Here is a 57,104-nt window from a genome sequence, read left to right on the forward strand (position 1 = left end):
GATTGTTGTTGGCTCTGAAAAACCTGTGCCAGCTCCTCGTCCTGCAGCTAAAAGACCTGTGACAGCTCCAAGACCGAGGTCTAGCAACTTGATTTCATTCGAGCCTTCTACTCTCTTGCAAAATCAGACGACAAGAGATGAACCCTCTATTCTTGATACATCAGTCGAGGATTCAACAAACGTTATTACACCTAGACCGGTTCCTGCACCAAGACCTTTATTTTCAACTCTGACAAAAGTTGCAAAAAGTGTGGCGTCGTATGTTAAAACCAAGTTTAATGATGTTAAAGAATGGATAGAACCCTACGTTCCTGAAGTAGTCAAGGAGAAGGTAAGCAAATCAGCAAAACAAATCGATGAAAAAATAAAGTCCATCAAATCGCTTGTATCAAAAACAGTATACAAACAGCCCTTGCCAAAGCCAATTAAAGTAAAGTTTAAAATGACTGAACATTCAGCGGAGGGTTCTGTGAGACAATTTTCTTATAGACCTTCTTCTCGATATCAAGACCTTGCATCCTTTTTTAATTTGGTGAGAGAGTCTGCCATTCAAACCATGGAAGGGGAAAGAAATACAAAGGTAAGAATTATTTTAACGTGTGAAATGAAATCTGTAAGCATGATGACTGGTGAAGAAGTGACTCGGGAAGCAAGCTTTTCATCAAGATCAGAGATTGTTCTAGCAACTACAAATGTAAGAGAGCTCATGGGTGAAATGGAAGGAAAAGTCTTGGAAAGTAGTGTCAAATACAATGCTTTAGGATCTAATTGCACTATATCTAAGATTTTAAGAATGGACATTAACTTTACTGATTACGAGCCTATCAGCGGTTCTTCCTATATTGAGTTGTCTAAAGAGCTGAAAGACAAAAAGGCTATCATCAACATGGAAAACAAGGACAATCAATGCTTTAAATGGTCAGTCACTCGAGCGTTGAACTTAAAAAATACGCATAACGAAAGAATTGACAATGATCTTATTTTAAAATCAGAAGAGCTGAATTGGGATGGAATGGAATTTCCTGTAAAGACTACTCAAATTAAAAAGTTTGAAGCGAATAATCCTGACATTAACATTAACGTCTTTGGGTATGAAAATGAAAAACTTTATCCTTTGCAAATATCTAAATTTACAGATCGAAAGCACTGTGTTGATTTGTTGTTTATTTCAAACGAAGACACTGACCATTACTGTCTTATTAAAAGTTTAAGCAGGTTATTGTCTACACAAACATCAAAAGGTAAAAGAAAACAACATTATTGTAGAAATTGCTTGCAAGGCTATGACCAGGAAGAAAAGCTTCAATATCATCAACCTTATTGTTATGATAACTCCTCAGTAAGAATCGAACTTCCTAAAGAAGGAACGATCGTTCAGTTTAAAAACTATAACAAGTCTATGAGGGTTCCATACGTTGTTTATGCAGACTTTGAAAGTTTCATCAAACCTCTTAACACTTGCACACCGAATTCGAAAGAGTCGTACACCAAACAATATCAAAAGCACGTTCCAAGCTCCTTCTGCTATTACATCAAATGCTTTGACGATAACCTTTACAAAGGAGAACCTGTCATGTATACAGCAGAAAGCGAAGAGGATGATGTAGCTCAAAAGTTTATAACCATGCTTGAAGCTGACCTTATAAAGATTCTTGACAAGATTGATATAGTAAAAAAGAAAGTGGTAACGGATGAGGATGAAAAGAATTTTGAGACTGCAACTCTATGTCATATTTGTGAATCAGATCTTAACAGTGACAAAGTGTGGGATCACTGTCATTTAACTGGAAAGTATCGAGGAGCTGCTCATAACAAATGCAACTTGAATTATAAACTTCCAAAATTCATACCCATCATTTTACATAATTTGTCCGGCTATGACAGTCATTTGTTCATCAAGAAATTAGGAGGGAAATTAAAATGTATACCCAACAATGAAGAAAAATATATCAGCTTCTCTAAACAAATCAAAGTGAGAGAATTTACTGATAAGAAAGGTAAACTAAAGGAAGTATGGAAAGAGCTAAGGTTTATTGACAGCTTCAGATTCATGGCTGGTAGTTTGGACGCTTTAGCTAAAAATCTAAACAACGATCAATGCAAAAACGTTGCTCAATATTACTCTGGAGAAAAGTTTGATTTATTAAGAAAAAAAGGTATTTACCCTTATGACTGGGTGGACTCGATTGAAAAGTTCTCCGAAACGCAATTGCCTCCTATTGAATCATTCTATTCCAAACTGAATGATGAGGGAATAAGCTGTGAAGACTATGCACATGCTCAAAACGTTTGGAAGGTATTTGATTGTAAAACATTTAAAGATTACCAAGAACTGTACAACAAGTCAGACGTGCTGATACTTGCTGATATCTTTGAAAATTTCAGAGACGTGTGCCGTACCTATTACAAGCTTGATCCTGCTTGGTATTACACCTCACCTGGTTTGGGTTGGGATGCCATGTTAAAACTCACTGGAATTCAGTTAGAGCTTCTGTCTGATATTGATATGCTTAATATGATAGAAAAAGGGATACGCGGTGGAATTTGCATGATCAGCAAACGACATGGAACTGCTAACAACCAGTACATGAGTGATTATGATCCTTCACAACCTTCGAAATTCATTCAGTATTTAGACGCAAATAATTTATATGGATGGGCTATGTGCAAACCTCTTCCTGTTAGAGGATTCAGATGGATGACTGAAGATGAACTTTTAAATTGGAAATCCATGCCTTGCATTCTCGAAGTTGATTTAACCTATCCCAAAAGCCTACACGATTTACACAACGACTATCCTTTGGCTCCTGAAAGACTAACCATTGGAAAAGTAGAAAAGCTCGTTCCTAATTTAAACAACAAGGAAAAATACATCAGTTATCATGAAAACCTAAAACTCTATGAACGACTTGGATTGATCGTTACCAAAATTCATCGAGGTGTCACCTTTGAAGAAGAACCCTTCATGAAACAATACATTGACCTCAACACTGCATTAAGAGCAGAAGCTAAAAACGAGTTTGAAAAGGACTTTTTTAAACTCATGAATAACTCTGTCTTTGGAAAAACCATGGAGAATATTCGAAAGCATGTTGATATTAAACTAATCACCACAAGAAAAGAAGTCTTGAAATTGTCAAGAAAGTCTAATTATGATAGAAATACCATTTTTGATGAAAACCTTACTGCAGTTCATATGAAAAGAACAAAACTCTTTTACAACAAGCCTGTTTACTTAGGACTGAGCGTTCTAGACATAAGCAAAATTCTCATGTTTGAGCATCATTACGACTATATCAAACCTAAATACGGAGATCGAGCAAAACTTCTCATGACCGATACTGACTCGCTCATTTATGAAATCGAAACGGAGGATTTTTATCAAGACATTGCTAACGATATTGAAGCTAAATTTGACACGAGCGAATTTCCAAAAGACCATCCTGCCGTTCAAAACTTTGCATTTGACTTTGGGTTTAAAAATAAAAAGGTTATAGGCAAGTTCAAAGATGAAACTGCAGGTAAGCAAATTAAAGAGTTTGTTGGACTTCGACCCAAACTCTACTCTTACAAGATCGCTAAAGATGAACACAAAAAATGTAAAGGGGTTAAAAAGAAAGTCGTTAATAAACACATCACTCATCAAGATTATTACGACTGCTTAATGAATAAGACAGAAAAGCATGCAACCATGAACGTTATCCGATCACATGAACATGACATATACACCGAAGAAATCAACAAAGTCGCACTCAGCGCTAACGATGACAAAAGACACATCTTGCAAGACGGAATTCACACGCTAGCCCTTGGACACTACAAACTAAAACCGTGCTTTACATTTATGGACTATGATCAACTCTTCGGACATGATGATTAAATATAAACTCGGAACACAATGCCATCCTGAAAACATTAACTATAGCAAATCACTATATTATAAAAATACTGATGCGGTATTTCTATAAATCACAATGTGACAGAATGCACAATTCATGATTGCAGAAAATTAAAACACGACGCCATCTTGAATTCCTTAAGTATGGAAATATATCAATGTCCTAGAATCGATATTGCATACAAAAAAATATCAATGCATACAAAAATATATCAATGTCCCAGAATCCGCTAATCCTAGTAGTCACGTTATTTTCACTAGAATATTAAGAAGATCGATCAAATCGTATATATCTTTTGGTAAAAACCAAAATTCGCTTTTGGCTTCATCCACTGACATGTCGTCTAAATTAAATCTTGGAAAGCTGTGATAAGACATATTTAAGTTATTTGATTTGTTAAGATCGTAAAGTAATAACAGCTCTTCATCGTTTATTATGTTATCAGAATGAGAAATAAGTAATTGATTACGAACCTGAGATAACTTTGCCATATTAATTTTAAAAATTGTTTTTAAACTGCGTTTTTTTATTGCAAAGTTGCACCGAATGATTTTTTTACATCAAATTTATATGCATAATTATACAAAAAAAAATCATACAGAAACTTTTCATACCGTGACGTTTTCATTGTTATTTTCGTAACGATATTTTACTGAAAACGGCTACGACGACGACGCCTTATAAAATCATAACTTTTACGTTCTCATCGCAGTTGGCGTTTCGATTTCGTGAAGTCGGTATTACAAAAAAAGACCTTGTCCTAATAAGCCTTGTTTTAACCTGATCGATTATGATAGGTTTTTCGGTCCTGATATATTAGCTTATGGTATTTGCAATCTATTAATAAAATGAATATCACTTCGTTAAATGAAAAAATTTTAAAGCAGTTCGACATTGATGCTGCAAAAGACACAAAAAACTTTAGAAAAGTACGAATTGAAAAATCCTTCTTTTTTCTAAAAACCATTCATCTTGTTCAAAGGTATGAAGACATTTTGCAAACAAAAATCCCCTTTAGCGACATTAGGGTGTCCCAAAAACACACTTTTTTTAAAATTTCAATGTGCTCTCAACTGATCCCCATTCTATAAGTCCTAAATAGCTACCAAAATCTTTTTTTTAATTTTTTAATAACTAGAAGTGATAGATGTAAATTCTGAGTTTTACGGTTTTGTACACTTATGTGTATTTACTAAAAAACAGCGCTATCTAGTATTTCAATATGTTTTAATATGATGTAATAATTAGTACACAAATAATTCCCATAGGATATTATTACAGAATAGGATCATTCCCTATGAACATTGTTAGAGATTGATATTTTTCCCTCTGGACAATATTATTAGTTCGTATAATTCCCCATGGATTGGTTCACAAATAACTCCATTTAGAAATTTTTTTTGAAGGAAAAAATTTCTAAATGGAATTATTTGTGCACGAAGGAATTCTAATTTGTGCACGAAGAAATTCTCGTTTAAACGGTTATAAAAGCCGTAACGGTAAACTTAGATAAAATATTATACGAGAGGGAATAACGACTTCATAGATTTTTGATACCAAACTGTTGGAACAAATTCATTTTGATACCAAACTGTTGGAACAAATTACCACTGGGCTTAACATTATCCAAAAAATTGAGCGACTAGCAGTCTCAGTGAGTTCCCCGGATGACGATACCATGGAAGACCATCTTTTAGGTGTTGTTCAATGTCCCTCTTCAAAGGGAGTTGACCAAGCAGAACAAGTGCACAATCTTTTAGAATATTACGGATGTACAGAGCAGATCATTGGTATATGGTGTGATACAACTGCAAGCAATACAGGCGGAGTAAATGGAGCAGTCCAAATTCTTACAGATATTTTGAAATTACCAATTTTGTGGATAATGTGTAGGAGACACATATATGAAGTACATGTATCTCACTATATGGCTGCCCTTACTGGTGAGAAAACTAAAGGTCCAAGAAGAGCTCTTTATGTCAAGCTAAAGAACAAGTGGTCTGAAATCTGTGAGAAAGTGAATGAAGTGAAAAATTTATGTAAATTGGACTGGCAAAGAGATGATCTGAAGATTGGCTCTGTTCTTCGCACTGTTGCAGAGGAAGCTAAGACATTTTTGACTAATGCAACTACTGATATAGTGTTTTCAAGGAATGATTATGGTATAGTTTGTAAGCTTGCCTCCTTCTTCCTTGGAGTGGAAGTACAAGATTTTAAGTTCCATCAACCTGGCGCCTGCCATGAGGCAAGGTTTTTAGCAGATGCGATCTACATCCTGACTCTTTATATGACTAAAGATATCAGTAATATCTTGACAGAAAAAGAAGTGCTGCAGTTGAAGGATGCAAGTTTGTTCATTGCAATTTGCTATGTTCTATGGTTTTTAAAAAGTTTTTTAGGATTTCTGGCTCCCTACAATGATTTGAAAGCTATCCAGACAGCCTATACGTTGAGAAAAGTTAGTAAGAATATTGGAAATGCTTTGCTTCTCAGCATGTGACGCCATACGTGGTACTTAACTCCGCAACTCTGTGTTTTGTCCTTTGGGGATAAAGAAGTTCCTTCTGAAACAAAGCTAAGAATGCTGTTAGCTCTGATTGAGTTTGAAGAGCCAAATGAATTTCAGCGTTGTAAACCATCAAATGTACAAATTGGAGAGACCACAGAGCTACCTGAGTTGATTTCCGAGCAAAGCTACCTTCTCTTCAAACATTTTAAAATACCAAGAGCAAGTATAAAAGAATGGCTTAATAATAGTCTTAATACTATAGATGTTTTTAACCATCCTCAGTTGCTAGATTTTATTGCATGGATCAAAAACATATCTGTTGTAAATGATGGTGCAGAAAGAAACATTAAGCTTATTAAAGATTTTCTTTCAGCTACTAGAGATGAAGATCACCTTCAAAATGTACTTTTTGTAGTTAAAAAGTCTAGAAAAAACTTGACTAAGACTATGACTAAAAAGGAGCTTGGGAACTGTTCAAAAAGTTGTATTTTTTGAGAAATGTTTCACCGCAATAAAATCTTAAATTTGCTAATAAATATTAGTTTTCATGTATTTTTTTTTTTTGTATTTTCATATTTATAAATATAATCTATGAAGTTAAATAGTAGAAAACAATTGGAAATGATTTATACGCATCTAATTGTTTTGTTTTAATTTTCTAAAATGTGTTTTCTATTAATGTTAAGCTAGCTTAACATTAAAACAGTAAAACTCAAATTTTACATCTAGCACTTCCTGTAAAAATAAAACCGTCAAATTTTTTTTAGTACTTATTTAGGTCACATAGAATGGGAATCAGTAGAGAGGTTTTTTTTTTTTTTTTGGGACACCCTAAGCGACATTGATAAATTTAAAGATGAAAAAGAAGACATTCAAAGGCTATACATTCAAATGGCAATAAAGCTTGTCCATTCTAAAAAGTGGACTCATATTAAAATTAAGCAAAAACCGATCTACTTGTATAAATGTAAATACTGGTCGAATGAAGATCTTAACATGTTTGAATTAGATGAGTGTTGTATAAAGTTTTGTTTAATATGTTCTTGCCAACAAGATACTCTAGTCACTAAAACAGAGTACTATCACTCCAATATAAATAAGCTGAGTTCGTCAAGAATTGCTCATTTCCAAGAATGCATCAAACAGTACAATGGAAAGCAAAAATGTAAAGTTCAAAAGGAGGTCTTTGATAAACTTGATAGTAAATTTCAAGCTTTAAACCTTCTGGGCTCTAATATAAAAAACATCAAATATTCTAAAATTAGTAAAGAGCATATACTCATCTTCTTAAAGCAGCTTGGGTTTAGTAATCACTATGAAAATGCCAACTATATTTATTTCGTGCTGACTGGAAAAAGAATTGATGACATTGAATACTTGGAGGAGCAAATCGTTAAAGACTATATAAAATTCTCTTCTCTCTATGACGCTTATTACAGAAAAAACATGTCGAAAGAAATTAATAGAAAAAGCTTCATTTTAATTATTATTTTTAATTATTATTTTTTTTAATAATTTACTTTTGGGTCGTTTTAAGTAAAATAAGATGTCGGTTTTGGGACATTGACGTGATTTTTTTTATGTCGTGTCCTAGAATCGGCATTTTCCTTCTACTTACCTAGTTGGGGGGTCAGCTTATTCAAAACAACTTCATTAAAATATTTCAACCAAAAACTTTTTCCACAATTTCTTTGAGACTTTATTTAAAACTCAAATTAAAAACAAATTCACCTTTTAAGTTTTCCAATGAAAGTTTACCAGAAAAAGTAAAATAAAACATTAACTCGCGATCTCCTGTACAATAATAGCAAATGAAACGCCCGAAGTGAGCGCTTTCTAACCTAGCATGATCATTGTTTAATGTGTGCATCACTCAAAGGCCAGGATGGCTTATGTTTAGGTAGAATGCGTATTTAGTTTAGGGAGAATGTGTACTAAACATAGGAAAATGCTGGATAGCAATAAAATAACAAAAAGTATTTCACAATAAAAAACCATCTTCAACAACAGTTTTCTATGTATTCCCATAGAAAAGTTCCATGGCATTCCTTATTAGGGGTGAATTAAAATGAGATGCATTGAAACGAACCGTTAAAGAGCAACACTCAGGTCACTCATTAACTTGACCTCCTAAATTTCTGTACAACAATATCAGTATTTTCACCCCCTGAGTATTTTTAAAATTCAGTATTTTAAACTTTAAGTTTTCTTAGTAAATACTTTTTGATTTTAAACATTTTACAAACTGAGATCATTTAAACAATAATCATCAAAGATCAAACCAAAAAGGAGAAAACTATCATAATTTTCCCACTTTTTTTTAAAGTTAACTCAATCTTCTAAAGTCCTGGGCACTAAAAATATCACTCAAATATTGTACATAGCTTCTGTACAGTTATTGTAACACATATTTAAAGGAAAATATTTATTATAAACTTCTGCTTTTTTTTAAATTTTTTAAACAATCAGTTTAAAGAGCTTTAAATTTTAGCGCTTTTAGTGTTAAAAAAAAATTTACCGTATAGTAATTATCAAAAAAAAGCTAAATGAGAATTGGTCCCCTAGAGGTTGCATGGTTTCTTCAGTTTAAGAGATGGCATGGTTTCTTTAACATTAGAGTACAAATCATATGTAAAATTGTTTATTTAATTTTTAAATTGTTCTTTGAAGCTATTTTCTTTTCCTTTTTTTTCAAAAAAAGAATTAAAAAGTTTTTCCCTCATCATCTGCGCATCATCATTAGTTTACATGAATGCAAATTTTTAATGTAACATTTAAAAACTGAAATGTTTTTCCTTGAACCACAACAGCTGAGTGGTTATGAGTGGTCTTATATTTCAAATTTGAGCCTTGCATATTTTTTTATTACATATAGTTTTGTATTTTAGATTTTATCAGGATTTTAAGATTCTAGAGAAGAATCCTTTTTTTCTCTTTTAATTGATAATATCAAAAAAAATTAAAGTTTTCAAAACTTTTTGATTAAAATAAATTTCGCACTTTTTGAAAAATTAAATTTAGTTAAAAAAATTTAAATCAATTAAAGACTTTTTTATATTTCTATTTTCCCTTTTAGTATTAAATCAGAAAAAAAAAGTTTTAGAGAATGATAATTTGGCAAGTAAGAAAGCTGAAGCATTTTAAAACCAAAGAGGTCAAGAACAAGAACAAATAATTCATGCATAATGCTCTTTAAAATTACTTTAAAACATTCAGCATGTATAGTTTCTCCACCCTGGAAAAATAAACAAGTCACCTACTTGAATCCATGTTCTGCCTCTTTTAATTGTTAAATTTATTCCAAAATGTAACTTAAAAGTAAAATATGAAGGTGATTTTTATATTTAGGCGGCGAGATCAGAAAAACATGTCATGCTTATTTAAACGCCTTCCTTGTTAGAATTAAATCTCTTACAACTTTAGTTTTTACGTTTGGTTCGGGAAATGGATTCTTATTTTTGTTTTTCTTGTTTAATTGCTTGCCTTTTTTTTTATGTACCTCTGAAATGACTATTGACAAATATGGCTGCTGCAAATGCAATTGATTTTTTAACACCACCTTAGACATAAGCTATACAGTACACCATTATTCAGGTTTTGAATCCAAAAGCAATTTCAAGTTTGTTGATAGATTCATTGAGCGTCTTGATAATATGTCCAAAGTATGTTGTTTGGGGAAGTAAGACATTTTCACCAAGAAGAGCTCCAATAGAAACTTTGAATCTATATAGTTGAGGGTAAGGCTCATGAAAGATATATTGGTGTGATCAGTGGTCCACACGTCGGATGTGAAGGTCAGTTCATCAACATTTGACTTATGTGTATTGAAAATGTTTTTTACTAGTTCCTTGATGAATTGAAAAAGGAGAGGAATGTATTTTGCAGAATATATATTTTGTTGTAATGGCTCTGAATTCAGAGTCAATTCATGAATTGAGCGTTTGTTGCAGTTTTCATCACCCGGGTGAATGCGTCAGTTTTTACAATAGATAATGGTTGACTGCCCTCAATCACCCAATTAGTAATGTCAACAGCAGTTCTCATTTGATTTATATCAGTGACTTCCCATTCTGGTTAGATAGCTTATTTTCTACCTTACCGGGTCTGAGTGATGGAAGTCCCGCAAGTTTGGTCCGATGGTGGTGATGCTGGTGTGTCTGTCTGTGTCTGTGGACATTTCCTCTTCTTTCCTCTTTCTTGTGTTTGTTCAAAATCTGAGTCTTTAGAGGCAAGCTTGTCGAAAATGTCCGGAGTTGTTAGTTTTTTCTTGTCTTTCCTCTCCACATATTTTATTTAAATTTAAATGGACTCTTTTTAAATGCACCTTAAAAGGCTTGTGGTGCTTTCATCGATGAAGTAAGTTTTGGCACAGGAATTAAATTTTGCTTTTTTTTTACTCCACCTTGTTGAAGAATTCCCAAATATTAGATAGCTTAGGCATCTGAAAAGAAAAAAAATGAAATAACATAAAAATGAAAAAAATCTGATTTTTTTCGGGTTAAGTTGGCAAGATCGGATTGAACTAATGTTTTGGATTATTTATCGAACTTAAAATTCGCAAAAGCGGATCGCATTATTAATAGTGTTGTGACCAAAACTTAAAATTGTAACTAACTTAACTAAAAAAACCGTAACTAAAATTACCCGACTAACTTTTTAGTCTAACTAAATTTAGTCGACTAACTTTTTAGTCTAACTAAATTTAGTCGACTAACTTTTTAGTCTAACTAAATTTAGTCGACTAACTTTTTAGTCTAACTAAATTTAGTCGACTAACTTTTTAGTCTAACTTAATTTAGTCGACTAACTTTTTAGCGTAACTAAAATTAGTCGACTAACTTTTTAGCGTAATAAAATTAGTCGACTAACTTTTTAGTCTAACTAAAACTAGTCGACTAACTTTTTAGTCTAACTTAATTTAGTCGACTAAGTTTTTAGTCTAACTTAATTTAGTCGACTAACTTTTTAGCGTAACTAAATTTAGTCGACTAACTTTTTAGCGTAACTAAATTTAGTCGACTAACTTTTTAGTCTAACTAAGTTTAGTCGACTAACTTTTTAATTTGCGAAAAATATATTGTTACTTTTACCCAAAAAATATTTTTTTAAAATCTTGTAATGTGTAAGTAGTGAAGTGGTATCTCGAGGGTAACTTTTTCAAGGTCGATTTTCAGAGTTTTTCAAGTTTTTGGTGAAAAGTTTGCGACATATACACCTATAATTTTGTAATAAAACTTATCTAATTAGTCCCCCGTTATTATTAAGTTATTATTATTAAATTTCAATGAAAAACGGTTCAGATCTGGATTTTTCAATTTCTAATTAAAGTGAATTATAAATTTTAAGACACATGTGAAATCAATTTATTAAAAAAAAATGGTGTCATGTTTTTGAAAGGTGTGTTATGTGCAGAAGCATTTTCGGATTTCCTTTATATAATACCTGCAATGATTTTTTGAAGTAATAATATCTTATTTATTTCGCTCTACACTCATAAAAACGCAGATATTTACAATCAAAACAATAAGATTGAAACAGTTAGGCAATTAATGTTATTTTATTGTTTCTATGTTGTGTTATTGGACATATATCTTGTTCAACTCACAATTTTGTTTTTCTTTTAAAAATTATTATTAAAATGCTGAAAACTAATTACATTTTCGGTATAAAATATCATTATTTAAAATGATTTGTATTTAACAATCGGATTGTTACAATCAGCAAATAAGTCGGGATAGGCTTTTTGCGGATTTTACGAACCAAATCGTCGGTGCCTAGTGAACATCGAACTGTTTTTTTTAGAGTATCACATGACCGCAGGAATTTTATGAGTGATTACAACTCAAATCATCAACTAATAATTTGTTTAGCACAGTGCAAGATCTCTTCAGACTCCTTTCGTCTTTTCATTTAGCAAAATTGACTACTGAAAGGTAGCACTGATCTCTATAATAACTGGATAGCGCAACTCTAATATCAAAATTGACGCCAAAATCGCCATATTGGAAAGCCCCAGAACAATGAAATCTGATATGTACGATAAAGCGATAAGCCGAAAAACAGAACTTAAAGCTTACGGGATTAAAATTTTTGGGGCTTTCCAATATGGCGATTTTGGCGTCAAAAAATATAAAGTTTTGCTCGGAGTTGCGCTATCCAGCTATTATAGAGATCAGTGAAAGGTAGGCATCTAGTTTTAACAAATATATCTTAAATAAATATATTGTGCATTTCTTAAAATCAAGTTAAGTTTTTGGAACGAGATTTTTATTGATTGAAGAAAGACTCGTTATAAGTACCAAAAGATATAGTCTGCTTGGAGATTTATTGTAATTGAAAAAAAAAAGAAAGAAAAAAAAGAAAGTGTAATAATATGTTTATTGAGGCAATAAGTTTCATAAGATTTACATAAATTAACATGAATATGATAATAAGCTAACAAGCTAGTTAACAAATGTTTCATTAAAGCATCAGTCTTTTCAGGTTTTTTCATTTACTAAAAATTTTTTTTTTCATCTTAAAAAGTTAATCTGAAAAGAATCAACAGGTTTTAAAAAAGTGCTTATTTTGTGCTGTTTCTAATATAATAAGTACTATAATAAGTGCATAGTATAAGTGCATTTCAATAATGTTATGTTCACACCAAAAGTTAAAAGTTTTTGCAAATAGATTCTGTAATATCACTACAAATGCTCAATCCCTGCATCAGCAGTAGTTTGAATATATATCAATCATTTTTACATTACTTTTCAACTTTGACACAGATTTCAATCTTCCCAATTTTTGTTGGTGACTTTTAAAAAGACAATGCAACATTTTAAATTCTAGTTATAATGACAATAACATTTCTATCCTGGTCCAAAGACAAGACTTGAACTTTCTAAATTTTCAGAATATTTTATTGAATATTATTACTGATTATTTTGCATTAAACATTTTAAAATTTAGAACATTCTTTTGACGCACTTGGTTTAATGGCTAACACTTCAGTTAAAACAACTGTTAAACAAAGTGTTGTTGATTTCCAAGAAACTGTTAATCAACAAAATGTTACTGACCCTAACAATTTACCAGCAATTTGTTTGGATCAAGGTATATTATTGAAAACATTTGTTTTAGATTTTCTAGTTTCACCATATTTTATTTTTCAAATTATGAAATGCATTTATTAAAAACATAGTAATATTTGTTTATAAGTTTTAAACTATTACAAATAATTTTTAATTTTTAAATAGTTTCCAATATGTATGTATTTTGTGATTGGTAAATAAGAGATTACACCAAAATTGTTGTTCTTTCAATGACCAAATTATATTTGCTTGTAAAGGGACACATAAAATATATTTTTTAAAGAGTTTGTGATTTTTGAAGTAATAGATATCCTAAGTATGATATGAAAAACGTTTTTTCAATAAAATAATGGTTAGAAAAAAAAGCAAATATAAAAATGTTTGAAGAATGAAAAAAAAAAAGGATACTACTTAAGCTTTAATCAATAAATTTCATTAGAAAAAGTTAAATAGAAGCATTTGAAATGAGAAAAAGAAAAGCTATGCAAGGAAAAACAAAAAAACACACATGTGGTATGAAGTTAAAATAGTTTTTGTTTATTCCGATACTCCCAATTGTGCTTTTAGCCATAAAGATTTTTATTTGTTGGGGCAAAAATGTAAACGGTGGAAAATATTTTAAACCCAAGCATAACTTAATGTACAACTTCACAAAGACCCTCAAAATATTATTTATATTGATGAAACTGTGATTACCATTTCTGCTATTGCAATTCAAAAAATTTTTGTATTGTGTTTTATCAAAAATTATTTTGTTTTTAACATGTTTGTTACAAATTTGAATTTTTTTTTCAAAATTAAAATCAAACAATTAGAAGTGCAAAATAGTTGAAATACAAGGTGTGCAACCATATACAATTGCATGAAAAACAAAACAGTCATAGAATTAAATTTTAAAATTGTTTTGCAATAATGGCTAGAAAAAAGCGACCCAGATCTTTTGATCTTGTTCTTTCAAATCAGATATATATGAAACTGAGAAAAAGTTTTAAGTAAGATATTTTATAACTTATAAGTAATGCAGGTAAACAAAGGAAAACGTATTTTAGAATCTTAAAGGCAAATAGAAAATAATTGTACAAGCCCATTTTTAAAAAAATATAGTCTAGCAAATAGTTATATATATAGACAGCATACTTATTCTTTTTTTTATTAAGTGGAACAGAAAAGTTATATAAAATATGTAATAAAATGATATAGTTAAGTGAATTTTTGAAGATTTAAACCAGTTATAAAGTCTAATAGAAAGAAAGGTGTGCAGTTAGTTAGGATACATCTGTTATTGGACAATTTTTTAATCTGAAAAGATGTATTGATTATTAATGTATTTCTCTCAGATGAAATGCAAAATTTTTAAAAGTTTTTTATTAGAGGGCTTATTTTTCATGTGTACATTAGAACATTTTGTTAAATGTCATTTTAACTTTTAGGCAATTAGCAATGCAAATGTTTTACTTTATACTGAAGATTTATGATTTTAAAAATTTTTTTCTGTAAAGAATTTGAACTTATTAAACTTGGTTTTTTTAAAATTTATTTTTTTTTTATTTTATTGAATATTATTAAACTGATGAAGGTGATCCTAAGATACCATCTAAATAGCACAGCTTTATGTTTTCTTTTATGAGATTGTAAGTCAAAAGCCTTGCTATAACCAGTGCTGCTGATGCTAACTTTGCATCAGCAGCACTGGTTATATAGCATTTTAAAAGAAATATATAGGATTGTAAGTTCCACCGTAACTTAAAATGACAAACTTGTTTTCATTAGAAACATTTTGTTTCAAACAAAACAATTGCAGAAAGTAACAAAAAAAAAACCTTCTGCAGTATAAACACAGGAATTACCTTGTTTTGTTAGATTTGTTCCATCATTTTCTATAAACTAAATCAGCTTAATACTTGTCAACAACATGTTACAATGAATCTCTTTGATTTGTGCAAACTGAACTGCCAATTTAATATTCCTTTTTTAAAATCTGTTTAAAATAAAGTATTTTAATATTTATATTTTGTGTTTTTATTGTTTTTATTATCATGATTGGTTTTTCAGTTAACATAATATTAGTTGTAGTATAATGGTTAATATTGTAATTCTTGTGTATACACACTGTTGAACTAAAATTAGCATACATGCTATTTATAGTTGAACAATTGGTAGTTGACTCGAAAAGTGGTAAAACAGCTGTTTCTGTGCCAGCTAATCATAAGTTGTCAGAACCTAAACCATCATCTTCTTATGCAGGACCACCAAGATATGCTGCTGATCATAATGAAGTATTTTTTACATTTTATAATTTTTATTTTACATAATTTTCTCTATATTATTATACTTTATACTTACTATTACTACTTTACACATAAGGGGTAAAAAGGGATGTTTGACCAATAACCACAATGGTCAGACTCCCCTAAAATAGTTTTAAAATATCTAGCAAGCTTAAAATTTTTAGTTACAGTGATTTTACTAAAAACTATGGGCTCGATGCAAGTCATTCATGCCCCCCTCTCTCCTCTTTTTTTAAACTAAAACTAGTCTATACACTTAAAAAATTTTAATTTGTTTTTTTTTTCAAGTATATTTTGCTTCATGTTCTGGTATCTGGTAAAATATAAAATATAATGCAAGGATTTTATTTGTTTCAGAAATTTGGCTTTTCACACTATTTTAACTATAATTTTATGTTAAATTTAAAAATTCCAAAAAACTAGATTTGGAAAGAGATAACATTTATAAAGTTACTCCTTGTTTAGGAAAAATATAATGTGTTAAAAGATCAAGCAAAAGTGAGTGATATTCTTGATAATTCAGAATTGCTGTTACAACTAGCAATGATGGTTGGGAAAGACTGGTGGATTTTAGGACGTTTTTTATCAGTCAAAGATCATGAACTCAATGCTATAGGCATTGACTGTAATGATTTGATAGAGAAGGCGTACAGAATGTTAAGCACGTGGAAAAACCAACAAAAATTTCCTACATTAAATGCTTTAGCAAAAGCAATATATAAGATAAAAAGAGTTGATTTGATAAAAGTGTTGGAACAGTTTTCAAGTACTTAATTTTTCAATTTGTTTTAAGTAGAATAAATTTTTTAGCAATTTTTTTCTTTTTCTTTTTTTTTTTTTTTTTTTTTTTTCTTCTAAACCTGAAAATTGAAACTTTTTCTAAACCTGAAATGTAAAACTTTTTCTAAATCTGAAAATTCTCTGAAGTTTGTTAACTAAATTATTTTTTATACATAACAAAAATATTGTTAAAATGTTGCTCTCTTGTATTTTGCTTTTTTTTATAATAGAAGTATAACTTATTATGATTTGTACAAACAAAATTTTGATTGTTTTAGTGTTTTGCTCATTTTTAATAATATACTTATTAGATAAATCATTTGAGACAGAAAATCCCATGAAGCCATCTATTGAAGATAAAGCAGGTAAGCTGTGTAAAAGATATTTTGCAATATACAACTTCTTATTGTTTTATTATTAAGTATTTTTAAAAAAATGATCACATCAGAAAACAATCATTTGAAAATGTTCATGAGATTTAACTCATTCAAGGATTATTTCTATTTAGTCATTTTAATTGAATAATTTTTTTGATTAATAATTAGTTGCCATGATCTCCATTAACAATAACTAAATGAATTTTAAGGGGACCCAGGGTAACTTTGACATATTTAAACAATTTTAATTAGAGTAAATTATTCTCAAATGGTTTCCCACTTCTATTGACCACTCTGCATTCTAAAATTCTTCTCCTACTTTACTTGTGAATAGCATTACCCAAGTTCAGGGAAATTTATTGGAATTTGTATTCATTTGTTCAATCTCCTCAATTGTTAATATTATCTTATTGAAGGGGGAAAAATTGAATTGTAACATTATTGTAATTATAACATTCCAGTTGTAACTAGTCAAAATTAAGTGATGATGTGAAATCTGGATGCATGACAATTATGTCAAATAATCTTGCAGAAATAAGCATGTCCTATATAAAATATCACTTGCAAAGAATAAATTTATAGATATGCAAACCAAAATTCTAAGCATAAAAATTTTGTTTAAATATCAAAATAAATCAGTTTTATTTTTGGTACGTGTTTTTTTAAATATAAGAAAAGGTTTTATCTTAATTGCCAAATTGAAACAATTAACAGAAAAATTATACACTGAATGTTTCAATGATATGTATTTTCAATGATATTTTATACAAGAAACATTGACAATTTTTCCAATGAAAATATTTATAAGTTGTTACATATTTATTGTATTTATATGAAGCAATTGCTTGTTAAATATAAATAGAATATTCAGATATTTTTTGTTTTCAGGAATGCTGCTACTAGGACTGGTTTAAAATATTTCATGAACAAAACAAAATTCAGCACTTATAAAGTAATAGAATCTTATCTATTGACAAAAACAGTATAAAAACCAAGCTTTTAATTTAAAGAAACTTTCATATAGCTTTATATTGAAAATGGTTTTTGTAAAATTTAAATTTCTAATTGGCTGTCATCAGTTTACTTGTATACCTTTTACTTAAAAGAAAAAGAATAGTGTAAGATTAAGATAGATGAAATAATATTGTAAGTAAAAAAAGGATAGTGTAAGAAATAATAGATGAGTAAATAAATAAAAATAAGGGTTGTGTAAGAGCAAGATACTAAGTGTGAAGTAATAGCTTATAAAAATTACTCCAGGTAAATATTCACAGTTATTTTCTAAAATAAACATGTATTAGGAATCCATCTTAAGCTTCTAGGATTTTCAACATAATAGTGATGTAATGAATGATTTTTTTTTCTTTTTAATAAAGAAAAAAAAAATCATTCATTACATTACTATTATGATTTTTGCATTAACAATAAAAAAAAATTTTTTTTTAAAAAGTCAAATAAATCTTTTTTTTATTATTCTTTTAGAAATGCAGGAAGCACTCAAACAGTTTTATCTTAAAACTTACGGAAAAATGGATGAAATTGTGCACTTAGTAAAAACTCCAGCTAAAGTTGAGTTTTTAAGTAAGTTCATTGAATTAACTGTAGTTGATGCAGGTGAAGTGGAAAAAGATATTGTAAGTATTGCTGAACGAGAGTTATTTCTTAAAAGACAAATGGCCTATAAGCCAATTAAGTTTAATGATGTGTTTTCAAAAGAACAATCTTTACTCCTGATATCTGGTATTGCTGGAATTGGAAAAACTTGTTTGCTCAGAAAGTGTTTACTTGACTGGGCCAGGGGTATCTTATGGAAAAATGTGGATATAGTTCTTTATCTTGAATGCAGAAAGTTAAATCAATATCAAAATATTGGAAGCATAAACGAGTTGCTAAATGTTTTTTACAAAAATGTTTTTAAAGAAGAGGTTAATGAACACTTTTCAATATTGCTTGTCATAGATGGGTTAGATGAGTTTGCTTATTTGGATGAATTAATAAATCACAATCCCCAAATTTCAAGCAAAAAACCCATAGTTAATGTGTTAGCTGATGCTTTGGACTTTCAAAAATACAAATGTGTTGTTGCTGGAAGAGTTGGAGCTATATCACGATACAAAGAGGTAGTGGCAGAATGTACAGACAAGTTAACCATTCAAATAATGGGTTTTAATGACAAAGGAGTTAGCGAGTATATTGAAAACATTGGCAACAAAAAAGAAAGCATTAAAAATGTTCTTAAAGAGTCTCACAATGCTAAAGCAATGGCATCTGTTCCATTTTATTTATCTGCAATGTGTGCAATTATTTCTTTCAGTGATTCTTATTCTTTCAACACTATGACTGAGCTGTATTGCTGTATTTTTTTATACTTTTTTCAAAAACACATTTGCAAAACCAATGAAGCAGTTCATTGTATGATGCAAAGTGAGAGTAACAAGCAACATGTTTTAAGAGTTTGTAAAGTTGCATGGGAGTTGTTCAATCAAGGTAAAATAATTTTCTCCCAAGATGAAATGAAAGGTATTATCAATGACTTTGACAAAGTTGAAAAGGAACTTTTGGGTTTCATTGAAAGAGTTGAATCACAACTGGGTTATCAATATCAGTTTGCTCACCTCACTTTAATGGAGTTTTGTGCTTCAGTTCATGCACACAATCATTTGAGTTCTGATGAGATTATAAGTAACAAAAAGTTGCATAGCTGTTTGCCTATGATCTGTGGACTAGAAAATGAAAATAAAAGATGTTTTGTTAGATTTCTTGCTAACTTAAAGAATTCAAATGAAGAAAGAAATTCATTGCTTAATGCTGTACTGGGTAAGTTAATAAAGAATGTTTATTTGAATTATATTTTACTGTTTGTCTTGAGTTTTCATTATTAGTTTCTTATGGTTATAATGATTTATGGGTTTTCTTTTATTTTAAGGTTTGGTGTAAGTTTAAATATAAAATAGGTTTTTTTCTTACTTTTAAGTTGAAGAATTTGTATTATAACTTTTAAAACTTGTAACATCTAACATATGTATAATAGGCTAAACTTATCCAAAATAGTATTCTAAATTACTCAATGTTTAAATAATAATGCTCATAAAATATAAAATAAGTGTAAAATAAAAAATGCTTAAAAAAACTTTAAGGGTTTTGTCCATGTCACATGCCACATTAGAAGTTAAAGTGAGTAAAAAGAAAAGTAGAATTTTAAAAAGGGTCGAGCCATTTACAGCATTAATTTCTATGATCTAATGGTCTACAACATAAAGGAATAGAAAATATTTCTATGACAGAATATTCACTTTTGTTCCAGGATCAAATATATTGCAACAAAAAGATAGGATCGAATAATTTATGGTCGAAACAAAACGCATCATGTAACGTAACCAAATAAAAATAGAGACAATCAAATTTTTTTAAAAACAGATAGATGGTTAAAGTTTTTATTTGTCTTCAATAAATCTGTCAAAAGATTATACTTGGTTGTGCCATCACACATCTGTGGTGTTAGTACTTCAGATACACAAAACCATTGTGGGTTTTATTTTTAAAAAAAGCAAACTCAACAGCAATATAAAAAAGTTTTTCTTCTTTCACTTTCAGCTTTTTTGCATTTCATTTTAAATGCTGATTTTTGTAAATTAGGACAGACAATACAAGGAGAACCTTCAGAATAAAAACTAAGCTTTACTTTTAATGTGTCATCAAATACTTTTTTACATCTGTAGCTCAATATTTCTGGAAGAACATCCAAATCATGAAGTGACTATAAGACTGACTTTATAGTTTTGCAGATTTGATTGAGCTAGTGTATTTAGCTCAATGCAACCTTCAGTTATGGGTGTTAACCGAACAATCGACTAAACAAAGTTAAGCGATTTCTTGATTAAAATAAATTAATTCTTAATTGATTAATTTCTTTACGATTATTTGTAACTTTTCTGATTTAAAAATTTAAAAGTTTGCTGTTTTTTTGAAAACAAACAGGAATTACTTGTACTTTTGTCTGGTAAAAATGGCTGGAAAACTCAAGGACTGAAAATCTCTGATGATCGATATCCCATAAAGACAATTGTTATGAACTATGCAAACTCAATCAAGTTAAAAAAAGCTCAAGAGCTTCGGAGAAAGATTAAGATTTTTGTACAATTAAGACACAAGTATCTTCAATTTCACATGTTGAGCTAGAAGATACTTGTGTCTTAATTGTACATTGTTTAGACAAATGAAAAAAGTTCAGTAATGGAAACAACTTTAAAAGAACTAATCAATGATGAGGATAATTAAATTGAAGAAGCTGATTCTGATCCTGATGATGATAATGACAATGAAGAATACTGGAATGAATAAAGTAATAGCTCTGTTGATGAGGGAATCCAATTTAATGAAGACTATGGTATTCTTATATCAAAGGTTCATAAAACGCTCAAGATGTTTAGAAAATCATCTCTTTAAAAATAATATTCTTCAAAACATTTATTGAACTGATTCAAATAAAGAGCTTAAGTTTATTTTGGATGTTAAAACAAGATTCTCTAATCACTATGTTAAAATGATTCTTGGAATTAAAAGATGTGTTTGTAAAAAGTTTTGTGGATACATCCAGAGAAGATTTGATTTTAAAAGCAGAAGAAATAAAACACATCTCTGATATTGTTCAGGCTCTTGATATTGTAGAGCTAAGTATGATATTGGGGAATAGATACTGTGATTTAATAAAATCTGATAAAATTAATTTGTTTTTAGTGCACTATCTTAGAGAGCAAAATGCTATTATAGATTAAAGTTTATTTACTTTTGTCCCTTAGAGAATTAATTAAAGAAGAAATTCAAACAATGTTGGTTTACTTTGCTGTATAGAATGTCCGGGTTACTATAAATTAGATTCAGACTCATCAGATATTCTTTTAAAGTATCCAAATAAAAATGAAGTTGCTAAAACAGCAAGAAAAATATGTTTTTTTCAACATAAGGATAACCGAAGAAAAGTGAACTAGAAGGGAAAAATAAAGCCATGCTCTTTAGAAAAGGTTTACAATGCCATTCTAAGGCTTCCCACATCTTCTATAGAAGCAGAAAGAAGTTTTAGTGCCGCTGATTTGTTTATTACTAAGTTACAAACTAGTTTAAATGATGATACTATTAATAACCTATGTTTTTTAAGATCATATCTGACGAAAAAAGAGAAATAAAACCTTTATGAGTAGCAATATACTTTTTGTAAATCAAAAAACTTCAATTTTATAAATTATTATAAAATTAATCGATTAAATTTACAAAAATAGTTGATGATCATGATTAAGATGATTTTCCTTATCTCTAGGGAATGAGAATTGATTGTTAAACCCAAAAAGTATCGGTTTACAATTTTCAATTTTTTGTTATTTTGCAAAGCAAAGGATAAAATTATTTAAATTCATTTGTTTTCCCACACTTTTTTTTTGATTTCTCATTAAAAAATAATTTTTTTTTTAAAAAGAAAATTTCATAAATTGTGCTTTTTTTTTTTGTTAGCCTTGTTGCCCAAAAAAGTAATGTATGCTAATGGTAAGAATTATTTATTATTTCTATTTGTCTATATAAACTTTTACATGATTAATGCATTGAAAATGCGATTGCTTTTCAAGAAAATTTCTTTGGTTTGTTTACTCGCCTTAAGTTTAAAGTAACGCTGGTCAACGCAATTCTTGTTTCCTTAATTTTTTTACTGTTAGGGGGCGTCCTTAAAGTACATACACATTAAATTACTGATTTTGGACCACCACCACCTCCACCCCCCTCTTCTTTCTCCATTTGTACACACTTTTATGCTTTTAACGACACCCTCTCCTTCTGCTACAAACATGTTATTAATAAAAAAAATTAAAAAAAAAGTTGGGGGGGTCAGAAATTCAGAAAAATTTTGCTTTAACATCCAATCAAATGATATTGCAGAAGAAAAAAGAAGATTTGAACAACAATCACTCGCTTTCTCTTTTCTTTCAGTGACCAAAGTCAAAAAAAATTTATAAGATTTTTTACATTCAAGAAATTCATTTTTGTTAACATACAGATCAAATTTTAGGAATACTTCTTGAGGAAAATAGTCATACCGCATACGTAATCGCTGTTTTGAATACCGCCTCCCCTTGTACGTACTTGTACATTTTTTAGTCACTTCCTCTCCCTTCATACCTTTATACGTACTTTATGGATGCCTCTTTTTTGGGTATTTCTATGGCCCTGTCTATGAAAAAAATACTGGGAGATTACTAACAGCTTTACTTTTTAAAATATAGAGTTTTGCTATTTTACAAGAAAATTGATAGATATCTTAACAAAATTTACGAGTGCAGGAAGTGGATTTTTATGTTTATATTGCACTCTAGCTCTCGTAAGTTTGATAGCATGCACTCAATAAGCTTGGTCATTTTTTATACCAACTCTCAGCTTTTTCCGCACTAGTTTTTGTCACCAATGGTGTTTGACCATGGGCGCATAAGAGATGGATGTGCAACGATATTGTTTTATTTGCGAGCGTTGCTCGTTGCGCATTGTTACAAATCTTTTATTTTAAACAATAGAAATTAAACTATATTAAAGTCTGTCGGATTCGTCAAAAATTTTTGATTTAGTCTAACCAGTCACATAAACTTCCTATTAGTTATTCGAGATAACAGCAATAGAACCAATTTTGTATAGCTAGACATTTTTAATATTTTAAGAAATAACGCTAATGATGATATAGAAATTGAGATCATTTACTTAACTACTTTAGTACATGTGTAACTAGAGACATAATAAATAATACAAAATATCAACTAGTTTTGTAACTACCTAGAGCATATTGGTTTCATGTCCAGGGAACAACTCCATCTATTATATTGCTGTAGACTTCCAGTGTATGAATATTATAGAATTTCCTATTTTTATGTTTAACAACAGAGATATAGTAAAACAGGGTAAAATGAAATAGTTATGACTATGCTTATTTTTTTGTTCTTAAATAATTATTGAATAAACATTTTTCAAATATTTTTTGATCATGTTGCAGAGAATTTTTTTCTGAATAAGATGATGTCAAATTTTAATTAAAAAAAAAAGTTTTTTTTTGATAGTTTGTTAAAGTTTTCGAATGGGTGATGATATTTTTTTTCTTTTTTTGAAAAATGGACATAAAACTCTCGGAAATTAAATTTGATATTAATGAACTTAATAAGTATACTGGTAGAACTTTTTACGCTGGTCAAGAATCTTTTTTCGTTTGCTATTCAGGGAAAAAAGTAATGAGTTAAAAACAAAAACGGAGACATGTGGGGTTGAATGAAATACGCTAATTTCTCACTTGTTAAATGTGGCTTTTATTAGTTAAATCTCAAGTGACCAATCAATCTCTATAAATTTTTTGTATAAATTTTAAATCAGTTCTTGATAAATCTATTCTAATATAAAATATGCCTCGAAACAACTTGCTTAAAGAAAAACCATACAATGAAGAGCAGGTTGCGCTTGTAGTAGCCAAAGTACAAAGTGGTGAATTTTCACTTAACAAAACTGCTCAATCATTCAGCATACCAGTAGTAACTCTTCACAGGCAATCCAGACGATGCCGGATGGATGGAAGATAAGCAATTTGTGAATTGGCTCACTGGCACACAAATAAATTCCAGGTAATTAGTTTAATCTTTACTTTAATCAATTAATTACTTAAATAAATCTAATTATAGTTATCCAGTTATAGGCATTCAGATTTTAGTTGTAGATGGACATGTTACACATGTCACTTATCGGGTTGTACTTATTTGTATCAAAAACAATATCTTGTTAATTTGCTTACCAGCTCATTCGTCACACATTCTACAGCCACTAGATGTTGGTGTTTATTGTCATGTCAAAAGAGTTTGGTGCAAGTTACTTCAACAGTTTTATACAGAGATAAAGTTCAGCAACTTATCAAAAGAATGTTTTAGCCAACTGCAAGCGAAACTTTTTAGCTCTGGTGAAGTTTTTATACGCACCCAAATAGTTAGTGGATTTCAGAATACTGGCTTGTTTCCACTTGACATCAGTAAAATCGATCAGTCAAAATTGCAAGTTGCTAATACGTTTGAAACACGGACACCTCAACTTGAGCCTTCATCATCTCAACCACCAGAATCTATGAAAGTACCACCACCACTACTAGCACCAGGAACTACACCATCTCAGCCACTGCTATTTGAATCTATATCAACATCTAGCATCAGCATATGTTGCATAACATCACCTTCAAAGTCACCTCCAAAGCCAATTCGCCTGCAAACAACCTTCAATAGTCTAATAAGTCCAGCTATTCATAAGGAAATTCAAAAAGAAGTTGAAAAACAATTGCAATCGGCCCAATCGCTTGCAGCAGCTTTGCAACAGATGTTTCGCATCCAACACGTTGACACAAAAAAAAGGAAAAATGTAGGCTTACCAAGGTTTGAAAGGGAGTGTCTCAATAAACCTGAAATACTCGAGAGATTGAAAGGTGTTGAGAGCAAAAAAAGCAGCAAAGCAAGCTAAAAAACAACGTAAGCTTAGCTTTAATGACGAGCAGCAAATAAACCAAGCAACAACAGCAACTCCAACAACAATAACAGCTGCAAACCAAGTCAAGTGTAAAAAGTGCCGTAAAGTTTTAGGCGAAGCTTTAACAAGTCAATATATGGAATGGTATCAGTGTGAAAATTCAAAATGCAAGGTTTGGTTTTGTCAAACATGCATACCAAAGCAATTTGTAAAAGCCGCTGAGTTTTACCGCACCAAAAAGTGTCGCACAAGTGACAATTCAGCTCAACTTCTAGTACCTCTCTACGACTCAACATCATCACAAGAATAAAGTTTTTTTTATTTGGTTGTTTTTTCGATTGTTATTATTGGTTGCGTTTTGTTTTTTTAGTTGAGTGTTGTTTTAATTACACACAGATTTGCGTATTTCATTCTCTCCGAATGAAAATTTTTTTCAACTAAATAAAGTTTCTTAAAAAACTAAAAACTTTTTTTACTTGATTTGTATATATTTAAATACAGCTCAAATTTCTCTAACTCTTTAAAAAAAAAAAAAATTAGAATCCTTTTTTCGTTAAAAAAATTAATTAAAATTCTTAACTATTTCATTTGACCCCATTTTACTTTACATACACATAAGGATAAATAACTCATACATAAAATGAATGTAAATACAATAAGGAATAAAATAATTTGTCACAGTTTTAAAGAATTTAGCAAAGCCAATTTATGGTAAACCGCAAGAATAACTAATTATTTAATACTAGCCATTCCAGACGATTTTTTTATAATTCAAATAAACATATGTAATTTATATCATTGTATAGAGCTTGACTTGACTTAAAAAATGAGGGGTCATTCGGCCTTTGAAGTTAAGCGGATCTAAAGTTATTTAATTTTTTGTAGTGCAAAATTTGATGATTTTTTGACGAAAGGTATAGGGCCTAAGTATGGAAAATTTGCATTGTTATGGCACCGAAAATTTGCATTATTATGGCACGCAAAATCAAAACAAACGTCGTAAAATATGCGAAGGAATATAGAATATATATATATATATATATATATATATATATATATATATATATATATATATATATATATATATATATATATATATATACACACACATAATTTCTATATACAAATCCTTAGAACCTATTCTTCAAGAAAACATAAATAAATAATTGTTACAAAAAGAGGAAAGACTAAACTTGCAATTTCCACCTAAACACTTTTTAAAAACACTTTTTTTTTTTCTATAAAAATAAACCTTGAAGTTTTGAAACGCTAAGAACTAAAAATTTATGTATAAAAGTTAAAAAGTGTCCACATTCCATTAGATTCCTCATCCCTTTTTTAATATATACGGAAAGTTTTATAAAAATTGGATGTGTTTTGGTACTAAGGAATCCTAACCTCCAAAAGCTTGTTTTAAAAAAACGTTCCCGCTTCAAGCTTTTTTTTTAAAAGTGGTCTTAAGATATGGATAAAATTTAAATGAAGCCATATAAACCACAGTACTTTCTATATATGGCTGGAAAGAGATTGAGTAACACTAATTGATGCAAAAAACCTCAAGGTGTTTGCTTAAGCGTACAAAAAGATAATAGAAAGTAAAGTTCATGAAAATTACGTGTTTTTTTGTCAAACGTCAAATGTTTTTCGTTGAGCCGTGGAATCGCTATTAATGTTAACATTATATAATTTACCAGCTATATATAAACTAATTTTTATTTGACAAAAACATGGGTTATGTGGTACTTATGACAACTGAAATAATATATGAAATATAAAAAAAGAAAACATAAAATATCTGGCCGCATTTTTTATATTTCGCTATACTTTTTTTAGTCATTTTAAAATTATCCTTACAGGTCTATTTTATCATTGACGGACTTTGTTTACACAACTCGCATGGCTCGCTGATTTCTGCGGCCTCTTTGATGTAAAACAATGAGTTGCACGTCCATCTCTTATACGTCCGTGGTTTAATAAATATTTAGAAGTGAAAAAATGATTTTTTAAGCTTATTTAAAATCTTTTCGATTGCTTTAATCTCTTCAATATGCAAAATAATATCTATTTGATATTTATTAAACACGATATTGTGTTTTAAAAAGTTGTTTGTTTTGAGTAAATGTTGTTGCGAATAAATAAGTGTTGATAATAATATTAATGTGTTATTATTCAACTTCTTTAGATGAAGTGCGAAAGATGTTTTTGGAATGCTTCTTTGAGGCGCAACCGTTAACAGAGGAGTTGAAAAGATTAATCGATAAACGATGGTGGGAGATTTTTATAGGCGATGAACAAACTGCTCGAGAAGTTTCACATGAGAAATATTTTATGGAAAAATTTATTGAAGCAGGATGCAAGTTGAAAGTTTTATTTGTTCGTAACATGACTACTTTTAAATGGAAAGATCTTTTATCTGAGGATGAGAAAAAACTTCTCATTTTATGTTCGACGAACGTTTGTTGGGTCTACTTACAACATCCTGTTAAGATAGATGGATGGTCACCAAAACATAAGATTGAAGTATTGGATATAAGAAGAAATGAAATATCAAAGAACGAGTTCGAAGATTTATTACTCCCGTGGATTCGACTTACTGAAAAGTTGCATCTTGAACTTTTTGACGACACAAGCTACATCGGCGACATTTGTGAATGGCTTCGTGATTCAAACTTCAAGAAGTTGAGGATCTGGTACAATCGAAAATTTTTTTATAACATCATGGAGTTGAAAATGTTTAAGTTGAAAAATACGAAAATTCCTTAAATTTTAAAATATTTTTTAATAAGTTAAATAATTATGTAAAATGTATAAATAATGCAACTATCTATGTAATGAATGTCGACTAAGTAATTAAAAAATAAAAAACAATTTTCTTTGAAAACATGAAACGTGGAAAAAAGATGGAAAGATTTTCATTTTTATATCGAGTTTCATTTCGATAGTTTTTTTGTTTGTTAAAACTCAAAGAATTTTTTAAATAATTGAAAAAAATTTTAATTAAGCAATAAAAAAAGTTAAACAAATAAATTAAACAAAAGATTATTTGGGTTGATTTTTTAAAAGCTTCTGTTTTTTTAAAGAATGATGGATTTTTTTTTCTCGAAGGAGGAGAATTGACAGTTTTTAAATCTATTTTTGTAAAAAAATTTTTGACTTTTATTGAAGATAATTAGTTTGTATTTTTTGTAATATCGTACATTAATTGAAATGAACTTTCAAATATTCAGAGTTTTGGTATTAGATATTCTTACTATTTAAGTCAGAAGGATTGAAGTATTGGGTCCCAATGAAGCAAGCTTAAAGAAAGTAATTTTTGAAACAGTTTATGTTTTTGAAAGATATGGCTGCTTAATCACAAAAGTGGTCTGAGATGTTTTATTGGCGGCGTAATCTTTCTTGTCAGTAATTTCTTTAGAATTTTTGTCATGAGCTTAGAACATGGACGTATAAAAGATGGTAGAGATAAAACAATCGAGGTCGATATGTTTCGAAGTCGAAGCTTCGACGTCGCTAAAACTCGTGTGTTAGGGCTGTCCAGAAATTATTACACAACCCAGAACATAGCCTAGTGAAGTTTTTCCCATTATACTATCAATGCTTTATTGAAAAACATTTTTTACAGATTTATTTAAAGTCTTCTAGGGGTTGCTCAAAGCTCTTGAACATTTTAAGTAAATTTTAACAGAAAATGTACAAAAACGCTATGTTATTTTTAGTATAACTGTCAAAAAATGTTGAAATTGATCAATTTAAGTTATTGATTAATTAAGTTATGGATGCCAATTGATAAGTTGATGATTATTTAAGTTATTGTGAGTATTTTTTTTTTAAATTTTACACAATTTTGACCCAATTTTGACCCAAATTTGACCCAAATCAAACAAATTGTATGTCATAAAACACATAGGAAATAATGTTTTTGTTATAATAGTTATTTATTTTACCTGCATGCTATGATTGGGTACATACAATTTTTCATTTTTGTTTAGAAAAAATGTTGACTAGGAGTGGAAAAGAACTAAAAGTGACAAACCCAATTATACCGTCTTCACCATTACCTTCGAGTGTTCCCGCAACTCCGTCATCTTCAAAACCTACCACTAGAACTAGTACAAATTTTTGGTTGATTGGTCAACCATGTTCATCAATTACAGGAGCAAAGTTACCTACACGCAGACAGGTGATGAAGTATGTTTTATATCTGAGACATGATCCTGATAGCGTTGGTAACAGTGTTAAGAATGAAGAAATTTCTTACATCGTTGCAGACAGTGTTGCAGATTTTTGGCACATGGCTCGCATCAAAACCAAAGTAAGACAAAACTGTATGTTTGATGTTCTTGGATTATGGAATGAATGGACCAGTTTAAAAAAAAATAGAAGTCGTGCCACCGACCCTGGTAACAAACGAGAAAACTTCATCTCAGAGCTTGATATGCTTTTCGACATTGGTGCTCCAGATCCAATTGATGACATAAGAAAATCTAGACTTCTATCTCAGAAACACAAAGATGATGACATTGCGTTTTATCTTGATCAGAAACATGAAAGAAATTCTAGTATGAATGGCCAGGATAAAATTTTTGAAGCAAAGGCTTTACAGTTTCTGACCAGAATTGAACAGCAGCAACAACGACAAGAAAAAGAAACAGAAAGACTAGAATAAAGAGCAGCTGCAGAGCTAGAAGGAAATGAATTTTTTGAAGAGTCCGAGGATGATGCACAAGTTGGTTGTACGGAAATTGATCCGGATTTTGAGCCAGATCACATTATTGAAAAAATAGAGTTTCAAGAATTTGTTACACTTCAAGTTCCCAGAAAAATTATGGAATGTGACGAGTTAACGACAGCAGCCGATCGGTTAAAGTTGTCCGACAATCAAACTACAATGATAGTTTCAGCTATAATAAAAGCAGCGGGTGGCAATCTAGACGACTTCGATGTATCCCGTTCAACTACGCGTCGAAAGCGAATGTCAAACAGACAGCACATTGCAGAAAACATAATGGAGAAAATAAAGGAAAAACCATTTCAATATGGTGCCATGCACTGGGATGGAAAGTTACTGCAGGACTCTCTTGGTGATAAGTTTGAACGTCTAGCAATTCTTCTGTCAGGTTCACCAGAATTTTCATCGGGAAAATTGCTGGGTGTGCCACAACTAGGAGATTCTAAAGGACAAACTCAAGCTGATGCCTCATATGATCTCTTAGAAGCATGGGGATTAAAAGAATCAGTTGTCGCTTTGGTATTTGATACTACAGCAAGCAACAGTGGGGTCCATAAGGGTGCAGCTAAACTTATCGAAGAACTTGTTGATAAAAAGCTATTTTATCTTGCTTGTCGTCACCATATCCTTGAACTTGTAGCTAGCGCTGTTTGGAAATCACTGTTTGGTGAAATCAGAGGACTAGAAAACAAAATGTTTGCTACCTTCAAAGAGGCATGGTCAGGTCTCGATAAGCAATCACCTATCCAGTTGCTGAAAATTGAAAATCCATGGTTGTTGGAAGTTAAAGAACGAGTCATTGAAAATTTAAAAATGCTGCTCAATAGCAAGGAATCATCTGTGTTTCCTCGGGATGACTACCGAGAGTGCGCAGAAAATAATCTTATTGTTCTGGGTGAAACACCACCTCGTGGTACCCATTTCCTCAAACCTGGAGCCATACATCAGGCTCGTTGGATGGCTTGCAACTAATCTCAGATTTTGCAACAATAATAACAACAGATGAACAACAGAGAGCATGGCTATTGGAAGGTGTGGAACAACATCGGAAGCTGTTTCCAAGTTTTGACAAAAAAACACTACACATTTGAAACTAATAACTTGAACTTACTAACTTGAAGTGACAATTTCGACATTTTTCCTCATTTTGGACCTTAAAAACTATGAAAATATTGAATTATTTTCCAGAAATATATATAGAACGTAAACAAACATGCACAAGTTGTGCATCAAATTACTACTATACAAAAAATAACAATTTCCATAATTACTTTAATAAATTTAATTTAGTAAGACCAAGTAAGAACAAAAGTAAGATAGCGTTTTAAAACATTTTTTGTTATATTTTAGTTAAAATGTTCAAGAGCTTTGAGCAACCCCTAGAAGACTTTAAATAAATCTGTAAAAAATGTTTTTCAATAAAGAATTGATAGTATAATGGGAAAAACTTCACTAGGCTATGTTCTGGGTTGTGTAATAATTTCTGGACAGCCCTACTCGTGTGTGAACGTGCTTCGAAATCGTTAAAAGTTGTATAAAATTTAACTAAACGGTTTTCAAAATCGCATTAGTTCAGAGTATATTTTCGCGGTTTGATATGCTAAGACCCTTGCATTTATTTAATAATCATTCCAGATTTCAAAAATCCAATTTCTTAAACATGTGAAAAAATTTTTTTCTATATAATCGATTATCTAATCTAAAATAATACTAACATGCTACCCTATTAAAGAATTTTTAGTTGTCCGCTTCCAGTCTTTTATTCTCATTTTTTTGCGCTAGTTCCTGGCCTTGGGAGCCTAAATGATGTCTGTCTCGCCTTTTCAGTTCAACAATCTTGGATATAGGTCTCCGTTTCATTTTTAATGTGACGGTATCACCACCACCACCAACACCACCATCATCATCATCATCATCATCATCATCATCATCATCATCATCATCATCATCATCATCATCATCATCATCATCATCATCATCATCATCATCATCATCATCATCATCATCATCATCATCATCATCATCATCATCATCATCATCATCATTTTGATCTCAGTCTGGAGCAGGTCTAGCAGCCATTTGCTCTTCCATGAAGCGGTATTTTCAAACTGTTACAAAGGAGTTTAACAGATCGAAGTTCTTATCGATGAAGACCAACTTCTCAGTGGATTTTGGAGACAACCTGCTATTCTTTTCGTGGACCACCTGTCCAGCTTTGCAAAAGACTCGCTCACTTGAGACATTTGAGTTTTTATGAATGCAAATTTTTAATGAAACATTTAAAAAATGAAACGCTTTTCGTTGAACCACAACAGCTGAGTGGTTAGTCTCTTATTTCAAATTTGAGCCTTGCATATTTTTTTATTACTTATAGTTTTGTATTTTAGATTTGATCAGGATTTTAAGATTCTAGAGAAGAATCCTTTTTTTCTCTTTTAATTGATAATATCAAAAAAAAAATTAAAGTTTTCAAAAATTTTTAATTAAAATACATTACTACTAAGACTTGCCGATTCCAGCTCATTGATACTTTTTCTATACTTAAGAATTCAAGATGACGTCGTTAAAAAAATGTGTAATCATGTTCTGAGTTATATTTAATGAAAAAAGATAGTAGTGTGTGATTATGTTTTTTTATCATCATCATCACGGCCGAAGAGTTTATCATAGTCCATAAAATTAAAGCAGGGTTTTAGTTTGTAGTGTCCTAGGGCTAGGGTATGTATTCCGTCATTTAAGATGAATCTTTTGTCGTCGTTAGCGCTGAGAGCGACTTTGTTGATTTCTTCGGTGTAGACATTGTGAAGATGGGAACGGATAACATTCATGGTGGCGAGCTTTTCTGTCTTGTTCATTAAGCAGTCTTTATAGTCTTGATGAGTGATGTGTTTTTGAACGACTTTAGTTTTAACCCCTTTACATTTTTTGTTTTCTTTTTTTTCATTAAAGACCTCATAGGAGTAGAGTTTCGGTCGAAGTCCAACAAACTCTTTAATTTGCTTGCCGCCGGTTTCATCCTTGAACATGCCAATAATCTTTTTATTTTCACCTACCTTAAATCCAACGTTTTTAATGGCGGGATGATCTTTAGGAAAGTCGCTCGTGTCAAACTTGCTTTCAACGTCATCAGCAATGTCTTGATAAAAATCATCCGTTTCGATTTCGTAAAACAGAGAGTCAGTGTCAGTTATGAGTAATTTTGCGCGATCTCCGTATTTAGGCTTGATGTAGTTGTAATGATGCTCAAACATGAAAGTTTTGCTTATGTCCAGGATACACATTCCCAAGTAAACAGGCTTGTCGTAAAAGACATGTGTTTTCTTCATGTGAATCGCGATTAGGTTTTCATCAAAAATGGTATTTCGATCATAATTAGGTTTTCCTGAGAATTTTAGAACATCTTTTCTAGTGGTGATAAGCCTAATATTAACATGCTTTAGAATATTCTCCATGGTTTTGCCAAAGACAGAGTTGTTCATGAGCTTAAAAAAGTCCTTTTCAAATTCGTTTCGACCTGGTTCTGCTCTTAATTGGGTGTTGAGATCAATGTATGATTTCATGAAAGGTTCTTCTTCAAAGGTGATACCACGATGAATTTTGCTGATGATCAATCCCATTCGTTCATAAAGTTTTAGGTTTTCATGGTGAATGACGTATTTTTCTTTGTTGTTTAAATTGGGAACAAGCTTGTCAACTTTTCCAATGGTTAGTCTTTCAGGAGCCAAAGGATAGTCGTTGTGTAAATCGTGAAGACTTTCAGGATAGGTTAAATCAACTTCGAGAATACAAGGCATGGATTTCCAATTGGCGAGTTCATCCTCAGCCATCCATCTGAATCCTCTAACGGGAAGAGGTTTGCTCATGGCCCAACCATAAAGGTTATTAGCGTCTAAGTACTGAATGAATTTGGATGGTTGTGAAGGATCGTACGAGTCTTCCATGTATTTGTTGTTAGCAGTTCCATATCGGTTTGAGATCATGCTAATTCCACCGCGTATCCCTCTTTGAACCATGAGAAGCATATCAATATCGGTCAGAAGCTCTAACTGAATTCTAGTTAGTTTTAACATTGCATCCCAAGCCAAACCAGGAGAGGTGTAATACCAAGCAGGGTCAAGTCTGTAATAGGTGCAACACACGTCTCTGAAATTTTCAAAGACATCGGCAAGTATCAAGACGTCGGACACGTTGTACAGTTCTTGGTAATCTTTAAACGTTTCACAGCCAAATACCTTCCAAACGTTTTGAGCATGTGCATAGTCTTCACAGTTTATTCCCTCATCATTCAGTTTTGAATAAAAGTCTTCTTTTGGAGGCAATTGCGTTTCAGAAAACTTTTCAATCGAGTCCACCCAGTCATAAGGGTAAACGCCTTTTTTCCTTATCAATTTAAACTTTTCTCCAGAGTAATATTGAGCAACGTTTTTGCATTGGTCGTCGGTTAAATTTTTAGCCAAACTGTCTAAACTACCAGCCATGAATCTGAAGCTGTCAGTAAACCTCATTTCTCTTAATACTTCTTTTGGTTCGCCTTTCTTATCAGTGAAATCTCTCACTTTGATTTGTTTAGAGAAGCTGATGTATTTTTCTTCATTGCTGGGTATACAAGTGATCTTTCCTTTTTTTCCACCTAATTTTTTAATAAACAAATGAGCGTCATAACCAGACAAGTTATGAAAGACAACGGGAATAAATTTTGGAATTTGATATTTTTTATTGCAAGCATCATGTGCAGCACCACGGTACTTTCCGGTTAAATGACAGTGATCCCATACTTTATCACCGTTAAGATCTTTTTTGCAAATGTGACATTTGGTTTCAGCTTCATACTTCTTCTTGTACTCATCAGTCTTTATTGGCTTATTCTTCCATTTTTTTTGTAGTGAATCAATCTTATCGAAAATCTTTATAAGATCAGCTTCAAGCATGGTTACAAACTTTTGAGCTACATCATCCTCTTCGCTTTCAGCTGTGTACATGACTGGTTTTTCTTTGTAAAGGCTGTCGTCAAAGCATTTGATGTAATAGCAGAAGGAGCTTGGAACGTGCTTTTGGTATTGTTTGGTGTATGACTCTTTCGAATTCGGTGTGCAAGTGTTGATAGGTTTGATAAAACTTTCAAAGTCTGCGTATACGATATACGGAACCCTCATAGACTTGTTATATTTTTTAAATTCAGCAGTTGTTCCTTCTTTAGGAAGTTCGATTCTTACTGAAGCGTTGCCATAACAATAAGGTTGATGATGTTGAAGCTTTTCTTCCTGGTCATAACCTTGCAAGCAATTTCTGCAAAAATATCTTTTGTGTTGATGTTTCGATGCTGAGGAACCAGCAAACCGACTCAAACTTTTAATGAGACAGTAATGGTCATTGTCTTCGTTTGAAATATACATCAAGTCAACACAGTGCTTTCGGTTAACAAATTTAGATATTTTCAAAGGGTAAGGTTTTTCATTTTCATACCCAAAGACGTTGATGCTGATAGTTGGGTTATTCTTTTCAAACATGTCTATTTTATGATAATCCACAGGAAACTCCATTCCATCCCAATTCAGCTCTTCTGATTTTAGAACCAAGTCTTCATCAATTCTTTCGTTGTTTTTATTTTTTAGATTCAACGCTCGAGTGACTGACCATTTAAAGCATTGATTGTCGTCGTTTTTCATGTTGATGATGGCATTTTTGTTTTTCAGATCATCAGACAGCTCAATATAGGAAGAACCACTGAGAGGTACATAATCAGTAAAGTTAATATCCATTCTTAAAATCTTAGATATAGTGCAATTAGATCCTAAAGCATTGTATTTGACACTACTTTCCAAGACTTTTTCTTCCATTTCCCCTATGAGTTCTCTTTCATCTGTAGCTGTTAGAATCATCTCTGTTCTTGATGAAAAGCTTGCTTCCCGAGTCACTTCTTCACCAGTCATGATGCTTACAGATTTCATTTCACACGTTAAAATAATTCTTACCTTTGTATTCTTTTCTCCTTCCATGACATTGATAGCAGACTCTCTCACCAAATTAAAAAAGGATGCAAGGTCTTGATATCGAGAAGAAGGCTTGTAAGAAAATTGCCTCACAGCATGCTCTGCCGAATGTTCAGTCATTTTAAACTTTACTATAATTGGTTTTGACACGGGCTGTTTATACACTGTTTTTAATACAAGTGATTTGATAGACTGTATCTTTTTATCGATTTGTTCCGCTGATTCGTTTACCTTATTCTTGACTACTTCAGGAACGTAGGGTTCTATCCAATCTTTAACATCATTAAACTTAGTTTTAACATAGGACGCCACACTTTTTGCAGCTGCTGTCAGACTTGAAAAAAATGAAGGTCTCTGTGGAATGACTGGTTTTGGTGTTATGACAGGTGTTAAATCTGAAACAGGTTCATCAAGGATGTGAATTAACCTTTGCAAATGAATTGGTTTCGGAGCAATAGGAGGTTTTACTACAGTAGGTCTTGGTGGAATGATCTCTGGTTTTGGAGCGATGACTGGTTTTATCACTGCGGAAGGAACAAACCTTACTTTTGTTGGCTTTACAGAAACTTTTACAGCTGGTCGAACAAACCTAACCACGGTAGGTCTTTCATTAACAGACAACGGTCTTGCCTCAGTTGTTCGTCTACGAAGAGCAGCAGGAGCACAGACAACTCTAGGGGGAACAGAAGGCTGCAAAGCCATTATAAGTTCCCCCTTTCTCATTTTAGAGTACCCTTTTATTTTTTGCCCTTTAGGAATTTCTTTTAATTCTTTCACCGTTTTGTTTTCCATTTTAATAACGCAAGATTTTTTATTTATATCATTTTCAAATTTTTAAATTCAATGTAAGAATTTAAAAACTTCTCACGCTAAAAAATCTCATATTTGTATCCATCTACTACTTTTCCATTTCGTCTCGTAAAGTACTGCCAGCCATGTCCTGTCTTTTTCTTCGATTCATAAACAGACTTGTATTTCACCTCCTCACCAGTATCAACATGAGTTATTCTTAAACCTAAAGGATTATTTCTAATTAAACCAAGTCTCGCATATTTAGGATCAAGAGGCTTCTTTTCTTTTTTCTCATTTTTTCTAGGTCTTCCAACAGGTCTCACCTCTTTCGAGTTTTCCAAAATTGCATCTTTATTAATCAAGTTGTTCTCAACCGCAAGCATCATGAGCGATATTTTATTGTCAGACGTTTTGGAAACACCATTTTCTTTTAACAAATTTTTCAAAAACTTTCTTGTGTAAGTCATCTTTTATTATATCAAGATTTTATTTAAATCAAATTCGATTTTTTTCATTTCTAACATCTGAAGAATTTTTGTAGATACAAAGTATTCTAAAGTTTTCATACACAATGTCTTTGGATGCGAGTGAATGATTTAAAATTGCGCTTTTTAGATTTCCAGAAATCTTTGTTTTCTCCTCGAAATCGCAATCCAAACCAAGAGCATACTTGTCAATCATTCTTAGCTTTCTTCTTTAGACAAGCCTTTCCAAGTACTGAGATGCTCTTTGATTTTCTTTTCCATTCGTGAATATTCTGTCTCACCACTCCATACAAGTCGGTAAAGCTTGTCTCTCTCTTCCTCACTGTACTCTTTTGGAATATTAAAATTTCCGTTTTCAGTGACGTAAACAGATTCGCAAAACACACCTGTTTTTCCAAAAGCAAGAAGCTCAAGATGTCTTTTTTTATTTGCGTCAGTCTCTTTTATACTACATTCTAGAAAAAACGGGAAAAACTGTATCATTTTATTCTTCTTTTAACAAATTTAATCCTTTCTCGGTCTACCCACAGGTCGCTCTTCCTTCACGTATTTAATCCATTCGTTTTTATCAATCAAGTTGTTTTCAACCGCAAGCATCATGAGCGACATTTTATTGTTTGACGTTTTGGAAATTCCGTTTTCTTTCAGTAATTTTTTCAAATCCTTTTTCGTATATCTCATTTTTTTATTAAAAAATATTATTTTGAAAACATTTCAATAAACAATATTCATTCTGCTTCCATCTGATTTAAGCCTAAGCAATTTATCGGAAATGAGGACAGCAAAGGCTTGAGTGTTTGCAGGAACGTTTGCATTGAATGTAGCTTTTATTTGCACATCTACCACTGAAGTTTTTAACCTCTCAGCCTGCTTGCTTACATCAAAAACAAAAAGAGGGCAAATGTATCTATAATTTAAGGCAGATAAATTAGGTTGAGCCATAATTTCGCTAATTCCATAAAGCCTATTGTCAAACTTGCATACGTCTCTATAAGCTCTCGAGTATTTGTTGTTATTAAAGTCTAAATTGTAATCAACAGCAGGATACCTTTCACTGTTTAAGGTGACATATATGTTTTTCAAATCGCAGTGATCAAAGACTGAAGGATTTAATTCTTTACTTCCAGATTTATTGGTTTGGAATCCAACAATGACATACCTAGGTCTTTCACTAGCAGATCTTGCGCTTAACCTCCAACTAAAGTTGTTTGATACAGGAACAGCGATGGTATCGCATTGTCTAGATCTGAACGAAAATGGAACATCTACTTTTGATTCAATGGTTTTGTAAAGATTGTTACTAGTTACAACAGAGGGTGTGACATGAGGCATAAACAAAGACAATTTAGTCAAATCCACTTTTCCGGCAGCTGTTGCAGCTGCTCTAAAAATAGCATCACTATCGCTCTTTCTCACAAGAGCAAGTGTATGCTTAAATCCATAGAGCACTTTATCGTAATCATCGCAAAATCCAAAAATTTGCTTTAAAGGAATGCAGAACAAAAACGTTCCTTTTTCTTCAGGCTGTGCAATGATGTAATTTTGTCTTTGTTTATATCCAGTGTTGTTGACAAGATCTGCTAAAGCTGTTACATCTATTTGCCACAGCTGGTTCATACCCTCTGAAATTTGGAACTCTACTGGATATTTTAGGTATCCAATCATGGTGGTAGCGTGTCCAGGATCGTAAATGGTCTCCACCTCTTGATTCGACAACTGATAAGAAATCTGACTGAACATGTGCATGATACCGTTGTTAACCAAAGTAACGACGTCTGCATCCGCATAGGAAGTTCCATCTGCTTTTAAAAGTCTTCCTTCAACCAAAAGGTACGCCTCAGATGGAAGCGTGAACAAATCTTGCTGCTCAATATTGATTCTTATTTCTCCATCCACGTTTAGATTCTTATTCACTGGTTCGTATTCATGAAACTCAAATCTCTCAATTTCTTCATCAACAATAATCTCTTCTGTAAAATTTAAAACATCGGAATTTGCCATTTTTATACATCAAAGAAAAAAAATTTCTAGATCCTCATGCAATCAAAAGCCCATTTTTCCTTTTTTACCAGGTCTTGTATTCTAATCGCATTGTTCTTCGACAATCCTGATCCAAGCATAGAATATTCATCTATAATCGGTGCTGCTCTGTTAACAATGCTTGAAATAATTTCTTTGCTTTTAAGGCTGAGATCATTCTTTGCAGCTTCATGTGGCTTTGGAGTTCCAGTCTTGGCATACAATTTCTCAATGGTCTTTTTACCTTTATCAATAGCCACATCTCTAGCAGTGGAAATGGCTGTAGAAGCTAGCTCTTTTCCTGCAGATTTAGTAGCCATGATTGCTTCTCTTCCCAGTTCGGTTTTTGCAATTTTATTAGCCAAAGTAGATGCTGCTCTTGAAGCGCTTGAAGATGCTGCTCTTCTCAAGAAATTCTTAAGCGTGTCAATTATACCACTTCCTCCTACAATATGCTTCTTAACATATCTATTTCTATAAACGATCATTTTTATTTCCATAGATTTTTTTTTATTTCATATCGATATACGCGATCATAGCCTTGTACTCGTCTTTATTAATCCTATTCTGTCTCAACAGCTCATCGCAAATGGAAACAGCCACATTTCTTGACTCTTTATTTCCAGCATGCCATGCAGCGATACTCAAGTTGAGCTTTTCCACAAGAGCATTTGGATCGCTCGGAAGAATAATGACACCATGACCTTTTTTGACTTTGGTTTCACTTTTGAATTTTTCCCAAATAGGCTTTATAATCGTGACGTATTTTTCAGCTCTCGAAGCTTTTGGTTTGTTTGGATTTACCTTAGATTCCATTGCTTGAGTGTTAATAAGTATATCTTCATAATTTTTGAGGTCGTCATCAGTGTACTTGGTTTTATCAGGCTTGGATCTTGAAATTAGTTCCCAAAGTCCTATTGTTCCATTATACTTTTTTCCACCAATAATGATGTTGTTTTCATCGATGGTTACTTCTTCTTTACCGATATGCAATTTTCCACCTTCTGCATGAATTCCAAAAACTCTATCGCATAAATCTTTTTTCGATGCATATTTAGCCATGTAGTAACTCGCAATACCTCCTAAATTCATTCTTTTAATTGACGACGGCTCGCTTTCTGGATAAGTCAAAGCCAGTGGAGTGTTTTCAGCCTCTCTGTATGCGATGCTCTTTAGTTCGTTTTGCATCTTTTCATTGCTTTCAATCAGAGGCTTGTAAAGCTTGCTCAAATCAGTCTGAAGATTAGCATCATAAATATTTTCATTCAAACTCTCTTGATATATTCTTTTTCTTCTTTCAGCTATTTCTTTCACAATTTCATCCCTCTTGTTAGGGTCTAGTATTTTAAAAAAGGACATTTTTTAAAACACAAGAAAAAAAACGTAAAACCCAGACTTATCTATGTTTTTTAAATTAGTTTCTCTTAGATTCTTTAATTTTTCTTAGATTCTTTGAATTCATGGAAATCTTTAATTTTTCTTAGATTCTTTGAATCCATGGAAATCTACGATTTCTTAAACATATTGTTGAACGCTTTTATCGCGTCTTCTCTTCCTTTTTGGATCAACGACTCTTTGGTTATCTCGTCAATGTTGATTTTTGTTTTAGTTCTTATTTCTTTCATCAAGCTCTTAAACTTTTGAAGCTCGTCTAAAATCAATTCATACTCTGAATCGCTCACAACGTTGTCTACTAAAGCCTTTGAAATGTGACTGTTGATGGTGTTCAATTTCGACTCTGCCAACACTTTGATCTTTTCATGCTTCTCCGCTTTTAATGCTAGTTTTTTGTTGACTTGACCTCCTACAATGGATAAAAACCCCATTCCAATAGCCACACCTTCACACGCAATCGCAACAGGGGCAGCAGCGATGGTGCTCAAAGTTCCAATTCCAACAACTCCCAGCGCAACACCACCTGCTTGCAACGTAGTGTCTACAAAAGAAATGATTTTGAAAGCGCGATGGTACTTTTTGCTCATATGTACTCTCTTTTTCCTCTCGTTGTCCATCTCTTTCTGAATCTCGCTTATTTTCTGAAGACGGTAATTGTGTCCTTCATCTGCAGGAGCTGTTGGAAGAACTGGATAAAGTTTAGATTTAGCATCGTAATTGTATTCCATTTTATATTAAACGAAAAAAATTTTTTTTTTTCACTCATTAATGAAATTGACATAGCATAAACTTTCCCCTTTTTTAATAATGACATCTGACTTGCTGTTATTGTAAATTTCCATGATCACATTATCCGTCGACTCTGATAGTATGATGCTGTGACTGAAATAATCCAGTTTTGATTTTAGGCTTTCCCTCAAATTCACTAAAGCTAATCCGCTTTTAAGTTTTATTCCAAACATAAAAGTTATTTTCTGATGACTCAGTTTATTTAATGTGATGTCTTTTTGAGCAAATATTTCATATCTCGTTCCTACTTTTGAGGGAGGATGCTTCAAATACATGTCGAAAAAAAGAAATGATTTATTACACGCCTTTCGATCATAATGAAAAAATTTTTTATATACATTAGTCTCCATTTTTATTATTACAAAAAATTATTTTTTTAATACATCATTTTATTCCATCTTGAATTTTTTAATTCTTCAAAAAGAATTAAAAATCTGTTTAAGCAGCAGAAGCACACACTCTATATTTATCCTTATGAAAACCTTTACACAATGCTTCAATCTTTAATCTATTTCTTTTCTCCTCCTCCTCATCAATGTATTCTACGCTTTCATCATCTTCGCTTTCATCATCTTCGTTTTCATCATCTTCGCTTTCATCATCTTCGCTTTCATCATCTTCGCTTTCATAAAGATTAAGCCTTTTTTCTTGTCTTTTTTGGCAATTCATCCCTCACAAACACACCTCTAAAGTTTTTAATTTTGAGCTTTTTCACAGCATCTATTAATTGAAAGTTGGTTAGAGGTTTGTTCGGTAGTACAATTCCTTCAACGTTGATCATTTTTTAAAATTCAGAAAAATTTTAAAAAAATTCACAAGTGATTTACATTTCATCATCCTGTTCTATTTCATCTTCCAATTCTTTAACCTCTACATCCAATTCTCCCATCATACTGATATGAGAAAAAGTTGCATTTTTTACGATGACGGCTTCGACCAGTTTAACTTGAATAGACACAATCGAAGGACCAATATACACCCCCTCAATTCTAAGTCCTCCAATAGCATAGCATCTTTGATTGATAAAATCATGTCCAGAAGATCTAACCAAATTTCTATTATGACGTTCTCCTTTGATACCATTTTTTATATCAAGATCTGCTTTCTTTCTATGAAATACAGAAGTAATAAGTATTTCGTCTTTCTCATTTTTAGTAAACGTCTTTGCATAAAACACTGGCGCTGCTTCAGGATGATCAGGTTTATATTTTAAAATACTCAATTCGTTTGAATTAATTTGCTTTTTTCTTCCTCCTTTTTTAAGTTTGGCTGATAATTTATCCACTTCACCTCTAATAAACAAAGTAATCTTTTCCATTGTGCTAATAAACTTTTCTTCTTCTTCTGTCTTTCCCTTTTTAGCATCAAAGCAAACGAAGGACATGGAATAGCCAGTCAATTTTTGTGTTGCTGGATCTTTATTCTCACATACACCATACGAAAATAATGTAGGTGTTCGTAATACAAGAGGACCATCTCCATTTGAATAAGAATATTTTACGGGTACTTTTTGATATACTTCTGGTTTTGTTGCCGCGTAAATTTCTCCAACTGATAATTTGCTCTCATCAAAATTTTCAATCGTAATAAAATTCATTTCTTTTATATAGAAAAGAAAATTATTTATATCATTTTTCGGATTAATGAAAATCTTTGAATTTTAAAGATCACTTCTTTATTATCCTAACCCTTTGACAAGGATTTAGTAAAATTCTCATCATATAAATCATTTTATGAGTTATACCATAGTATCTAGGCAAGTTAATTATGTATGTCTTCAATTCCATATTTCCCATATCAAAATGAAATTTCGGTTTCAATTCAGACTCATTATCAACCAATTCAGTATGAAGATAATACATCTTTTCAAGGATATCATCCATATTATCTAAATTCACTGCTTCATACATACTACAACGTAATTCATTCAACATCAATTGGTACCTAGACATGAACTTATTCAAGTCAATATGTTTCATGCATTCATACATATCAGCTTCAAGCACATTTATTTTTTTAATCATCTTATTCATTGTCGCATTCATTTTTTTTTCTTGCCGTGAATTTATTTAAGTCATTTCAAAAATTTTTTTTCTTGTCATACAAAACGACGCGTCTATTTTTGCAAACGTATCAATTCTTCATTATTCACCCACGAGTTGAATGAATCTGGATATCCTAACCATTTGACTAAAGATCTGTTCTTTTGCTTTCGAATGACTTTTTCAATTCTAAATATGTCTTGATTGGTCTTTTGCATTTCTTGTTCATAAAATGTACCTTGTATTTCTTCGCTGTGATGGTCTGATATTTTATACGTAGGCGGGTCTGTGTACTGAATTTTTGATATAGTAAAAACCTCCTCTGTCCATCTCGGTGTATACCCCTTTTCAAAATGTGATTTCTTTTTTACGATCCTCACTTTGTCACCCATTAAGAATTTTGGTTTTGCTGGTAATGTTTGATCCTTTCCATACAGATTCCACCATACCCTACCTTTATTCTTTTCATCGCTAGCTTCCACTGGAGTCATTTTGATGGAAGAGTGCTTTGTGTTGTTGTAATTTTTCACCATTTCATCTAATACGTCAATATATTTATTGGTATTGTTGGCTGAAAAATATTTAAACATTCTCTCTTTCATCGTTCTGTTCCATCGCTCGACAACAGAACTTTTTTCTTCATTTTCAGTGGAGTATAATTGAACACCTAGAGCTTTTACATGCTTGTTATAAAACTCTTTACCTTTATCCACCCACATTTTGACGCACTTTCTTTCACCAAAAATCTTTTTCAACGCTTCAGCCACTTCAAGACCTGTTTTACTCTTTAACGGAACAATCCATCCATACTTTGAAAACACATCAATAATCATGAGCAAGTATTTAATTCCGTTGTTGAATTTTGAAAACGACTGCATGTCAACCAAATCTACAGCCCATATTTCATCAATGTCATTCACAAACACTTTTCTTCTTCTGAAATGATGTATTACTGGTTTATGAAGCTCGTTTGCAAGTTGATCAGTCCATTTCAGGTTCTCCGGTGGTTTTTTTTAGATTCGCTTGCGGATACACCTAATCCGAATTTGGCTTTGGCTTTGATGATGGGTTCGATGATTTTTCGTTCGTTTATTTCTCTCTGAGTGGGATTTTGTATAGAGTTCATTTCTTCAAGCATCATTCGATCTGCTAAATTTCTGTTTTGCTTGTCGTTAAAATACTTGTAAGCTAAATCGTGGTGATATGCAGCATTGTCCACTCTATCCACCGGTTTGCTCCAATCTTGATACATGTCTGTAGAAGTGAGTCTTTTATCTAAATTGGTTCCAGGCCCAGCAAAGTTCATACCTGGAACGTGCATTTCTCCTGGAAACTTTGCCCATGGAAGCTTTATTTTGTTTGAGAGTTTGTTGATCGATTCCACCAAGTCTCCTCCGCTAAGCGCATGCGCAGAAACAAATTTGTTCTTTGTGATTCCGCAGATGATGCAAGTTCCTTTAAGCATATTTGGTCTTATTTTAAAATTTATTACAAACAAATGGTTGAAAAACATTAAAAAGAAAAAACCTTCGAGTTAAAAATAATGACAAAAAACAAGATATTTTCAAATAATATTTCAAAGTATAGTTTATAAGACAAGAACATCGAATGACATGTATGCTAAGAGTAAGAACGCAACATAGCATGAATCTATGCTTAGTCGATATTTTAATCGTACCTGTTGTTCGTTTTTTTTTTTTTTTTTGTTTTTTTGTAATGCTAAGGAATAAAACGTCGAACATTTTTTTCTAAGAATAATAGGGATGTATTTCTATTGCTTTTGCTTATAGCATGGTGCAAGTTGCTCGTTTCTGTTATTCTTTTACATTTAACGCAATACATTTTTTTATATTCAACATAATAAAAAATGGAAGTGATTGATTTGTCATGGAATGTACATAAAAGCAAAAGGAAAAACAACAAGCTTTTGCCTAGAAGTATACGTGGAATCATTATTGGAAAATCAGGTTGTGGTAAAACAACGCTGCTGCTCAATTTACTTTTAAGACCTGGCTGGTTAGACTACAATCATTTGCAAGTGTTTGGCAAATCTCTTTTTCAGCCTGAATATAAAATATTAAAAAACTCGTTCGAGAAGAAATTACCGAAAGAGGTTATTCTTGATTTGTTTAACATTCAAAGCAAAATAGAGCAATTAAATCTAAGTCCTGAATGTGTTATTGATGAAATTTCAAAAAAATGGAATAACACAGAGGATATGGAATGTCAATTTTTTGAAACAGCAGACGATGTGCCAGAACCAGAAGATCTTGATTCATCCAAAAACAATTTAATGATCTTTGACGATTTGCAATTGACTAAACAAAACAAGTGCGAAAAATACTATATCCGAGGAAGACATTCTAACGTCGACTGCTTTTACCTCGCTCAAAATTATTTTATGCTGCCTAGACAAACCATCCGAGAAAACGCTAATTTCATTTGCCTGTTTCCACAAGACTTGAAAAACATAAACCACATTTACCAAGATCATGTATTAAGCGATATGAAAAAAGAAGAGTTTAAAAAGTTTTGTAAATATTGCTGGTCTCAACCTCACGGATTTGCCGTCATTGATTTATCCTCGAAAAAAGATTGTGGAAAATATCAAAGCGGATTTGACAATTTTTATTTTCCCAACTCTATATAAAAAGATGAGCGGATTTTATCTCCTTGCAAAAGCAAAAAAAGAAACTCCAACCGTAAGAAACAGCGTCATCCAAACTGAGTTTGACAACCCCATCGAATTCGACCCTAATAAAAAGTATGAAATGGCTCTTGTTGGTTTTGACACTGTTCACAGTTACACCAACATCAATTCGACAAATAATGTTTTCAGATACAGCCCCAACGCCGGTTCAAACAGCTACACCATTTACATCGAAGAAGGAGCGTATGAAATTAGCGAGATTAATAATTATCTTCAGAATGAAATGAAAAAACAAGTTGGAAACTTGTATAGAGCGGATGGTGTTGTTATTGGTGCAAACCTAACCACTTTAAGATCTACACTGAAATTTGGAAAGCCTGGATCTACAACAAAATATTGGGTGGATTTCAACGTGAATAACAGTTTAGCCTCTGTTCTTGGATTTAATAAAGCAGAATATACCTATGTAGAGAAAAAAGAAGATCCAACAGATCCAAATAAAGTCACAAGTTATATTGACCATTACGAGTCTGAAGCACTTTCGAGAATAGACGATGTAACCATCATCAGAATCACAAACGATGTTATTGGATCATCTTATGATAACGGAAAAAGAACATCTGACATTTACTCTTTTCATCCTGACTCTCCTCTAGGCTACAAAATTAGCGAAAAGCCTTTCCACTTGATATACTTACCTATCATGGTGGGTAGAATTTCAAGAATGGAAACAAGAATTGTAGATCAAAACGGTGACTTGATCGACTTTAGAGGTGAAGACATTATCCTCAGATTTCACGTTAGAGAAAGAATAACCTCTGTGCTCCAAGACCTTTTTACGAGCAGCGCAGTTCAACGATAATTTTTTTCTTTTATTTTAAAAATGAGCAACTACCAAAAAGTAAAAATAAACATTTCACAAAGTCAATCTGACAAAATAAAAAAAGCGATCCAAGAAAAGACTGATGTCAATCTAAGACTATCTCATTCAGATCTAGAAGGCGAACATATTCTCGCTATCACTAATGCGCAATTGAACAAAATTACAAAAGCGTATGAAGCTGGTAAAGGAGTCACACTCAAACTGAGCAGAAAACAATTATCATACAACTCAACCATTGAAGGCGGATTTATCGGAGCTCTTTTACCGTTATTAGGTATGTTAGGCAGCACTCTTGCAACAAGAGTAGTTCCTGCTCTAGCCACAGGATTGTTAGCAGGTGTAGGATCTTCTGCTGGTTCTGCTATGGTTGATAAAATTGCTGGAAGAGGTGTTGTTTACTTGAAAAAGAATGGAAATGGAATGAAAATGACTGCTGCAGGATCAGGAATCTTTTTAAGACCTTGGGTAAAACCTACTATTGGTTAAGGACTCTTTGTTAAAAATGGAAAAGGCTATCAATCTATTGGATCCGGATTATTACTCGGACCAAACTCACCCTTCTCAAGCATCCCCTTTTTAGGTGCCATTCTATGAAAATCACTTGTAAATTGTACAAAGAAAAAAAACTTTTTAAAATGATATAAATAAATTTTTTCTTGCTATAAAAAAAATGTCATACTCCTTTAAATTTTTTGATAAAGGATCAAACAGGTATCATACATACGTAACCGAAAATTATGATCATTATATCAGAAAACGTATTCTCCTAGATAAAGATTTCAAAGAAGACGGTAGAGAGTTTAAAGCATATCAACAATATAAAAAATTGTTAAAAGAAATAGAAAAATTAAATGAACGAAAAAAAGGGAAAATAAAGTCATTGAAATATGATCAGATGCGCATAATGAGAATTGAAGAAGAAGAACAAAAAATAAATTATCAAAAACAAAGACTAGCAAGATATTATAAATATATAATTAAAAAACCTGTCCCATCTAAACTCTTAGATTATAACCAAACTTCACATTAAAAAACCTATTTTATATATTTTTCAGATATATAAAATTTACCGTTTCACTCTTTCCTACACCGAAGAAATCAACAAAGTCGCTCTCAGCGCTAACGACGACAAAAGATTCATCTTAAATGACGGAATACATACCCTAGCCCTAGGACACTACAAACTAAAACCCTGCTTTAATTTTATGGACTATGATAAACTCTTCGGCCGTGATGATGATGAAAAAAAAAAATAATCACACACTACTATCTTTTTTCATTAAATATAACTCAGAACATGATTACACATTTTTTTAACGACGTCATCTTGAATTCTTAAGTATAGAAAAAGTATCAATGAGCTGGAATCGGCAAGTCTTAGTAGTTACATTTCACACTTTTTAAAAAATTGAATTTAGTTAAAAAAATTTAAATCAGTTAAAGACTATTTTTCTATTTCTTTTTCCCTTTTTGTATTAAATCAGAAAAAAAAAGTTTTAGAGAATGATAATTTTGTAAGTAAAAAAGCTGAAGCATTTTAAAAACCTAAGAGGTCAAGAATGAGAACAAATAATTCATGCATAATGCTTTTTAAAATTATTATAAAACAGCAATTCAGCATGTATAATTTCTCCACCCTGGAAAATAAAACAGATCACCATGTTCTGAATCCATGTTCTGCCTCTTTTAATTGTTAAATTTATTCCAAAAAGTAACTTAAAAGTAAAATATGAAGGTGATTTTTATATTTAGGCTGCGAGGCCAGGAAAGCATGTCATGCTTATTTAAACGCCTTCCTTACTAGGATTGAATCTCTTACAACTTTAGTTTTTATGTTTGGTTCGGGAAATGGATTCTTATTTTTGTTTTTCTTGTTTAATTGCTTGCCTTTTTTTTGTGTACCTCTAAAATGAATTTTGTGAGGGCGGTGGATTTTTTTTGTTTATTTATCTTTTTTAATTATTTGATGTTTATGTTTTTCTTAATGTTTGAGGGAAAGGGTTAAAGGAAGGGGAAAGGGTTTTGATTAAAGGGAATGTTTTGGGATTAGTGTGTGTTGATTAGGTATATGGAGGTTGGCAACAAGGTTGATGGTCTGGGGGTTTTATTAAATGTTTTCTATGTTCGGTCCCTCAGGTAATATATTACGGCGCGGCTATGGTAAGGTGCGCGGTTAGAGCATCAAGCTTTTCAATAGCAATATTTAACGCATATAGTAATAAAAACAATAATATTAATAATCGAAATGCAAACAAAAATACTTACTACAGGTTCTTCTTCTCTTACTTATTTTTCTTAATAAATATTCTCAAATATTTCTCATCAATATATATTCTCTTAATATTAACTCATGCAAATATCAATAAATCAATACAGATAATAACGCTTATTTAAAGTTACTCAAATATCTTTTCTTACCAATTCTTCTCGTAAGTTTCTCTTTAAAATCTTCATAAACACTTCTCATAAAATTCTCTTTAATTCTTTAAAAATCCTTTTCTCAAAAACTCCTCTTTTTAAATCTCTTAAAACTCTTTTCTCATAAAATCTTCTTTTAAATCTCTTTAAATCTCTTTTCTCTTCTTACCTTACCTTGCCTTAACCCCTTCTCTTTTCTTTTTTGAGCTTTTGATAGTTTTCGGTTGTTTACGGTTTTGCTACTTATCATTTATTTATATGACAGGCTGAATAAGTTTCCATGTGTGTTCATCTTTTCTTGGTTGTTGTTATTTTTTTACTTTCTCTTTTCGCTATATCGTTTATTCATATGACAAATTGAATAAGTCTCCGTGCGTACTTCTTTTCTTGGTTGACTCACTCTTTTCTTTGTTCGAATGTTATAAGCTTGAGTCGGGTAAAACTTAAAGATAATTCTTTTTTTATTTCTTAACATGCAAATCATTTCGTTTCAATGAATATTTGAATGTTAGAAATAAGAAAAAAAAAGAATCTTATTTCTAAGCATTCGTTTTTCCGCATAAATCCCCAAAAATAATATCGGTTCGGATTCCAATTCGAAAAAGAAATTTTCGAACTGCAATTATAATCAGAAAAAGTTTCTACGAATTGCTTTCCGATCATCCCCATGTTACAAAAACAGAAATCCAAAGCGAAGTAAACAATCATATACAGTTTTTCTAGATAGCTCTCAATTAAAATGACAGCTTTTCGATAGCGCTGAAATAAAAAATTGTGAAAAGCAGAATGACACAAAATCAAAGTTATTGTTTAAAAGTTTTATACTGAAAATTATAACCGCTCCCGGTATTATTTTAATATAGGAATAACTGAATATATTATAGCAGTGGTGTCAAACGGCCAACCTGCAGTTAAATTTTGTTGGTCCACAAGATGCTCTAGGCTTCAGAAAAAGCTCTTGCTCAAACTAAGATTTAAGAGACCTTTCTAATAAATTATGTATACTATTATTTATACAATGTAGTATTCTGAAGCCTGAAACTTTAGACACATTTCAATCATCGTTTCTTTCACTCTTCAGCCAATCACGTGAGAGCAAAGTTTTGGTAAAAGTAAAAACGACTTTTTTGTTCGCACTTTCATACAACAAATTTGCAACGTAGTGTTTCCAATATTTGTCAATTTCAAATAGGAGAGCATAAAATTTTGTAGTAATGTTTTTTTATTGTTACTTGCAGCTTCAACTTTCAATTTCAAATCATTGATTTTTGTAAATTTTTATGAATTTACAGAAATCATCAAGGTCTATTATTTTCAAAATTCATTTCCTGGCCACACAACATCTTGAAAGTTGCTGAGTTGTTTAGTGCTTTCTTTCATATATACCAACATCTCAACTTATGAGACTTAAGATTGGTTATTCTAGAGTTCCATATGTAATTATGAGAAAACAGAGCTTTAATTTGGCCAGCTTTGACATCATTGGGAAAATATACTTATTTTGTTTCCAGATTTCTAGTACATTGGTACTTGCTGAAACATATTTTGTATTCAAATAGCCATCAATTTCAGTTGAAATGGCTTTCTTGGTGGTTACTTCACCTCCAGGATTAATGTATGCTGCACTAAATACTTTCTTCCTCAGTTGTTCAGTAAAATCAAAGTTGTCATCATCCTCATCATCCAACACTAAAGGGGGAGGAGTGATTCGACTATCGAAAATTTTTTCTGACAGTTCTTCCATTGCCATCTTTACTGCAGTTTTGACTACTTCAATTTATACCCCCTCATCCACAAAGCATATGCCCTTGCTGTTAGGGTCCGAAAAATGAACAATGGAGAACTCAATATTCAGCAGTTCCCCTTTGTATCTTTTGTTAAGATTTTCATTAAAGTAGTGAGCAAACTCTGATGACACTTCGGTTTTTGGCTTGATTATCTCCCTTGCTAATCTTCCTCTGATATTGTATATGTAATTAATAACAGCACAGATGCTAACATTCTTTTCGCTGCTGCATTTCGCAAAGAATTCTGAGAAGCCTTTCAAAAGCTGGATGAAAAATTGAATAGATTCTATTTCATCTTCTGCTGGTAAAAGATCTATTAACTTAGAACCTCTTGAAACAGTGAGGTTTGGATTCTTTAAAGAATGAATAGCCGGAAGAAGATCCATCACAGATTCCATTTAAAGGAAGTCAGAGTTCCATCTTGTGGGGCACCTCTGCACTAACTTTGTTCTGGTGTTATTCAAGGTTTTAGCTGCATTAACTAAAGTCATAGCTTTCTGAGAGGACTGATTGAGGAGATCTATTAATTTTATTATTTTGTGGCTTAGAATTGACCCCTTTTGACTTTTATCAACGACAGCACCACTGACAACTAGATTTAGACGGTGGTAAACACACCAAATTGTACTTTCTACGCCAATTGATTTTCTAACACCAGCTTGGACATTAGCTGCACCACCCACCGTTATCCAGGTTTGACTCCAAAATCAAGTTCAAATTTGGTGATAGATTCATTGAGCTTCTTGACAATATGTCCCCAATATGTTGTTTGGGAAGCACAGTGGGCCAGTATTCACTTTTACTGGACAAAATTCACAACTCATTTAATATTAGGGCTATATTGACTAAAATTAGGATGAGTAATAATATGATGTCTGCGCTTCTTATGAAGGTGTTATTTTTTTAATTCGTTGCTGTGGATACCTAATTTTGGGTAGCAAAAACATAGTTTTTTTTTTCAGATATTTTTACAAGTGCTATGTTCACCAAATTTTATATAAGTACCAATATGAGGTCACGCTTTTTAAAAAAGTAAATTTTTTTTTTTATTTAGTTGCTTTGGATACCTAATTTTGCTTAGCAACAGCTAAGTTTTATTAGTTGTACATGTTTTATTTGTGCTATGTACACTATTTAGCACGTGTTTTATTATGAAATCCTCCCTTTTATCCTCGCACGTGGAAAGCAAAACTTTTTTCAGTTTAATATGATTAACTAGTGTTATAACACGTGCTATTACACGTTGCTGGATAAACTTGGTTCCCTGTAAAAAAATTATACTCTAGCTTAGTTAATTAGTTTTTCTAATTAGCAGATTTTACAACCGTCTACAGAGTTTTTCAAATTTGTATGGGTATTATTGTACCCATGTATTCACGAAAATCTTTGACAATGTATACTACAAGTAGTACAAGCTTAGTAAGTGGTAGGCCTATATATTTAAAATGACCAGAGAATCCTGTCAATTCAAGTGGTACAAAGCAGGTAAGAAACAAACTTGCTTCTTGAACAAAGATTCTGTTTTCTAGCTCATCAGTAACTTGTGTATAAATGGTTTGCCCAGTTGACCCGTCAAAACCTACCTTCGAGCGCAGAATTAGCCTATCAAAAATAAACGAATTGATAACATCAAGTTGTACTTCCAACAAACGCAGCACAGTATGATCTACCAATGCTTGGAAATTGATACCTGCAGAGTAATCTGTTGCTGCCCATGATTCACGACTAGGCAAACACCTCTCTTTTGCCTCACGTACATCATTGTATGGTGGATATAAATTACTTTTTTTGCTTTTCGCATTGTTTCTTAAGCGCTGATATTGAGATTTGCTCATCTCATTATCTAACAAAAGTGCCAACGCTTCTTCAGATATATTATCAGATTGATCTAGCTCAGAATCTTTGTTATCAGCCAACTTTATTGCTATATGAGCATCTTTTCTTCTACCTTCTTTCCACAAGTGTGTGCCATTAGCAAACAACAGCTCACAAGAACTTGAAGCTGACAAAGTTGCAACTTTTCTTTTCTTTGTTTTTGAAGACGAATCTTCAAATGATAATGTAGGTCTGCCGAGTTGTTTATTTTTACTCTCCTTCATTAATGTGGTATTAAAATCATTTTCAAGCCAAGCTGAATTCTTCCTAATAAACTTTGCATCGGTTCGGTTACTACGAATCCATCTTTTACCATATTCAGAAATAAATAAATGATATTGACTCTCAAACTTTTTACCTTGAAACTTCAAATCATGTTCTTTAATAAAGTTGTATACAAGTATACTATCTTCTTTTTTATGTATTGACAGACTGTTGAGTCTGATAAACTGGTGAATTTCGTTTCTTGTGACACTCAAAAAACCTAAATAAAAACAGCAATTCAACATCTAAAATGAGTAACCCCAACCAAACCAATTAAAACAGATTATTAAACCCATTTGGTTTGACAAGCGCTAAATTAATAAGAACAAAATTTGAATTACGGTATATATATATATATATATATATATATATATATATATATATATATATATATATATTATTGTTCAGTACTACGCTTAGTATGAGTAAGGTCGTATTATATGTTTTCCGCGTTTTTGAAAACTTTGTGCAAATAAAAGTTTTTATACGCAATTACAGATTTTTTGTCAGGTAAGAGATGTTCAAATGTGAAAGAAAACCAAGGTGGCGCCTAGTGGCAGCCATATTTATGAAATTATTAAAAAAAACATATATAAGCTTCAAAATATCTAAGTATAAAAGCAAGATGTGGCAATAAAAAAAAATACTTTGTCAAATAAAAGCAAAAGTCATACAATAAAATATAAAATAATAAGCGTATTTAAAGTTGCTGCAAATAAGTTAATTACATACCAGTTTTAGTCAAACAACTTTTAAAATCCAGATAATCTATAGAGTTATAATATAATATTTTAAAAAGCGCAATATTTTATGTAAATGTTATTTATTTATTATTATTTCAATTTTTTAAACAACATTTTTCTCTTTATATATTTTTTTTTTTCTAATTTACATTCGCGTCTACTTCAACCACATCATAAGTATATTCATTAAAACTTTAAGTGTATATAAACGGTTTTAAATTGTTTTATAGTATCTATATAATTCTTTAAAACCATTATGACATTAAAATTCTGACTTTGGTTTTTATACTTTTGTCCAGTCACTGGCCCACTGTGGGAAGTAGGACATTTTCACCAAGAAGAGGTCCAATAGGAACTTTAAATCTATAGTGGAGTGTAAGGCTCATGAAAAATGTGTTGGTGTGATCAGTGGTCCACACTTAAGATGTAAAGGCCATTCCATCAAGATTTGACTTGTCTTTATTGAAAATGTTTTTTACTAGTTCCTTGATAAATTTAAAAAGGAGAGGAATGCATTTTGCAGACATATTCTTTGCTGTAATGGCTCTGAATTGACCGTTGGTTGCAGTTTTCATCATCCGGGTGAATGCGTCTGTTTCTACTATAGAAAATGGTTGTATGTCCTCAATCAACCATTTAGTAGTGTCAACAGCAGTTCTTATTTGATTGATGTCCGTGACTTCCCATTCTGATTTGATAGCCTATTTTCTACCTTGCCGGGTCTGAGTGATGGAAGTGCCGCAAGTTTGGTCCGATTGGTGGTGATGCTGGTGTGTCTGTCTGTGTCTGTGGACATTTCCTCTTTTTTTCCTCTTTCTTGCGTTTGTTCAAAATATGAGTGGTTATTGGCAAGCTTGTCGAAAATGTCCAGAATTATTCATTCTTGTCTTTCCTCTCTAATTATTTATATAAATTCAAATGGGCTCTTTTCAAATGCACCTTAAAGGGCTTTTGGTGCTTTCATCGATCAAGTATGTTTTGCCACAGGCCTTAAATTTTGCCATTTTTTCCTCCACTTTGTTGAAGAATTCTCAAATATTAGATAGCTTAGGCATCTGAAAAGAAAAAAATGAAATGAAATAAAAATAAAAAAAATCTAATTTTATTTGGGTTAAGTTAGGAAAATCAGATCGGACTAATGTTTCGGATTCTTTAATGAATTTAAAATCCACAAAAGTGGACCGGATTGTTAACACGGATTATTTTTCGGATTAAAAATCCGAAAACACGGATCGAATTACATTTTCGGTTAACGGACTTTTTTTATTGAAATATTTGCCTTAGCAAAAGGTGACAGCTTTTGAATGTTAAATCAATAAACAAGTAGTAATGTCATCGTATTGTTGCCTCTATATCTATTTCTATTACTATTTTAATAGAAGAAATATAACAATAAAAATGTTATCGGACCAATCCATTTATTGTAGCAATCCGTAAAGCGAATTAATTCGCAAAGGAATTCGATTTGCAAAAAAGTAAATAAATAAAAAATCTGCAAAAATTCATTTCGAAAAATTCTTAACTATCAAATCAAAATAATATAATAACGGCTTACCTTAATAGATGTAAGCGAAGAATAGTTGATGTTGAACGAATTGTTGTAGGTTAGGATTACCGCAGAGGACTGGTTGAAAATAAAAAAAAAAAAACCTTCTATTTCCATAACGTGCACATTTTTAAAATGTATTTTTTTGGAGCCGTACAATTTAATAGTGACGCGAGAGATCAATATAATTCGCTAAGCGAATTAAAATTATATTGATTCGTAAAAATTTTTCAGGTTTATAATCCGAACATCAAACAGAATCCCTAAAATAAAATTTCGCTAGCAGTTTGTAAATTAGTTCTTGGATTATAATTTGTAAAATATTTAACAATCGGACTTTTATAATCCGCAAATAAGTTGGATAGACTTTTTGCGGGTTTTACGAATAAAATCACCGGTGCCTAGCAAACATCAAACTGTCCACTTTAGTATATTTAGAGTATCACATGACCGCAGGAATTTTATTAGTGACTCCAACTCAAATCATGAATAGATAATTTGTTTAGCACAGTGCAAGATCTCTTCAGACATCTTTCGTCCTTTCCTTTAGCAAAATTAACTACTGAAAGGTAGGTGGCGCTACTGCACCTCTCTTTTTTATGATTGATTATGATGGAGAATTTTATGCTGATTCAGAATAATATAAAAACATAGACTTGAAAATCAACGGAAAATGCTCTAATTCAAAGTCAAAGTTTTAAAAAATCACACTAAAAACCCTAATATTCGCCATTTTAAAAATCATATCACGGTAACAAAAGTGAATGGATGGTTTTCATCGTATAGTTACTTATTTTAACATATTGCATAATTTTCTTTAATTTCTCTTGAGCTTGCTCAGGCGTAGCTTAGAACCAAAAAAACGTATGCTACAATAACACAACAAAATAGACTTTTTTTATTTATTTACATTTATATAAATTAAACATTTTTAGAATAAATTCACTTTGCATTTTTGCATTCAAATTTACACAGCATTACTTCCTACAATTTGGGTCCAAAAGTGAAAGAAGCGATGTTCATTAAACCTGGTCCACAAAAAATAGTATGAAATGTCCGTAAACGTTCTTTCGGCGTGAGAAATTGTAAAGAAAGAACAACAACAAAAGGAACTTGCTGCATTGCTGCATTATTACGGATTTACTTCTAAATTATTTGGAACAACGACATTTGTACGAATCAATAACTAGTTTAAACTCATTAAACTAAATTAAATTAATTGATTGATAAAATATATTTAAAAATATATTT

At 31.5% G+C, this 57,104-nt stretch overlaps 1 protein-coding gene and 1 pseudogene across 2 annotated transcripts; both read left to right on the plus strand.

Moving 5' to 3' along the window:
* Window positions 1-5,577: 5,577 nt before the first annotated feature.
* LOC149894253 (uncharacterized) lies at window positions 5,578-6,903 on the plus strand (annotated as a pseudogene).
* Window positions 6,904-12,217: 5,314 nt separating this feature from the next.
* Window positions 12,218-28,333, plus strand: LOC149894254 (uncharacterized). Of its 2 annotated transcripts, none has more exons than XM_090076183.1 (8): window positions 12,218-12,341; window positions 13,357-13,500; window positions 15,624-15,754; window positions 16,232-16,532; window positions 16,858-16,911; window positions 18,406-19,740; window positions 22,429-22,461; window positions 27,629-28,333. In XM_090076183.1, the coding sequence occupies exons 2-8, from the start codon at window positions 13,383-13,385 to the stop codon at window positions 28,207-28,209; spliced, it is 2,553 nt and encodes an 850-aa protein (XP_089932309.1). In that variant the 5' UTR covers window positions 12,218-12,341; window positions 13,357-13,382; the 3' UTR covers window positions 28,210-28,333. The 2 variants fall into 2 exon arrangements, with proteins under 2 accessions (XP_089932309.1, XP_089932310.1); XM_090076184.1 differs by lacking the exon at window positions 12,218-12,341 and adding an exon at window positions 12,474-12,590.
* The last annotated feature ends 28,771 nt before the right edge of the window (window positions 28,334-57,104 follow it).

Source organism: Hydra viridissima, unplaced genomic scaffold (assembly GCF_058129835.1).
Source record: "Hydra viridissima isolate aposymbiotic clone 2 unplaced genomic scaffold, HvirCarnegie_v1 scaffold_1, whole genome shotgun sequence".
Classification (NCBI taxonomy): domain Eukaryota; kingdom Metazoa; phylum Cnidaria; class Hydrozoa; order Anthoathecata; family Hydridae; genus Hydra; species Hydra viridissima.

Coding starts and splice junctions, on each gene's coding strand:
- LOC149894254 (XM_090076183.1), top strand. CDS start 13,383: ATGGCTAACACTTCAGTTAAAACAACTGTTAAACAAAGTGTTGTTGAT. Junction 16,912..18,405: donor ATCTATTGAAGATAAAGCAG/GTAAGCTGTGTA, acceptor TTATTCTTTTAG/AAATGCAGGAAGCACTCAAA. Junction 19,741..22,428: donor ATTGCTTAATGCTGTACTGG/GTAAGTTAATAA, acceptor TTTTTTTGTTAG/CCTTGTTGCCCAAAAAAGTA.